Below are 72,089 nucleotides of genomic sequence, written 5' to 3' on the forward strand. Positions count from 1 at the left end.
GAGTTTTCCTTTACAAGCAACTATTCTAACATGTGTAATATATATATTAAAAAAAAAAAAAAAAAAAATCATATCTCTTGTTCTCTGTGTGCATTTTTGGTTTCTTCTCCAATTCCTCTGGTTGAGGTGGTCACTTTTCCGAGCCCGGAGGAGGAGGTTCCGACAGAGCCCAAGACTAGGCCCCCCCCCCAACCCATCCAGTGCCATTAACGAATGTACTTGGCACTGAATGAGCTAAGAGGCGGAGGTCCCACTCCCGAGCCCCCCGGGTCCGTACCCTCCTGGGGCCTGAGACCGGAGCCCCCCGTATTATACACAGGGGCCCCAACCCCCAAGCGCCAGTCAGATCCGTACCCTCCTTGAGGTCGAAAGTCGGGGCGTTGATATCGTGCAGGGGTGTTCTTCGTCAAGTTCAGCATGGGGGCCCAGGTGGCAATATAATGTTTCTGTGGTGTGTATTGGGATCACTCTGTCACTGCTCTCTTATCACTTGCCATTTGCGAAGGGCAAGACAGCCTATATTTAATGTGCCTAAAGCTGCCAGGGAGATCGCTACGATCAGATTATGTCCCCCAACATTACTATCAAAATCAAAATCAAAATTAATATGTATTCTGGGGTCGTTCAGTGGCCTTGGGCAGCATAGATGTACCCCATGAAACAATGGTATGTTCCTGTCTGGCTGAGAGTGATATTGGTACTACTCAAATTAAATGTGTAGTGTCCCTCCTTTATCTAAAAAAAAATTGGGTGGGGGTTTGATGGTGAGTCTTTGATCTCTATCATATTATTTCCCTCCTTGACCTGACACCCGGCAGGGCACACAGCATAGGAATGTGCAGAGGCCAGGGTGCCACCCTCCTTTACCTTTTTTGACATACACAACAACACATACCATACACAAAATGTAATTGGAAACACAACAAAACAACTTTCCTGTGCTTTATGCACAGGTCAATTGACATTATTCTCGGGCTGTACAAAATTGTACAATTCTCTTCTGCAACCCATGACCTGTTTCAGAGAAACCAACGCACACAAACACCTCACTTCGCTGTATGTGAATCAAATCAAGCCAGAGCACAAAAAGAGCCAACACGCACACAGCATGTTTCCGTTCAGTTAACTAATTTGACATTGGCCTGTATAATTTAGTTTAATTTGAATATATATATAGTTTGATTGTGGCATTCTATTTAACACTACACATTACAACAGTTTCACTTCAATTTGGTTGTTTTCTCTGATTAAGCTATTATAGTTATTTTAGTCTATGATGTCACTATACATCAGATGTAATATTATATTACTACTGGTGAAATATTATTATGTGATCTTTTGAAACTTTAATCTATGCGAGTCAAAATCAGGTTTACTCTATAATATATTAGTGCAACTAATTGTTTGTTTGTTAAAGCAGAAATACATTTGTTTTAAATTCCACTTAATCTCTAATAAGTATCATGTTTGTCTCCTCTCTAGTGTATGTTATTTGTAAAAAAGAATATATATATTTTTTTTTATTGTGTCCCACCCAGAGCGATAGAAAATGTATTTGTTTACACATGTCGAGGCCCCAACAACAACGATTAGCAGTAAGTCAACCTTGCTTCAGATATTCCCACTTCTTGCTTAGAAAGTGTGTCCTTCTCCATGGCATAGTAGTTCCAGTGTCTGTAACAGATAAAAGTTTGTCAAAAGTCACGCAAGCTTTCCCAAGGCTTGCTCTCTGGATGCCATAGGTGTCATCGGAAGTGAGTCTCGTGAACACTGCAGTTTGCAATGTTGGTGCCCCTCTGCCTCAGCATGTCGATCAGACAGAATTATAGGGCCTTCCACTGCATGTTTCCAGTTCATAGAAAGAAATGACCGTCCGCCAACCAGTGTTGCAGTCCTCGAATGTGAAACCAACCCACTTCTAAAGTCTGAGATAGTTGTAATAACAAAAAAATATAGATATACTAATGTAACAATACATAGAAGCGTTTGGGCTTTCTGTCCACTGTTACATTCTTAAAATTATTATAATACTTAATTATTATTATTACTTATTTTAAATATAACCTATTTATTTTACACTTACACTCTACTTACTTAACCACACGGTCAAATTGGCTTTTCTCTTTATTATTATTAATTATATATATATTTTTTTACTGATATTCAGTTCAGAGTCAACAATCATTTAGTCACCTTAGTGCACTTGCATGTTGTTTCTGGTCTGGTCACTTCTAAGAAAGTAAACTGTTGGTTTTTGGGATTATACAAATCATAGGTATACAACATATTGCAGACTGTGCATAAAATTTAACGAAAATAGCAGATCTACAAATTGATACAATTATTACGGATAACGCTTAGTTTGGTCACAGTACATTATTTCTGCATATAAGATCTGATCAGTTCACAGGGTCCCCCCTTTTTTTCTATAGTGCTGCGCCAGGCTCTCTCTCTCTCTCTCTCTCTGAGGGGAGTGACTCACTTACTGTATGGAAGCTTTTTTTTTTTTTTTTTTTTTTTTTTTTTTTTTTTACAGAATTCTCTGAAGAAACTAATTTATTTGAACATCATATTTCTCTCCTCGCTTTTTTTCCTCTTTTTCCATTTTCCAAAATAACTGACTCCAATCTTTTAATCTAAGGGCTACCACTCCCTAGTTATCTGTGTCCTTAATTTCTGGGATTACGAATCATAGTTATAGCGTATTTCAGACTGTTCATAACTCTAACAACAATAGCAGATTCTACTAGCACAATGAGTCACTATTGAGCTAGCCTAAACAGCCACGGTTTCCAGTAATCATACTGGAGTAAATGTACAATGTCGGCTTCTGAAATGTACACTTAAGTAGAAGTAAAAGTATTGAAAACTGGAACCACTCTAGTGAGATACAAAATGGGACCCTCAAAATGTACTCAAGTAGAACACTTGAGTAAATGTACTTCGTGACCTTGGCTTCCACCACTGAACCCCGTGCAGGCGGTTATCTTCCTTGTTTAAATTCCTAAGCAGGACAAAATCTCTAAACAAAATGCTTACGGAGCAGATTACACTATCCACTGACATGTACTTGGGTCAAAGTACCAAAAACAAAAAATGGTATCGGAGTGGAGTGAGACACCAACGTGGGAAGTGTTTACAGTAATAGGCAGCCTGTCCCCATTCACAATTTCTCAGAATTAACATGCACAAGTTTCCCTTTGAAAATAGCAGATCCACAAGCACGAAGTGCTTGAGATGAAATAGCTTGTGAGCTTGTAGATCGGCAATTTCCAAATGGCTGAGCTGTATGCAGGGCTGAAGTGGTTCTGCAGCAATTATCTACCACTTCAAAGTAAACAGTTACCAACGTTCTCAAGGTGTTTTGCAGGGGCAGAAGCACACTGTCTGCCTCTGAGATGTATGCAGTGGAAGTAAAAATACAGATAGCTGTAAGGGCTTTTTAAAGTAACAATACCTCAAGACTGTACTTAAGCACAAACCTGGACCTCAGGAAGAATAGTCTCCACTAAGGTGTAGACTAGTGGATGCTCCTTAAAAAAACAACAACAAACAAACAGACAGGACTTACAGAGGCCTTCATTCATTCGGATGACATACATATAACATACATATGAAGACACATATGACACACTGTAGTACTATTTAGGGGGCAACCCTAGGCTGCAGAGCCAGCCGTTCACGTCACCTCGCTCGGATGCTGGAGCTAAACATAACGTGCATGTAACCTGTAGTATTTTTGGGGTCGCCCCTTAGTGGCAGTCTCAGCTTAAACATAATATAACCTGTAGTATTTTCTTAGCCGCAGTCTCAGCTTTCACATAATATAACCTGTAGTATTTTCTTAGCCGCAGTCCCAGCTTTCACATAATATAACCTGTAGTATTTTCTTAGCCGCAGTCCCAGCTTTCACATAATATAACCTGTAGTATTTTCTTAGCCGCAGTCCCAGCTTTCACATAATATAACCTGTAGTATTTTCTTAGCCGCAGTCCCAGCTTTCACATAATATAACCTGTAGTATTTTCTTAGCCGCAGTCCCAGCTTTCACATAATATAACCTGTAGTATTTTCTTAGCCGCAGTCCCAGCTTTCACATAATATAACCTGTAGTATTTTCTTAGCCGCAGTCCCAGCTTTCACATAATATAACCTGTAGTATTTTCTTAGCCGCAGTCCCAGCTTTCACATAATAACACATAACGACACATAACGTACACAACTTAGGCTACACGCTATCTTCTCCCATGTACCCGGCGTGGTTTGCGGTTTAGAGATCCTAGTAAAGGCCACTCATTGTATTGTCTCAGTAAACTGTTGGATCATAGAATACAGAGAGACAGTGTAGTGTCTCAGTAAACCATAGGATCATAAAGTACACTGAGACAGTGTGGTCTATCAGTAACCTATAGGACCACAGAACACAGAGAAACAGTGTAGTGTCTCAGTAAACTATAGGACCACAGAATACAGAGAAACAGTGTAGTGTCTCAGTAAACTATAGGACCACAGAATACAGAGAAACAGTGTAGTGTCTCAGTAAACTATAGGACCACAGAATACAGAGAAACAGTGTAGTGTCTCAGTAAACTATAGGACCATTATGACAATTGTAGGGATATATTCATGCAGGCACACAGACAAACCCCCAGCACCTAGTGTAAAACTAATATTAGATAAATTCACCCGCACCGAAAACCAAAGCGTGAAAAAGTGGTATTTCGAGGTACAACAAAAATAAATCCATATATTTATATATATAGCCATGCATTGCTCGAACACCCAAGTTGGATCGTGGGTTATTCTAGAGGCCTTGACATGAATATATATATAAATAAAGACAAATAACTGATAGTAACAGCTGATAGTTAAACATCCGTGTAAAAAAAAAAAACGTCGGGGTGTCTCCGGTGGTCTCATAAACATATACAGAGACAGTTGCTGGGAGGATCAACTCGGTCCACCCAGCCACGCTAACAGGACATCATGGGGTATAGGAAGTACAGAGCCTAAGTATTAAACACAAAGGTCATTCAATCTGCTGTTCAGTGGTGACTTCACATGTATGCAATCATATTTACACATTGTCTTTAATAATTGACCTAAATTTGGTATAATACAATTCACATATAGCACCGCGTGTACCCTTCCTGGGGCCCCAAGGAATTGTAGCACATAGTGTATGGGCGAATTGTTATTTGGATCTTATGGATCCAGCGGTCGTCTGGACTGGACAGGGTCACGGTCGGGGTCACCAGCTGATGTGCCGTGACAGACCTGTCACTCTTGGTTCAATAAACCCTAAAGTCCAGTTTATAGACGACATACACAGAAATTACCTTTTACATGCGCAAGGCATCTTTATTGACAAACAAGGGAGATTCCCTCTATACTATGTGAATAAAAGAACAGCAAATTAATGATATTAAAACAATACGACCTGATATATCACGAAGGCAATTCGCTCCACATCTAAGTCTGCATGCAAACAAGCGTTCGGTTGAGCGCCTGGAGAATTCTGAAGTTCTTATCTATTACATTCAGTATATCAACGCTGTGGCTATCAAGGCCTGTCTTCTGACTGCACTCTATAAAGTAAAGGTTGACGGCCCAAGGTTCCACAATGGACCATCAAAAGTAATGATAATACAAATAAATAACAAATACAATGAAGCAAATAAACTCTCTTAATGACTAAGCAAACATAAAGCAAAGGTAACTGAAAATAATTATAAAAAACAAATGAAATAAAACAATTATGTACTGATAATTGAGTGAGTGAGCACCACATCGGCATAACTCTGTATATGCACTCAAAACACTTCCCCTTCACCATACAAGTAAAGAGGAAATAAATAGTTATTTATTAAGAATGATCATTTATTCCTCCAGGTTTGTGAGAAATGTTAGTAATCTTTTTTTAAGTGCATTTTACATTTAAATTCTGAGATATCGAAGGGTAAAGACTAAGTTCCAAAATGACCCTGTGGATAATAATAACCAGCACTATTGATTGGTGTCACAAATAATGTAAACTCTGAACATCAGTTTGTAGCCTATAACCATGTTTACCATTTCCCTCAACACAGGAAACAGTGGTGTTAAAAACAGAGCTCCCCACACCCTATCTCCTCTTTGCTAACAACAGTGCTGTTTGTATCGTTGTTGGACAATGTTTTTACTGTATATGTTTTGTTAAATGACTTGCTAACCATTGTATTACAATAGTAAGCATGTTTCAGTTATAATTTCATACAGTTTGGTCATACATGTCACTCTGTACCCATTGATCTGAACAGGGCCTTTGTTCAACTAATTACACTGGATCTGCTGTTTTACTAGATCATATAGGTCCTCCAACTTTGAGTGCAGAATACATGTGGAAAAACTGGACCCAAGCCCAGAATAATATTGTCAGGGACTCAATTTTCAAAAAGGGTGGAAGCTCAGGTGCAGAGACAGAATTGTGTTTAATTAAACAAACCTTGAACAGAAGAATCCCAAAAAATCCCCAAAACCAGAAGGTCAAGTTTAAAGACCACAATATTTCACAATCAGAAGGCTAAAGTCGCACAAAAACAGAGTTGGCTACCCTTAATAACTTATGTTGAATACTAAAGTGAACAAGCTGTACCTGTGTTACACACAGACAGGGTTTAAGTACACAGACATCCAATCAAAGCAATAACACAGAAACAAGACACATGTGTGATGGTTAACAAGGGGCGAGGAGAACATAACTCAAAAGTAAGGCAAATAAATATAATGACCACTACAGAGCAACTGAAAAGTCCCCAAATAATTACCAAGTCCCTTGACCCAAATTCAGCACCATTTAAGTACGTACGGAGTATCATTGGTTGGTTACTTACATTACTTTTCCATTCCAAACATGTTGATAGTCTAGAAAGCATAACGCTATGACATACATTTTAATTAATTTGATGAATTAGTTGATATAACCTCTGAGTTACATAGGTTCTCAAGGATTCACATTAAATTGACAGTGTAGGCTAAAGGTTAAATCCATCCTTAGAGCAAAAGGAATACAATTGTCCATGCTACAGCCATAACAGTTTTTGGTTTATAATGTGATGAGGGGTACAACCTTAGAAATAAATGTATAGAACAGACATTATAGCAATGCTGTGCTTCCATGTCAAACAGGAAAGAGGAAGTAATCAATCCATGGAGGCTTCCGTTACAGGTCTGTTTAATATGAAGATGTGTTGGGTACTTATTTTTAACTCTATGATTGGTTATGGTATCCATATAGTCATAATTGTCACTGGTTCCCCCAGTAGGTAGACAAGGTAGGGTGTTTATCTACAGTATACTGTAGCTATCATTACTTTTTTCAGTGCGCTTTGTGGACCACACAGCCTTACTGCTGTTTAACTTCACACGGTAGAACAGTTATTATGCATTTATACATGCAAGAGCGATCAGCTTTTTTTTGCCGCTCCTCATACATTTTCTATTGAATCATGGGATTGGAATCAGTGGTGCAGAGCAGGCAAGGAAAGCATCACAAAGTTGCGTTTGGCACAACAAATGTACTCAAGTGAGAAGTGACTTTTACCGGACGGCAGCCAATCACCACGTAGCTGCATGTCTCTGCATTGAGTGACATTCAACACCACTTAAGATAGCCTGGTAAAGCCCCTCCCTCCGAAAATGTCATTTCCATTTGATTTCAGAAAGGAGATAGTCATGAGGGCTTGTTTGGCTTTTTTTCGTCGTCCACCAAGTGGACGAGCCTATCAGCGTCCTTAGTCTGGTAAAGGCCCTGCTCGCTCATCGTTCTGTGATTGACAGCGAAAGTTGGCCAATCAGGTGACCAAAATGGAACGGTAGCCATTGTTTTCTGTGCGCAGTTTTTGGTTTTGGTTTTAAAACTTTAAAACGCTCTCAAACTTCTTTTTTGAGGCACGGAATTTACTTTTAAGATATCGTTCGGACAGAATTTAGTTGTTTAACTTCATATATGTGGTCAATTAATCATGACAGAGCCTATTCAAAAATAAAAATTCAGAGAACCGGCAGGGGCGGGCAGTGACACGCATGTATCCAAATAAGGCGACCTATTTTCGGCATGGCCCTTCCGTTGCATCACGTTGGCTCTGGTGGTGGTAAAAAATGAACTGCTGATTGGCTGAAGGGGAACAACTGCTGATTGGCTGAAGGGGTTGTCAGTCAACGGTATTAATCCCGCCCAACTCCAGCCCACAGACAAAAACACACAGGTTCTCATGCCAGACTCCTTTCTGAAATCAAATGGAAATGAGATTTCCGGAGGGAGGGGCTTTACCAGGCTACACTTAAGATGGACAGAAACACATCTGTGACACACCCACAAGCGGCAAACACTGAGTGGAGAAGGCACCTTGCTCTGGACAGAAGAAACATCACTTCTTCTTCTTCTCACAGATCCAGTTGAATGTAGCTGTAGATGGGACCTTTTTCCATTTTCCTTCCTTGTGCAGGTAGACTGCACCAACATAGCGGTTAGTAGGCTGTCCAATGTCCCAGTACCTGCAGACAGTAAAAAACATACATTATTTTTAACCATATTCACTCAGTCACTCACATACAGTGACTTTGATAGAATTACAATTGAAAAGAAAATAACATATATATACTGTACGCATCTAAAATGACTCACGCTATTGTCAGTGGTGTGTCATCCACCCATGTCCAATTTCCCTTAATCTTTTTCAGACCAATCCATGATACTGCTCCTTCTGTCTCATGGCCCAATCCTTTGATGAATTCCTGAGGATTTTTCCATGATTGAACCATAGTTATTATTCTCTAATATGTTCTTTTATTGACTATAATCATGGAATTCCATCACATGCATCTGCTGTATATGGACACCAGGGCGCGCTCGCGCACACACACACACACACACACACACACACACACACACACACCTGTTCTTCTTTACTGTCAATGATCACCAGATCTGCTCCTGCCTCCCCACATTGTTTTTTACTTTCGTCCCAAGTTTTATTTTCAGTAGATCTGTTATAACAGCTGCATCCAAACACCTGCCATCCACTAGGACACGACTTGACTGAACAGTCAAGTAACACTAGTCAAAGACAAGTAAGAAATGACATGAGTAATGTTCGCAGAATGAGGTGGTTAATGTTTCTGTAAGGACTTTGACTTATTAAGAGTCAGTGAGAGATGTAGGTAATAGCAGGACATTTCCTGTACATCTTTTTTTTACGTCTCTCACCTGCTGTCTTTCTCTTGAGTTCACTTTGCAACTGATTACTCTCCAGGGTCAGGTTGTAATTCTGGTTACAACTCTGGTTATTGTAATTCTGGTTATTGGCTGAATTATCTGCAAAGGATAATGATTATAAACACTGTTGTTTCTACTGTTTATGAGGTCAAGCATCTACTGTATGTGGAAAATTAGCTTTGAGAAGAAGAAAACTCATTGTTATTCTTGTTATTCTTTACATGCATCACTTAAAGGGATTCTAGGTAACTTTAAGCCTACATTTAAAAATATTTATATATATATATTTTGCATTTTCCTTCCTCTATAAGCCACTATATAATGATGCTGGGGTGTTTTCCTGCATTGAAACACAGTCCTCTTTCTGACATGGAGTGGAGGGGCGGTGTTTGACAACAGTTTTTTTCTTTTTTTGATCTCTGAAGTTGCCTAGAATCCCTTTAACATCACTTTCTTCATCATACTTTTTAGTTACATTTATGGGCAGATTCAGGAATCTCTCTGTGTGTCTGTCTGAGTCCACTATTTGCCTTATGTGGATCCCCAAACCCTCCCAAGTTGGTGCGTCATAGATGAGGGACATCTTAGACTAAGTACTAATAATGGGTACTGAATCACTAAGTACAACATACGTAGTAGTACTGTGCAAAAGTTTTAGGCATGATGTCATGCAACAAAATTCCTGAGTGAGTGTGAGTAGTTTTATAACATTAGAGGTTCAGCCCCCTACGCAGCCCTCACATCTAGAGTTCGGATTTGCTACACGGCCCTCACACTTACGTCACACTGCCGATCCAACCAATATGTCTGAGTCATAGTGTTGGGGGCTTTGTCAGAGTACCTATCTGTCTGTGTCCCTTTTGTGCCCATATATGGAGAGGTCTCTTTCTGTCGGTGTGTGTACCTGTGTCCCTTTTATGCGCATGCATATATGGAGATATCTATATCTGTCAGTCCTTGCCCGTTTTATGCTCATACTGTATATTCGAAAGCCCATATACGGGCATATTTGTTGGATCAGCGGTTCTGGACAACTGGATATCTGAACTACTGTACTATCTGTCAGTCCTTGTGCCTTTTATGCCCATATATGGAGATCTGATGTCATCAGTGTATGCCCAAAAATGGGCATACATGTATAGAGCTGACTGATTTGTTTGCGGCTGATGCCAGACGACACATTGAGGTTAGACAACACACTCCATATTTGGGCGTAGCTGCATAAGGGACACTCCTTATATGGTTATGGCTGTGTCAGAGTGACGTCAGAGGTCCACCCACCCTCCCAATAGCCAATTTTAATATAGGATGGAATACTCACAACGCACGGCCTGGACTATGATCACAACCGTCAGCACAAGACACAGCGTTGTCAGACACGGAGCAACAACTCTGAGAGGCCTTCTTACTCTTTTAGAGCGCTGTCCTGAAATGGAAAGAACAGCTACTTGGTGTGTAATGAATGAGAAAGAGCAAAACAAGACTAAAACAGTCTAAAAGCCCTGCTAGCTACACCCAACTAGACCAAAGTGCTTTAAACTGACCAACATTATCTCTAAAAAATACTTTTAACACATCCAAGGAATGTTACTGTAATAGGTATACTAGTTTTTTGCTGCAACAAAACCTGATTGAAATAATCTTTTCCTGTTGCAGGACACTTAATGTCTTGTTTTTCTACCATAAATCATTTTTCTATTTTACACATCTTGACAATGATTCGCAACTTTGTCAAACTTACCCTGAGTCTCCTGTGGTCCAGACACGAAGTTGTCCACACTCTCGTAGACCGTAGACACCTCTCTCTCCTCCATCTCTCCCCTCTGTGATCATGTCTGTTGCATGGCTGCATGCTTGGCACAGTACTGTAGCAATAAGGAAATACAAGACACAAGTACGTTTAGAGGCTGCATGCTTGGCACAGTACTGTAGCAATAAGGAAATACAAGACACAAGTACGTTTACTTCTCAGACACACATACATAGAACTGAGTACATAGAATTGAGTTGTTACTAAATATTTCTCTGCACAACATAAGGGTGTGAAGTGAATTGAAGTTATAGTGCAGGCTCTACCCATTGTCAACAGTACAGTTTTCAAAAAAAGAAAGAAAAGAAAACAATCACCCTTGCTCCACACTACCTTTTTGGGTAAGCTATGGCTAAAAAGGCTAACATTATAGCAATGATTTAGGCAGTATTGGACAGTAAAGAAGTACATCTACTTGAGTACTGTACTTAAAGGGATATTTCACTTTCAAAAAAACTTTTGGTCATTTTATCGTCTACTCAGGCCTTTGTGAGCCCCCCAGACAGTTTTTAAGTTGCTCGATTCAGTATTTAGACATTTGATATTCATTTTATCAGACACGCCCCCTTCCTATACAAACCCATTGTAACTTCAAACTCCATTTTGACCATGTTAGATTCATCAAAAACACCCGTCCTTGGTTCTGGTGACTCACCCTGCCCCCCTAATGCGCGAGGGGGCCGTGTTTTTTCAATTACTTTTTTCATTTATTTTAAATATATTTTTTTGAAAATTGAAAAAAAAAAATACAATAAAAAAAAAAAATACAATAAATGAAAAACATAATCGGAAAAACACGGCCCCCTCACGCATTAGGGGGGCAGGGTGAGTCACCAGAACCAAGGACGGGTGTTTTCGACGAATCTAACATGGTTAAAATGGAGTTTGAAGTTACAATGGGTTTGTATAGGAAGGGGGCGTGTCTGATAAAATGAATATCAAATATATAAATACTGAATCGAGTAACTTAAAAACTGTCTGGGGGGCTCACAAAGGATGATAAAATGACCAAAAGTTTTTTTTAAAGTGAAATCTTTTTAAGTAAATTTACTTAAGTATCTGTACTTAACTTGAGGATTTGTATTTTTGGATACTTTCATTACACTACATTTCAAAGAAAGATATTGTACTTTTGACAACACAACATTTCTAGGAAGGGAAAAAGCACATTATGAACTATAACCACTTAAGGCCTATTTCAAATATAGTGAAAATAGCATATGTACAAGCTCACAACGTATCATAATGCAATGCATTGTGAGCTTGTAGATCTGCTATTTTCACTGTTATTTATATTCTTTGAACATTTCTGGGAAATCGTTGAATATTTGAGGAGGCAATGCATTCATTTTAAAGATACATTGTACTTTGTATTCTCTGTTTAACTGTATAGACTATAACTAACCCCATTAATGAATTGTAGGTGGTGTAAGCTACACACATACTAAATTAATGAACCCAAACTCATTTTCTTTTCTTTCTTTTTTTAGCTTGTTGCAGTTGGATCTCCCCTTCCAATAAAGCAAGGGCTCTCCGCCTGTCCATCATAGACACTAAACCTGAGATCTAGTTTGATAAAGATAGCCGCTGCCACCTAATAAAGTTTGATAAACTCGCAACGTAACCGGACTACAGACAAAGTGATTGCTAATCTACGGGCTACGGGGAGGGAGGGGCTTGAAAGCGAGTGACAGATGCCAATGTGCGTCAGTGGTTGCCTGGCAACGTCAAGACAGAAGGCGGTGCGGGCTACGGGGAGGGTCCTGAAAGTGAGTGACAGGTGCGTCACTGGTTATTGGGACAGAATGTGCTGCAAGCTACTCCGTTTTTTAGAATGCGCTGGCTGCAAAAAAACTGCAAAACTAGAAAAAGTGCTCCTCGGAGCACAAGTCTCCGCCAGGTCAGGTAGGTTATTATGGCCTCCTGGTGGCGCTATAATAGGGCAATGTGAAAATGGTGCCATTTATTCTTAAGGTCCTTACACACCGGGGCGAATTCTTCATGCGAATAAATACGTTTTTTTTTTAAACCTTATAAAGTCAATGCAAGCGTCCACATCAGTTTCGCGAAGCGAAAAAGCGTCTTTTAATTATTCGGAACGAGTCCGAATTTTGCGTATATTCGCATATTCGCCGGTGTGTAAGGACCTTTAGGCCTTTCACGGCAATCAGTAGGCCTACTGCATTCATGATTGGAGGCATTTTGTTCCAAAAATGTGGTTTGCTAAATTAGACCTGCTGGTGGCGCTATAACAGGCCAATGTGAAAAGGGTGGCATTTCTTCCTCGGCCTAGTGGGAATGTGTGTGCCAAATTTCACGGAAATCGTATACTGCGTTCATGATTTGAGGAAATTTGTTCAAAACTGACCTATCCAGCAAGCTTTGGAAGCCAATGTTAGCCAAGTAGGATGGAATATGAAATATCGGACACATCCATCTTGATCACATGACTATAGAGATACTGTGTACTGATTTGCGTGATTTTTTGACAGAATCTGAAGGAGGCTGACTTTTACAAAAGTCAGCCTCCTGGTGGTGCTCTAAAAGGCATATCTGAAAAATGCAGGGCAAAGGTTTTTCCTTGGCCTCTAGGGAGTGTGCGTGCAAAGTTTCACGCAGATCGGTGCAGTTATAGGTAAAAACGCAAATCGGCCTGTTATAGCGCCACCATGAGGCTGATTTGAAAGTTTTCAAGTGGAATGTCTTCCTGGGCAAAGTAGGGCTGTCAGTTCTCCTCTATAATCCCATTCGAATTTCAATGCTTTATTATTTTTAATATTCGAATATTTTCGAATATGTTATATAATATATAATTATATAAAATTATGTATTTTTGTGCACAGGTCTCCGCCAGGTCAGGTAGGTTATTGTGGCCTCCTGGTGGCCAATGTTTAAAGGGTGCCATTTGTTCTTGGGCCTTGCACGGCAATCGGACACTGCATTCATGGTTTGAGGCATTTTGTGCAAAAAAAAGTTTTGCTAAATTAGACCTGCTGGTGGCGCTATAACAGGCCAATGTTAAAAGGGTGGCATTAGTTCCCAACATAGTGTGAATGTGCGTGCAAAGTTTGACCGCAATTGGACGGTGCGTTCATGATTTGCGGAATTTTGTTAAAAACAAGCCACTACAGCAAACTTTAGATGTCAATCTTAGCCAATGAGGATGGAATATGAAAAATCCAACACATCCGTCTTGATCACATGACTATGGAGATCATGTGTACCGATTTGCGTGAAATTTGGATAAAATTGGAAGGAGTAATATTTAAAAAATTGTTTTACATAAGTCGGCCTCCTGGTGGCGCTATAAAAGGCAGATGTGAAAAATGTAGGGCAAAGGTTTTTCCTTTACCTCTAGGGAGTGCGCATACAAAGTTTTACACAGATCGGTGCAGTTATAGGTAAAAACATGAATCGGCCTGTTATAGCGCCACCATGAGGCTGATTTGAATTTTTTTAAGTGGCATTTATTCCTCGGCATAGTGGAAATATGCGTGCAAAGTTTCACGGAAATTGCATGCTGTGTTCATGATTTGAGGCATTTTGTTGAAAACGGAGCACTCCTGCAAACTTTGGAAGCCATTTTGAGCCAATCAGGATGGAATATGAAAAATCTAAAAGAACTGTTTCGTTTAATGACTATAGAGATACTGTGTACCGATTTGCGAGATTTTTGGACAAAATCTGTAGGAGTACTGTCAAAAAATATGTTTTGCACAAATCGGCCACCTGGTGGCGCTATAAAAGGCCCATGTGAAAAATTTGGGACAGAAGTTCGGAATTGGCATCCAGGGAGTGTGTGTGCACAGTTTCGCTGCATTCAAGCCAACGGTGGCGGAGATTAGCTGCTCACAGACGGACACACACACACACACACACACACACACACACACACACACACACACGGACGGACGGACAGACAGACAAACGGACGGAGGGTAAAACATACTCTCTCGCCATGCCTTTCGGCCTGGCGGAGACAACAAAATAGTGAAACCAACTATATTAGTTTATAGTTATGGTTATGGCGTTAATTTATATAGTTAGTTCATTTTCGTTTTTTTTGATAAGGAGAGAAATATTAGGCAACAACTTCTTACCGCACGTAAATAATGTCTGCATGTGTTCCTGCCTACAAGTGCCTGTTGTGAGCATAGAGTTAAAAATAGGTTGTGAGTCGCGCTGAGAACACAGCTGACCTACAAGCCCACACAGCGTTGCATCAGCCAAGCTTGTGGTCTTGCAGATCCGCGGGGCGGAGCTACACTACAGCTCCTGCACGTTGATTAAGGAGCAACACACAGCTGTGCGAGTGAAGTGCGCAGACAGGGAGGAGAAGCAGAGCTGATTTTCAGCTTTCGCTGTTGTGATAACTATTAAAGTTTTTAAAACGTAACTTTCTCTGTTACTATAAACAAGTGACCTACCAATGTTTTCGCATTGGTCAGGGGAAAAAAAAAAATATATATATATATATATATATATTTTTTTTAAACTATATTCGAATGGCAATTTTAGCATTCAAATATTATTAAAAATGTTCACATTCGAATTATTTTCGAATAGTGAAATTCGTTCTGACAGCCCTAGGGCAAAGTGGGAATCTACGTGGAAAACTTCACGGAAATTGCATGCTGCGTTCATGCTTTGAGGCATTTTGTTCAAAACAAACCAATCCTGCAAAGTTTGGAAGGCAATCTTAGCCAATCAGGATGGAATATGGAAAATCGGACAGATCCGTGTTGATCACATGACCATCGCGTGTTTTTTGGACAAAATCTGTAGGAGTAATATAAAAAATGTGTTTTACAAAAGTCGGCCTCATGGTGGCGCTATACAGGCTGATCTGAAAAATGTGGGGCAGAGGTTCTGCTGTGGCATCCAGGGAGTGTGTGTGCGCAGTTTCACAGCGACCGGGCCAACGGTGGCGGAGATTAGTCTGGTCACAGACAGAAGGACGGACGGACGGACACATGGACACACAGACGGACGGACAGGGGGCAAAATATACTCTCTCGCCATGCCTTTCGGCCTGGCGGAGACAAAAAACAGCTGAGTTTATCAGCCGACAGCCATAGTTTGGTGTGACCGTGCCCTTAGGGTACATTTTTACACCGTGAGTTAAATGCATCCTCAGTATTTTACTTGTGGTGAAAGTAATGGTAGCATATCGTCACTGTCGGGCTGAAACCCTGTATCTCCATATTTCAGCACAAATAGCTGATCTACAAGCTCACAACACGTTGCATCGTGTTGTGTTGTGACGAGGTTGTAGATCTTCTATATTTATTGTCTCCGCCAGGCCGAAAGGCATGGCCGAGACTATGTTTTGCACCCTGTCCGTCCGTCCGCGTGTGTGTCCGTCGCCCCCTCTGTCTGTGATCAGCTAATCTCCGGCACTGTTGGCTTGATCACAGCGAAACTGTGCACACACACTCCCTGGATGGCAATTCAGAAAGCAAAATGTTCACATGGCCCTGTTATAGTGCCACCAGGAGGCCAACTTATGTAAAACACATTTTTGAATAATTACTCCTTCAGATCTTATCCAAATTTCACGCAAATCGGTACACGTGATCTCTATAGTCATGTGATCAAGGCGAATCTGTTTGATGTTTTATATTCCATCCTGATTGGCTAATATTGACATCAAGTTTGCAGGAGTGACCCGTTTTGAACAGATTGCCGCAAATTATGAACGCAGCGTCCGATTTCGGTGAAACTTTGCACACACATTCGCACTACATTGCGGAACAAATGCCACCGTTTCAACATTGCCCTATTATAGCGCCACCAGGAGGCCAATTTTTGCAAAACAATTGTTTTTGTAATACTTCTACAAATGCTGTCCAAACATCACGCAAATCGGCACATATTATCTCTTTAGTCAAGTCGGATCAGTCCGATTTTTTACATTCCAGCCTGATTGGCGAATTCCGAACATGGCTGGCCCACACTAACCTACCTGACCTGGCGGAGACCTGTGCTCCGAAGAGCACTTTTTCTAGTAAAAGCATTAACAATTACTGCGAGACGAAACTAAAACTATCATCTGGGCCTCTCAGAGATGTACTGCACCTGAGCTACACATCCTGTTGATACCAACATTATACACACACACACACAGAGCCTCGTGGTCTGTCAAAGGCAGAGATATGGCCAACCACAACCACACATGTGTGAGCTGCTGCATGTGGCTTTTCTTGTTTGCAAGGCATTGACATTGACAAGAGAAAAGATCACACATACTAACATAGGGAGCTCAGAGTAAAAATGTTTGCATATGTTGTTGTCTTATACCTGAATGAAAAAAAATATATATATTTTGATGCTTATACAAGCCGAATTGTACTAAAGGAACAAAAGGAATTGAAATAAAATTGAAATAAAAATAAAATCAACCTGTAAAAATGTCTGTCACTAATCAACAAATGTTGATCATTGCAGTCATGCGCCATTGAAATGGTTGGTACTTCAAGATACTATAAATCTGTTGACCAGTAGACTTCAATATGATTTGTACAGTTAAAACACATTTCTGAAACAGAAAATGTGTTAAAAAAATTAAAAGAATATCTGGTCCTCTTGTGCACAACACAATGCCCCTCCCTATACACCTCTGATTTGGGGTCACAATATGGCAAATTATCCATGTTATTACTGCTGTTTAAATGTTTGTTATTATGTTGTTTGCAACACTGTAATTGTGACCTTGGCCAGGTCTCCCTTGAAAAAGAGATGTTGCATTTTCAATGGCACTCACATTCTTAGATAAATGCCTATTAATAACAAAAACATGTGAAATCCTCCTCTCCATATCACTCTGTCTTCCTATGATCTCTTCCTGTGATCAAGTTTATACACTCACTTCATACACGTCATACTGTATGCTCACTCAGACACACGCACGCACGCACGCACGCACGCACGCACGCACGCACGCACGCACGCACGCACGCACGCACACACAGGGACAGGGACATGAGACATTGGGCCCCTGGGCACTGACATGTAAAGGGACCCATGTTGCATGGAGTACTCAGGCCCTTTAAAGTCCTATTGATAAACTGAGTGTATAGACACTCACTTCAACGGAGTCATGATGGTTTCTTTCTTGTATCCTCTTCAAAGGGAATGTTTAGGCTCTTCCTTCATCAATAGGACCTTTGGGGCTCTGTTATTGACATGAATGACTAAGCCCTTTGACAGTGCAACAAGGAATGCAAAGTTTGAGATATGAATATGCAATCAATAATTGTATAATTATAATTAATATGATATTATAGCTTCATATTAATGTGCAACATTAAAAACCTTAATGTAGTGACTCAGGTCTCTCTAAGTACATGTCAGTAACTTCAACACACCTGTTTTTGCGGTTGGAAAGTTATCTATCTGCTCCAAATATGTTGACATGATGGATGTGAGAAAAGCAATGCTTTACATGAGCAGTGTGGTTTTAACAGCTTTCAATGCTTAGAAGAGACAAAGCAAAAGGGACCTCCGGTGGCCCTATGTACCCTGACATTGTGGTCAGCTTATAGGTTCCAGAAGCTGCTCGCATTACTTAGAAAAGCTGAGGGAAAAGATAGGGCCCGAGTAACACGTACACATAAACCGACTGCTGACATTTCCTTTCTCCTCCCTTGATGATTATCTCATATTATTTTAAACTTAACTATGTGATATGAAGGGCACTTTTCAGGACTTTATATCCAGCTCTGACTCAACCTGTTGTCCTTGTCCTGTAAAGTGGTATTATGAAGAATGAACATACAGTTCATCTTATTTGGCCTATAGACCAGTAAGGTTCTCAACTTTTTCTGGATCAGGGCCCACTTGATTATGATGAAAGCGTTTGCGGCCCACCCATCTGACAACTAGACAAAAATTTCAAAAATGGTGGAAGCTCATGTGCAGATATAATATTATGTTTATTTAAACAAACTTTGAACAGAAAAAAAAAAAAAAAAAAGACCCAGAAGGTCTAGTAAAAAAACGAAAACGAACAGACCACAGCATTTCACAATCAGAAGGCTAAAGTCGCACAAAAACAGAGTAGGCTGCCCTTACAAGCTGTACCTGTATTACACCATCAAAGAGCAAAAACATTGTTTAAGTACACAGACATCCAATCACAGCAATAACACAGAAACAAGACCCATGTGTGGTGGTTAACAAGGGGCAGAGAGAACATACAGTAACCCAAAAGCAAGGCAAATATGTCTAGAATGGCCACTAGAGAGCAACCAAAAAGTCCACACAAATAATCATCAAGTCCTTTGTCCCAAATTCAACTCCATTTAGGTACATACAGAGTATCATTGGTTGGTTACTTACATTACTTTTCCATTCCAAACATGTTAATAGTCTAGAAAGAATAACGCTATTGTGACATAAATATTAATTGATTTAATTCATTAGTTGATAAAACCTTGACGGTGTAGGCTAAAGGTTAAATCCACCCTTAAAGCAAAAGGAATACAATTGTCCATGCTACAGCCACAACAGTTTTTGGTTTATAATGTGATGAGGGGTACAACTTTAGAAATAAATGTATAGAACAGACATTATAGCAATGCTGTGCTTCCATATCAAACATGAAGGAGAAGTAATCAATCCATGGAGGCTTCCGTAACAGGTCTGTTTAATATGAAGATGTGTTGGGTACTTATTTTTAACTCTATGGTTGGTTATGGTATCCATATAGTCATAATTGTCACAGGTTCCCCCAGCAAAGTAGGTAGCAGTGAACAAGGTAGGGTGTTTATCTACAGTATACTGTAGCTATCATTATTTTCATATCAATGGTTACCATAGTATGTATTAATAAACTTTTTTCAGTGTTGCTGGGAAGAAACGCTTTGTGGACACACGGTAGAACAGTTACGATACATTTATACATGCAAGAGCGATCAGCTTTTTTTTGCCGCTCCTCATTCATTTTCTATGGAATCATGGGATTGGAATCAGTGGTGCGGAGCAGGCAAGGAAAGCATCACAAAGTTGCGTTTGGCACAACAAATGTACTCAAATGAGAAGTGACCTTTACCTGACGGCAGCCAATCACCACGTAGCTGCACGTTTCTGCATTGAGTGACATTCGATACCACTTAAGATGGACAGAAACACATCTGTGACACACCCACAAGCGGCAAACACTGAGTGGAGAAGGCACCTTGGGGCAGAAGAAACGTCACTCTTCAGATCTTCTTCTCACAGATACAGTTGTATGTAGATGTAGCTGTACATGGGACATTTGTCCATTTTCCTTCCTTGTGCAGGTAGTTTACACAAACAAAGCGGTTAGTAGGCTGTCCAATGTCCCAGTACCTGCAGAGAGTAAACAACATACATTATTTTTAACCATATCCACTCAGTCACTCACATAGTGACTTTGATAGAATTACAATTGAAAAGAAAATTATATATATATATATATATATATATATACACACACACACGTATCTAAAATGACTCACGCTATTGTCAGTGGTGTTTTGTCCACCCATGTCCAATTTCCACCAATCTTTTTCAGGCCAATCCATGATACTGCTCCTTCTGCCTCATGGCCCAATCCTCTGATGAATTCCTGAGGATTTTTCCATAATTGAACCATAGTTATTCTTCTCTAATATGTTAATTTATTGACTATAATCATGGAATTACATCACATGCATCTGCTGTATATGGATGATGGACACCAGGGCATGCGCACGTACGCACACGCGCACACACACACGCACACATACATGCACGCACGCACACACAGATATACTAACCTGTTCTTCTTTACTGTCAATGATCACCAGATCTGCTCCTGCATCCCGACATAGTTTTTTACTTTGGTCCCAAGTTTTATTTTCAGTAGATCTGTTATAACAGCTGCATCCAAACGTCTGCCATCCACTAGGACATGACTTGACTGAACAGTCAAGTAACACTAGTCAAAGACAAGTAAGAAATGACATGAGAAATGTTCGCAGAATGAGGTGATTAATGTTTCTGTAAGGACTCAGAGACTTTGAGTTATTAAGAGTCAGTGAGAAATGTAGGTAATAGCAGGATATTTCCAGTATCTTTTTTTACGTCTCTCACCTGCTGTCTCTCTCTTAAGTTGGTTTACTTCACTTTGTAACTGATTACTCTCCAGGGTCAGGTTGTAATTCAACTGGTTATTGGCTGAATTATCTGCAAAGGATGATGATTATAAACACTGTTGTTGCTACTGTTTATGAGGTCAAGCATCTACTGTATGTGGAAAATTAGCTTTGAGAAGAAAAAAACTCATTGTTATTCTTTACATGCATCACTTAACATCACTTTCTTCATCATACTTTGAAGTTACATGTATGGGTAGATTCAGGAATCTCTCTGTGTGTCTGTCTGAGTCCACTATTTGCCTTATGTGGATCCCCAAACCATCCCAAGTTGGTGCGTCATGAGGGACATCTTAGACTGGTCTCTAAGTACTAATAATGGGTACTGAGTCATTAAGTACAACATATGTAGTGATGGGAAAATATGGCACATATTTTATCAGCATCCATTTTAAAGACTGAACATCACTTTACATTTTCTGGGCCTCTACATTTTTAAGTGTCACGACAAGTGGAAATTTCCATTTCACCTTATGAACATAATATTGACTGAAACTACAGACTTACTCAAATTGATAAAAAACGGATGCAGGCGTCGGCTGCATATTAGATATCAAACTGTCTGAAACTTTGATCATAACTGTCTGAAAGTTTGACACCTGCCTACATATCCTGTCTGGTGACGATTGTACTAGACACACACCGATATACTCCCGTTGACCGCGGCGATCTTATCTACACCCGTTTCCTTTAGCAGTTGAGGAGACTTGAGAATACAATAACAACCACTTGGCACGTCTCATAACTTTGACGTGCATGTCAAAATTATCCAATCCAAACTCCCTTTTTGGGGACAGACCCTCACTGGTTTCCTTAGTATATAGTAACATTACACATCCTGTGATAGTTAGAATTCTCCGCGATCTGCAGACTTTGGTTCTACTGACTCTGTTGTTCGTGCATATGAGGCGCCTCCTGTTCTTTTCCCTGTGTGGACTAATCGCTCTTGAGCCTTTACGAAGCAAACTTCTGATACGTTGAGTATTTGATTTCACCTATCTTGCATTATTGGTTCACATATTTCACAGTGTTGTTCCTGTGTATTGCTGCATTGAAGTTAATAAATATGCTGATCTTGAGCTGATGTGATCCTGGTTTAATGTCGTGTATGTACACTCTGGACAATAGGATATACTGAACAAAGGACACACTCCCCTCTTGGAGTGTGGGCCTGGCGCATCAGCAGTGCTGTGCAAAGGTTTTAGGCATGATGTCATGCAAACAAAATTCCTGAATAAGTGTTGTGGTAGTTTTATAACACTAGAGGTTCAGCCCGCTACGCGGCCCTCACATCTAGAGTTTGGGTTCGCTACGCGGCCCTCACACCGCCGATCCAACCAATATGTCTGCGTCATAGTGTTGGGGGCTTTGTCAGAGTACCCATTGTACCCATCTGTCTGTATCCCTTTTGTGCCCATATATGGAGATGTCTCTTTCTGCCTGTGTGTGTACCTGTGTCCCTTTTATGCCCATGTATATATGGAGATATCTGTCAGTCCTTGCCCCTTTTATGCTCATATATTCGAAAGCCCATATACGGGCATATTCTTTGGATCAGCGGTTCTGGACAACTGGATATCTGAACTACTGTACTATCTGTCAGTCCTTGTGCCTTTTGTGCCCATATATGGAGATCTGATGTCATCAGTAGGCCTATATGCCCAAAAATGGTCATACATGTATGGAGCTGACTGATTTGTTTGCGGCTGATGCCATGGCAACAAATTGAGGTTAGACAACACACTCCATATTTGGGCGTAGCTGCATTGGGAACTCCTTATATGGTTATGGCTGTGTCAGAGTGACGTCAGAGGTCCACCCGAACGCCCGCCCTCCCATTAGCCAATTTTAATATAGGATGGAATACTCACAATGCACGGCCTGGACTATGATCACACCCGTCAGTATAAGACACAGCACTGCCAGACACGGAGCAACAACTCTGAGAGGCCTTCTCACTCTTTTAGAGCACTGTCCTGAAATGGAAAGAACAGCTACTAGGTGTGCAATGACTGAGAAAGAGCAAAACAAGACTAAAACAGTTTAAAAGCCCTGCTAGCTACACCTGACTAGACCAAAGTGTTTTAAACTGACCAACATTATCTCTAAAAAATACTTTAACATATCAAAGGAATGATACTAGGTATACTTTTTTTGTGCTGCAACAAAATCTGATTGAAATAATCTTTTCCTGTTGCAGGAAAGTCAGTGCCTTGTTTTTCTACCATAAATATTTGTTTCCCCATTTTACATGGAGAAATCATCTTGACAATGATTCACAACTTTGTCAAACTCACCCTGAGTCTTCCGTGGTCCAGAAACGAAGTTGTCCACACTCTCGTAGATTTCCACCTCTCTCTCCTCCATCTCCCCCCTCTGTGATCATGTCTGTGGCTGCATGGTTGGCACAGTACTGCAGCAATAAGGAAGTACAAGACACAAACATGGTACTTCTCAGACACACACACATGCACACGGAAACTAGCTCTTACCTAGAACTGAGTTGTTACTAAATATACCAACTACTGGGTGTAACTGTTGCAGATCTCTGCACAACATAAGGGGGGTGTGAAGTGAATTGAAGTTACAGTGCAGGCTCTACCCATTTTCAACAGTGCAGTATGTAACAAAAAGGAAGAAAATAAAACATAATCACCCGCTTCACAGTTTTTGAAACACTACCTTTTTGGGTAAGCTATGGCTAAAAAAGCTAACATTATAGCAATGATTTAGGCTGTATTGGACAGTAAATAAATACATTTACTTGAGTACTGTACTTAAGTAAATTTACTTAACTTGAGGATTTGTATTTTTGGATACTTTCACTGCGCTACATTTCAAAGAAAGACATTGTACTTTTGACAACACAACATTTTTAGAAAGGAAAAAGGAACATGAACTATAACCACTTAAGGCCTGTTTCAAATATAGTGAAAATAGTAGATGTACAAGCTCACAATGCATCGCAATGCAATGCGTTGTGTGCTTGTAGATCTGCTATTTTCACTGTTATTGATATTCTTTTAACATTTCTGAACATACATTTGATTTATAAACGGTATGCGAAGCAAAGTAATACATTCCTGCAGAGACTGCCAATTATAAGTTGCAGTGGTGTGTTTAAATTATTTTTGGAAATTCTGTTAAAGCTTTTCCTTTACAGTAGAACATTCTAATATACGTTATAAATGAATATAAATATACAAACAGGAAGGCAAATTGGTAATCGTTATCTGTCCCCACTAGGGACAGAGATTATATTTTCATTCCTGTGTCTATGTCTGTCTGTCAGTGTGTCCAGGGTTATTTCTCAAACAACTTTTGTGTGCACACTGCCAGTGGGCCAAGGAAGTCACTTCAACCCAGAATTTAACTCAGGCTCATGATGGTGCTATACCAGGCTAAGGGCGTGGCCACACCGAAGTTTAATTCTATTTGAGAGCGGATTCTGCCAATGCTTTTCAATGGGAACGGAGCGGTTTGTTGCCATTTGCGGATTCCTGCAAATAAACGCTCTGTTCCCATTGAAAAGCACTGGCAGAATCCACCCTCATGATGTATAGGTAGAATTAAACTTTGGTGTGACTGCGCCCTAATATAAGGGCACGATCACACCGAAGTTTAATTCTACCTACTGTGAGGGTGGATTCTGCCAATGCTTTGCCCTATGCCCTATTGTACAAGAGTGCCTCGCAAAAGCAGCAAAAATAGCAGATCTACAAGCTCACAACATCGTGTTGCTTTGTGAGGTTGTAGATCTTCTATATTTGTTACTTTTGGAGCATTTTAAAAGAAAAAGTGAAAGTGGTTAAGTGTGTCTGTGGATTTTTAGCCAATGAAAAGGACATAATGGCACCTTTCCACTGCATGGTACCGTCTCGACTCGATGTCTTGACTCGACTTCCCTTTTTTGGTTTCCCCTTATCTACTGTGAAAAACAAAGTAAAGCAAGTAGATTTGATTCAAGTCGAATTGAGCTACCATGCGGTGGAAAAGCCACTTTTCTACTCCATTTCCCCTTTATCTCCTACACTGATGTCTTTCCATGCCACCATCCTGGCCTCTTCTCCTGTCCCTCTATTCAGGGATGATGGCTCAAAGTGTCCTAATCAGAACCACCAGGGACAGTTTATACAGCTCATCATCGTTTATATTATCGAGACATTAGCTAGAATTACCCCTGAGTAGCAGTGAATTTAGCCATTGTGACAGAGCAAGTTATCAAGAACCAAGCCAGCCTGGGTTTTAGAGGAAAACGCTATTGTCTTAATATCCCTTTAGTTCATTTTGCTGTCACTGTCGTAGTGAAGAAATCATTATTGATTCTTCTTCCCAACGGCAGTTGGTTTAAGATTAAATTTAGAGAACAGAGCTAATGAACTCCTTTGGTCTTGTTAAATGTTCTCAGATTGTCAACAATACCATTGATTCGAAAGCTATACAGTGAAATTGGACATTGATGAAACTTCTCCACAAGATAGACATGTAGAGTATAGTAGCCTTTAGGCAGAGTGCAAAACTGCACTTTTCACAGCCACTATTTTCACACTTGGCAGTCTGTAAACACACGTTTGAACACATCGCCGCTGGTCAGATTGTGTCCTGTCTGTTCTTATTTCTGTCTTCTTTTACTTGGGGGAACACCTGGGGAAACGTCATGGTGTGTGTGAGTGGAGGGGCTGACTGTGCACTTGCATTGTGTGTGTGTGTGTGTGTGTGTGTGTGTGTGTGTGTGTGTGTGTGTGTGTGTGTGTGTGTGTGTGTGTGTGTGTGTGTGTGTGTGTGTGTGTGTGTGTGTGTGTGTGTGTGTGTGTGTGTGTGTGTGGGGCCTACATTATTTTCTATATGGTGTTTGCATGCATGGCATTATCTTCAGCTTCAGTGAGTGCTTTTTTCAGTTCATCACACTTGGATAACTGCCCTTTATACTGAACACTCTGTGCACCGTGCACACAGAGGTACAGTAACAGTTCTAACAAGCCAGCCGGTGAACCCTATATACTTATTTCCTCTCACACTTTAAATATTGCACGGAACACTTATAGTCCTCGAGAGTTATGAATTATACATTTAACAGTAACATTTAAGTCGATGTTGAAAGCTGCCAACAATATCAACAAGAATATTGTCCACCTCCAACCCGTTCACCCACCTCAGCACACACACACACTCTCTCAATCTCTCTCTCGCACACACACACATGCACGCACACACACGCGACTGGTACGGCATTGTTACATAATACCGTGATGCTCACAGCTGCTTGTTTATCATTTTTTAATGTCTCTTTTGGGGCCATAATTTGTCATGCTCTGTATACATGAAAGTTCAGCAGACGTTTTGAAAACAAGTGAGCTCAGCTGACATATCCGGAATGCTGGAGAACCCAGCATTTTTTCATACATGTACATCTACATACATACAAATACACTCATACATATAGCTGTTGACCTTGCAAGCAATGGTGGATGGAATTATTTTTATTTTATAATATTATTTTATTACCCGTTTCAAAATTGCAGGACATTGAGTGAAACAAAACGTTGCCCCATCTCCGACAAGACCACATTCCCCCCTCTGAAGCTGGAAAGGTTGATTTAAACATTTCAGTAAGAGGCAATTACCCCCCATTGTGTGCCGCAGACGGAAGGAGATTGGACTCAGGACCTACAGTATTTGAATGGCTTTCCCTGATGGGCTAGTGAGCTTGCAGACAATTGTGGGTCCTGCATCTTGATTGTACTTCAAATCCCTCCATATGATGCAGGGGAATAGACGACTTTGCCATTATTACATTACAAAGCTCTTTGGAGTGGGAGGCTATTAACTTTCAAAACAATCTAAATTCATTAAAGCACCTGCATGTTTCAGCTTTCAATCCAATTATCAGAAAGCTGCTGCTGAAGGTCAGTGGATGGTGCAGACTGACAGACATGACTGACAGACATGACTGACTGACTGACAGTGATGGACAGTGAGCGACAGAGTGACTGACAGACAGTGACAGAACCAGGCAGTGACTGACGGACAGTAGAAAGGCAAGGATCAACAGCTCTGGTTAACATACATGAATAAATAACAATTTACAATTAATCATTTAGCAGGTGTTTTTATCCAGAACAACGTACAAATGCAAAATCATAGTAAATAGCATAACAAACAGTTAACAGTCACATAAATAGAGAAAAATACCAGTGTAAACATCAAATCTAGCAATCTAAATAACAACAACAAATTGATAAATGTATGTGAATATATAATGTACTTAATATATATTGAAATAAGTAATATCTCAGGTCAAGGCTGAGGAATAATACAAGATTAAGCTTGAATATTACTCACATCACATAGTTACTGTATCTACTGTAGCTAAAATGTCTCCCACAGAAAAAGCCTTAAAACCAATTAGTTAACAGTGTACAGTAATATAGAATGTATCGACTGTGCTTACAATTTAAAGAGGATTTACAAACATAATCTTCTGCCTGCCTTAATAATTACAGGTACAGTTTCTCTCTCTCTTCAGTACATATACCCTCCAGTGAATGCCAATGAATGACAAGACATTTAATGTTCTACCACAGATACTATGCTTCAGTGGCTATAATCATTGTATTGGTGCTATTACTATCGCTCTGTGCCAAGGTTGTGTTTTGCTCTCATGAATATTAGCTTTCATATTTTGATACACGTGTCCATGTTCTCTTCCCTTGCTCTCTACTTTCCACATCTGCTTTTTTCAGCAAAGTTATTTGGTGTAGATGGAAAAAGGAGGGGGCCCTGGCCTGGGCAGAGGTGGACGAGGTACTCGACCCCAGTACTTGAGTAAGGGTACAGATACTTCTTGGTCAAATTTACTTCACTATAAGTAAAAGTAGCTCAGTCAAAATGTTACTCAAGTAAGAGTAAAGCAGTCATTGCTTTTAAATATACTTAAGTATTCCAAAGTACATGCTTTGAAAAATACTTTTTAAGTACAAGTAAAAGTAAAAGTACATTTCTTAATTTTTATATCAATGAATTGCTGTAATGTTTTCTCAATGAATTTATAGGACCTTGTAACTCTTGTATCAGAGAAGTACTGTAACTCTCTGAAATCACCTGCATTGCATGCACTGAAACACCTATAAAAACATAAATGACTGAGGAACCAGAACTAAATACTTTTACTCCTACACCCATACAAGATGTAACGAAGAGGCGAGCGGAGGGGGAAGCCAGAAACACGGCCAGTGTGAGAGCAGAAGTTAGGCAAATTGCATTTTAGAGAAGAAAAAAAACAGCCAACCTAAAGGCCAAACCACACCAATGCAACTAGTCGCAACTCCTTGCAACAAAACCGTTTTAAGGTCAACCACACCAATGCAACTCCTTGCAACTGCCATTGGGGATAGTGGTTGCAAGTAGTTGCATGTTGTAAGGAGTTGCATGCGGCGAATCATTGGTGTGGATGTGGAGTGGGCTTAAAAGTACTCAGTACTTTACAGCCTTCCTAGAAATGTACTCGAGTAAAAGTGAAATATACGTTTTGAAAAAGTACTCAAGTAACTATTAAAAAAATCTAATACTCAAGTAAAGTACAGATCCTCAGAATCTGTACTCAAGTACAGTACTCAAGTACATTTACTCCGTTACTGTCCACCACTGGCCCTGGGTGACTCTGTCAATGAAGTATAAGGTTTAAGTGGTTAAAACATGTTTTAAGATATTGGGGTGGGATTTGTTTTATGAACTTGCATACACATTAAAAAAAAAAAAAAAACATTCCTCCCCACACACATTTGTGTGTCGTCACTGCTGTTGTATCGTACTGACTCACCTGCCATTGAGGAGCCCCCACAGGGAGGCCTTCGTCCTACTCCTCTCGCCCAACACTCCCTGCTGACAGGTGCCGCCCCAGCCCGTAGGAACTTGTAATTGCTCAGGGGTCATCACCATGCCAACTTGTGATGGATATTTTCATCAATATTGTACTTTTGTCACGGACATACACAATAACTGGTCAATATTTTTTACCAGAAACCCAAATGACTCCAGAAAAAAATAAAAACTATTTACAAGCTCACAACGAAACACATTGGGAAGTGAGGACTAATTCAAGAAGGTTAGAACAGAAGGGCCCCCTCTGGGCCCCAACAGTCTCGTTGTCTAATCTATTTAGCCACTGCCTTTTCATCTTATTATATTATAGAATTCAAATAATGCAAAGAGAATAAGTCAATAGTTTAATATGTATAATTATGAAAAAAAATTAATGCACCTCAAAGAATAAAAACATGATTTATGATACTGATGATTGCACTGGGTGATTGCACAATTTTCATATGGTACATTTTTTTGAAATTTCAGTTCCTTAGTTTATTTCCTTTTCTCAGTTCTCTGTCTGCTGGAAATATCTAGTCAAATGATTTATGATTTGACAGAAAGTTCCAAGTTCCCTTTCTTCACTATCACTGCATAAAGTTGTTGCAATTCAATTCATGTCTTATGTCTCATGACGTCTGTTCCCAAACTCATTCTACTGACGTCTCATTAGTTGTGGTTGAAAAATAGTAGTAGCTTAATACACACCTGTACCATTGATATGCTGCCAGGGTCAATCCTGTGTTAATTAACACTGCCCCAATTTGTTGGGGTTTACCTTCAAACCAGCAAACCCGAGCATGGTTGGACGGTGGACGATATGAATGCATGCTTTGTCTGGGTTTTCAAATTACTCCAGAATGGACGAGCTAAACTTGTTTTCTGTTTGTCAAGGTACTGTAGTTAGTTTCAAGAGTGGTGGTTTCCGTTAAGGTGAACAAGTGTTCAATGTTGATGAGAAAGTCTTAGACCATGCGTAGGTGCAGTGGCGGAGCGTCCGGGGAGGCCAGGGAGGCGGCCGCCTCCGGGCCCGCGACCCAGGAGGGCCCGGGCCGTCAGATAATAAATCGGTAAAATCAGGCAAAAATAAGAATTAAACAACATAACCCTAACCTAACCCTACCCTAACCCTAAAACCGAAATAAAGTGACAAAAAGCCCCCCAAAAAGTGACCGAATCCGCGGAAAACCCGCAAAATTTTGCGCGCGCGGGATGTGCACCCACGCACGCGCGCGCATGCGCAGGGGGGGCCTGATCACTGCGCTGTGCCTCCCGGCCCGGCTTTCAGTTGTTCCGCCGCTGCGTAGGTGGTGTAATGTAAGGTATACCAGTGGAACAATTAAAATATTAAGGCAGCTATTAGCTAACATGTTGATGACCCCTTGCTGTTTTTGTAAAAACAAAAAACCCTCAATGATAGTCTTTCAAAGTTGATGGCAAATAGACGTTTTTTGGTCAAAAAATGCTATAATAAATATTTAATTCATTGTCGATTATTTATTATTTAATATTTGGACCTGAAAACGTCAAAAGATAGCCGTTTTTCTGACCTGAATAGCATGAGTATATTGGATATAGACAGAAAAGGCAATTCTGCATTGTGGCCTGCATATTTCATGTATATTGTCTATTCCAGTGACTGGACTGACAGAAATGCTTTGTGACTATACTGTTACTTGGATTAGATAAAACTAAGTATTTTGGTATGAAAATATGCATTTTAGATGTAACCAAGTATAGGCCTACTGGATCCATAACTCCATGTCTGGTAATTGTTACAAACTTAATCGCTTGAAAATCGGCTGAAAATTCAGGGAGTTGTAATGATTTTAATAGTGGAGGGACTGTCTGCTTCAATGGACATAAATGCATTGGAAGGCTCGGCTGCCTTCCCAAATATGGCGGCCGCGGATACAGGTCGCTCCAATGAACTTCAGCGGCCAATGAGGTATCTAGGTTTCTATATCTATGGTATTAGCCTGCCTACTTAACCTACAAGATATCCCTCAACACAGCTGATTCAAGTTAATGATGATCAAAGTTCAGCTCTTGACACTTGCACTCAGCAGTAGTCTCCTGTCCTGTGTTTCATTCTTAGTGGCTGCTGTTGCTGCTGTGACGCCTGAATCTCTGCATGGGGAGTAAATGGAGGTTAAATGACTTCAGTGCTTGATAATAAGCATTGATAATTAATTTGAATCAGCTGTGTGGGGGGAGATCCTGTAGGTAGACTAATATGACCCTTTTTGATTTCTGCCAGGTTGTGTTCCCACATTATTGTTAACTGACACAGAGCCCTCATTTCTGCGCCCTCAAATGAATTGAATGACTGACAACAGGAAGTGATGCCCATAATTCACATTTCCCCAGTAATGCATCTAATGTATATATATTATATACTATATTACATTATATACAAAATAAATTCAACAAAAATGTAATTAATGTAAAAAAAATATAAACTGTCTTAACATTTCAAACCAAAATAAAAGGAAAAAAAGATCTGCTAGTTTCGCTGTTTTTGAAGTAGAGCCTAAGTGGTCAAGTGAAAATCCCAGTGGTCATGTCTGTGTCATTGAGGACAAGATTGATTGTATTTTTATCAGATTAATTTATGTCAGCATACATACGTACAGTACAGTACAGACACAATGGTTTATCGAAAGCTGGATTGCAAGCATACATCCAATGAGATTCCCACAAGATTAATATTGATTTGTTGTCAAACTTACACAGACAAGAAGCTTTATAGAAATGTCTGCGTCCCTTGCTTGTGAATCATCTGAAAGCACAGATTTGAATGGATTCTGCTGTGCACAGGAACACACAGGGTGTATAGTAATAGAGAACAATATCCCCCTTGACAGAATCATCTCCAGTACAGATGCATTCTTTTTTCCCATTATCACCAGTTCATTCTCTGGCGAGTCACAAGAATATAAACATGCTAGTCGATTTCAATGGAAGCCAGCAATATGAAGCTACAAAGTGAAGCCTGACTCTTATTGACACATTGAGCTGGCCTCAACTCTTTTCAGCGCTCCAATGACTCAGTGAAGCATCAGACAATCATATGTTTTTGTTTCACCATCCACGTCCCGCCCCGGTTCATGCTCTGCTTTTCATCCAGACATGATAACTGATGTGATAAACCATTTTGATCAAACTGAGAGCAAACTGTTAGCATAGCACTGTTATGAGATTAAATACAATATACTGCTGGATTATCGAAATGATAAAGGAAATAAAGGATTAAGGGGAATAATGATTGAGGAAATAAAGGATTAAGGGAATAATGAGAGTAACAAAAAGGGGGATTCCATGCATGAATCAAAAGATTATAACTGAAGAGATTTATTTCAACTAAATCAATGGATGTAATTTGCTAGCATTGAATGCATGGATGTTTGAGTGAGAGGCTATGTAGAGGTGTTGAAAATGTGCACAAACTAAAGAGTAAGCTGAGGTGGCAAATATCAATTTTATTTTATTATAGCTGCTTTTATAGTCCTCTACCCACTCATCAGTTCATGACCCTCCTAGCACCACACACCGGCCTCCTGCTGTGCAGCTGTAGCAACAGGACAGCCAAATTGCCGTTGAATCTTAATGTTTCAAGGCAGGTGTGAGCTTGAGCCCCATTGGGTGTGCCCAAGACGGTGCCAGGTTATGGCTTGGCGATGGCAAAGCTGACACTCACACACATGATGACTTAGTGACACATCCTGAACATCAGGTGGCCCGATAAAATATCAAACGCCAGCCTGTTGGAAAGAACCAACCAAAACGCCATCAGCCAGGATGTGAAGAAGAGGAAGTGGGGGTGGATTGGACACATTTTTCGAAAGCCAACTGACAACATCACTAGGCAGGCACTGGACTGGAAACCAAAGGGCAAAATAAAAGTGGGGAGGCCAAAACAGACCTGGAGAAGATCAGTCGAGAGTGAGGCAAAGACAACCGGACTATCGTGGGCCCAGCTGAAGAAAACTGCCCAAAACAGAGTCCGATGGCGGGGTGTGATTGCGGCCCTATGCTCCATCTAGGAGCTTACAGGAATAAGTCAAGTCAAACCATTGGCGCGTTGAATCTTGATGTTTCAAGGCAGGTGCGAGCTTGAGCCCCATTGGGTGTGCCCAAGACGGTGCCAGGCTATGGCTTGGCGATGGCAAAGCTGACACTCAGCGCTGTCTGAGTTGGATGCGGATAGTGTAGGAGTCAGTTATAATGTGATTTAAATAGCAGATAATACTTGATATTGAGATCTATGATTGAGTTGACGTGGTCCACATCTGGAAATGTTGATATGCAATTATTTTTGGTTCAGAGAGCAAGAAGGAAAGGGACAAAGAAAAAGAACAAAAAAGAAGAAATTAAGAACTGAAGAATTGACAGATCAAAACCCTGTGATAATCAAGGATTATGCTGTGCGGTTATTGATTTCAGGTCATTTGGGGTAGGGCCAGTCATCTGTGTCAGGTTGCTCAACTATATCTCTCTACTAGCGCTCTCTCTCTCTCTCTCCCTCTATTTGGGTGAACTGATTTATTCACCATGACAAATGTAAGGTAAAAGCAGAAAATCAAATGCCCTTTCCATTCTCTCCAGTGTTCACTATTGGTCTTACCTCTTATGTGTCTTTAGCAAGTACTTGAACAATGAGCACTGTAGCAACTGCTACTTTATATAAAGTATTACTGAGAACACAGAACAAGGCTCTTCTGACTTCTAAAGCTCTGGGCAACATCACATTAGTCTAATCTGACCTTCCTTGCATCATGCCACTCCTACCTACACATGTGACTACAATTGAACTAGTCCAGAATGTGAGTTACAGATACCATAGCCCTTGGCAAAAATGCTAATAAACAGCTTACATTTGGGAAAAGTGAAAAATCTGCTCCATCAGTCTCTGCACATGACAGTGGTCAATGCAGATGAGCAATTTTCAGGTCTCCGCCAGGTCAGGTAGGCTTTTGTGGCCTTCTGGTGGCGCTATAATAGGCCAACGTGAAAAGGGTGCCATTTCTTCTTAGGCCTTGCACGACAATCGGACACTGACTGCATTCATGATTTGAGGCATTTTGTTAAAAACATTTGTTTCGCTAAATTAGACCTGTTGGTGGCGCTATAACAGGCCAATGTTAAAAGGGTGGCATTTGTTCCTCAACATAATGTGAATGTGCGTGCAAAGTTTGAGCGCAATTGGACGCTGCGTTCATGATTTGCGGAATGTTGTTCAAAACAAGCCAATAATGCAAACTTTAGATGTCAATCTTAGCCAATCAGTATGGAATATGAAAAATCAAACACATCCGTCGTGATCACATGACTATAGAGATCATGTGTACCGATTTGCGTGAAATTTGGATAAAATTGGAAGGAGTAGTGTAAAATAATGTGTTTTACGTAAGTCGGCCTCCTGGTGGCGCTATAAAAGGCAGATGTGAAAAATACAGGTCGGTGCAGTTATAGGTAAAAACACGAATCGGCCTGTTATAGCGCCACCATGAGGTTGATTTGACAAAATTCAAATGGTAGTTCTTCCTCGGCCCAATGGGACTGTGCGTGCAAAATTTCACGGAAATTGCATGCTGTGTTCATGATTTGAGGCATTTTGTTCAAAACGGAGCACTCCTGCAAACTTTGGAAGACATTTTTAGCCAATCAGGATGGAATATGAGAAATCAGAAATACCCGTTTCGTTTAATGACTATAGAGATACTGTGTACCGATTTGCGTGACTTTTGGACAAAATCTGTAGGAGTAGGAGTGCTGTCAAAAAATGTGTTTTGCACAAATCGGCCTCCTGGTGGCGCTATAAAAGGCCCATGAGAAGATTTTGGGGCAAAGGTTCTGAATTGGCATCCAGGGAGTGTGTGTGCACAGTTTCGCTGCACTCAAGACAACGGTGCCAGAGATTAGCTGGTCACAGACGGACGGACACAAGGACACACGGACGGACGGACGGGGTGGAAAACATACTCTCTCGCCATGCCTTTCGGCCTGGCGGAGACAATTACCTCAGGGCCCCTGTACATAAAAATACTACTCAAACAAAAACCCTATCTTTGTACCTTGCCAATGTCTATCACCATGCATGCCTTTGGCTGAAACAAACGGAAATACTGCATCTCTTCTCAAATACTGTCTGAAACTTAAAAAATAGGCTATACTGTATATTGGTCACATAATTTAAACCTTACCTGTATCTGATAAATTGATACATTTAAATTGATATTTTATTGTATTAATGGATTGATAATGTATTATGACATACATTGCTGAGGTTGAGTGGCATTTGCACTAACAGAGAAAAGTTAGCTAAGGATTACAAATTACAGAGCAGAAAAATATTATTGACTGCAGGGGTGGACTGGAAACAAATCAGCCTGGGAAATGTAATTACAGTGGCCTCATATTTGTTATTGTTATATAAAAATAATAAAGTAGTGAGAGCACATTAACCGGTTTATCAGTCAGTCTATCAAATACAACTAAAGGACTCTGATTGGTCACTCACAACTCTGGGGTGAGCGAAATGTAATTCAAACCGACCAGACCAATCTGCCCAGGGCTATTTATTTTTTGCTGTGGCAGATTCATCTGGTTTCCAGGCTAAAAGGGCCCCACCCCCACCTTGATAGTCTATACAGGGCCGTGCACAGGCAGGGCAGGGGCTCAAGCTAAAAAGGGCACTCACCAACACACATTATTGTCTTTATGTTTTGCAAAACAAATAACTATAACGTGTGGCATCACAGGAATTGTTTTACTTTATTTTATCAGTATGGGCGGGTCATGCAACATTTAGCGGGGATGGACTCAGGAGCCTTCCCTGTCAATTGGTCAACCCACTGAAGAGAAAAATGGATGAGGACAGATATAGTTCACAGATTTAGGCCAAAAAGTGAAAAATAGTCTGTGCCTGCAAGTTTGTATTCATTTATAGTAGTACATTAGGATAGGTCATAGACAAAAAAAACATGCAGCCAGACTGTCCATGGAGGTAGTCCAGTCATCAACCCCTTGCAGTCACAACAAGAAGCCATAGCTCACATGCATTTGCTTTGTGCCAGACAATAGTGTGGTCAGTGTCATGATTATTTTATATGTATCTGTATGGTAACATGGCACAAGGGGATCATCATGTCCCTATCTTATGGCTGTGTTGCCAATCCAGCCGACACGGAGCAACAGTTGTCACTGTCTGTGAGTGTATCATGTTTGTTTACTATCCTACTGCTGCTGTGTAATAAATCATATTATAAAATAGGTTGGTCAAATCACTCAACCTGATTGGTCGTTAGGTGTGGTATAATAACCATATACCATGTGGCTATGAAGTCTACCCGAGTACAGTTCTTTATTACTCCATGGCTTAAAGGTGTCAAGGTGAAACCAACGTTAACAACTTAAGGTTGACCTTGATCTCTGTGGAGGCTTAACTATGGAGGAGTGGATAGAGCAATGACCCCATAGGGAAAAGTCCACTTTAAAAGGATGACACACAGAGCTGCAGAAAGATGAGATCGATGAACTTGGGATCAAATAAAGCGAATACCGTTATGGGCCGTTATTGACTGGTGTCAGGAAAGGGGTGTAATTTTAAATCTTCAAACATCATCAAAGATGTTTGATGAGATTTCTATGCCAGTATTCGACAGCAAAGAACGACAGACAGGCAGATCAAGACTGATGAACGTAAAGAAAAAAGTCTATATGTATAGGAACTGCCTTGTTTGAGCAGTCAGTTGGGGACTACTTTCTTGTAGAAGTTATTATTATATTATTGTAATGAAATTGTTATTAAACGGTTTTAAAGGGATGGGGTTACTGTGTAACATTCTTAAATCAACATTTGTCAATATGTAACCTGTTGCTCAAAACGATTGGTGCAGGGTCCTAGCACCCAACAACATTTTGAAACGCAAGTACATATCAAAGTACCGTACATAAATAAATACATTTAAATACATTTCCAGTACATTTCCGGTGGGTATGTCATTATTGTCTAAATATTTTTCCAACAAGTATCATTTTATTACATTTGAACACAAAATGGGGAAAAAAGCCATTTAGCAATAGGGGGGCTGCAGCCAGAGGCTATGGTATTTGGTGGTCCTTGGCATGGAATGGATTGGGATCCCCTGGTTTAGGACATGGAAGTAAAGAGACAGACAAGAGACTGTCACCACATCATCAGGTGGTGCCCATCATCCTGTGAGCCATGGCTTTAAACCACATGCACACATTACCCCACATTCGCTCAGTCTGTGACGCAATATTCCCTTATGGACAGGTTAAAGATAAAAAGGAGCTATGTCCAGTCCTTTTAGTATGCATATTTGAACTATATGGGACATCTGGGAATGGAAACAAATCTGATTTAAAACAACAATACATGCGCACATCATGCTAAGCCAACATCTACTTATAATACTGCTATGGGTGCACCGGTTTATGATAAAAGATAATTCAACAGGTCTCTAAGGTTTTGGCCATAATGCCAGATTATACCAGGATTGTATGAGACATCTGCCATGCAGGGAGCCATGTACAGTAAGACCAGTAGGACTTCAAAGCTTCTAGAGCTGTTTATCTCAGACATTGAGTTTTCCTTTTAGTATTTTGTCACGCTATATAGAAATAATGATAGAAATAAATCCCTGATATTAAAAGACAACAGGACTGAATTGCAGCGAGCGAGTGAGTGAGTGAGTGAGTGAGTGAGTGAGTGAGTGCGCGTGAATTAAACAGTACAGTAGAATGAGTTACAATAGTCTTAACTCTGCTGTCTTGACTCTCACATGAGAGAGAGAGTTATAAATGTGAGCGTGCTGTAACAACTAATGTATCAATTTAATGTAAATGTAACATATAAATTATGTATATATTTACGGTAAAAAAAAATAATATATATATATATATACATATATTATTCTTTTCATTTGAATTGTGTTGCAAACACTGTACCTTATTTCTTATTTATTTCCTTTTGCAAACTGAGCCAGGGGTAGGACTCGATAAGCATCATGCTTCTCCCTGTCCCCTTTTCCAGTTTCTTGGACACTTCATGTACACGAACTTGTGCCTTGGACCTCCTTTTCCTGTGATTATGACTTTTCAAATTTGCATCAATGCATTTGTGTATATATGTATCTTTCTGTTGTCCAAAAGAGCTGGAAATAAACTGAACTGAACTGAACGCAGAGACATGAATGGTTGGAGATCTTTCTCAGGATCTGTGGTAAAAAAGCCCACAATATTATTGCCTTTTCCCAACACCAAATCTATTCGTTGAATAAAATTGTTTTCAACAAATATTTATCTAAATGTCTAAACATATTTTCTCTAAATCTTCGCCTATTATGACGTGGGGATGCTAGGGTTCATGTGGTTAATCTGTTTTGGCTTATGGATGCATGGATGGATGGATGGATTACAACTTCATATGTGTGAATGGTCACATTTGTCTAATCGTTCATATTCTCATCGCAGAGCAAACAATCAATCAATCAATCAATCAAGAAATAAATAAACACAGCGTTGATACAATCCACAAGAGAAAATGATGATATGGTCATTAATTTGGTTATGGAAACCACGACAAAAAGTCAATTCATAGGGGATTATAGGTGATAATCTGAGGGGATTTAATGATGGCAGGATTATTTATTGTTATGCATGAGGCTTTAGGTGTCACATGTCCATGGTTGGGTAGAACGGGGTCTCACACCATGGGGCCGCCACAGTGATCCGTTTACCATCCAGACCAGACGACTACTACTGATCATACTAAATGACAAGCATTAGCAGCCCATTGGAATGTATAGACGTGTACTGTATCACTAACCTTGTGTCACCAGGCTTCCCACAGCACCTGTGGAAAGCCTGGTTTCTATATGTACTGCTCAGTGCTCGATCTGGCCTAGAGCCCGCCAATACGGTATCCGGTCACGCGTACACGCACACACGCGCTCACGCACGCACACACGCACACGCACGCACACACTAACCTGTGCAAAATACATAGAATAACATAGCCTGCTACTGTATGTATTTTAAGCCACAATCATTTGCATTGTACACAGTCACAGATAAGTTCATATCGTTAACTTAATGCCAGCATATTAACATTGTCCGAAGCTAGTGTGAAAACACCCAGTGACCACTGTTTACTTGTAAAGAGCCTGCATATGCCATATGGTATTAAAGTTAGGATAGAATGTCCTCATATGGAACAGACTGAACATATTAGTGCACGGTCTGAGAGAAGGAAGATAACACGTTCATTCATGCACTCAAACACTGCGTCCTTCTTTATCTCATATCAAATATAATCCCACAATATTGTAATGTTGTTGTTTATAGTTTTAAGCTTTTCTATGGAAAGGGATTCATTCACAATAACTGTACTGACAGACTGTTCTCTTCATTTTTCAAAGTGATGGTGTAATCCATACAATGGCGTGAGCTGTTTATGTGCCATTATGTAATCACATGACTGGAAGTCAAAAGTCATTCATTCTTTGTATACATTGGTCAGATGGGTCTATCAAATGTCAAAGTTTTCAAGTGAAAGGGGTTGCCAAGCCGTGTCATCTCCATTGTATACATGTATAAGAAGACGCAGTGTTGAAATGAATAGTGCTACAGTGATAGAGGCTCTAATTTCTAGCTGCAAGGCAGATTTCTCCTCTGTTATCAGAAGGTAATTAAACGCAGTCTCATTTCCAGTGGGGTTCATTACATAGCATTGTACCCAAAGTTAACATGATGTATCCACCCCAGCTCCTATTTGCTTCCTTAACCACTGACTTAAGGCCTGGATACCACAACAAAATCAGATCTGCAAGCTCACAATGCTTCATGATGTGATGCATTGTGAGCTTTTATATCTGCTATTTTCAACATTTTTTTTGGAAAGAGGTCATTCCCAAAATAGGGACAGCAGGTTGAAACTGGTTAAGCAAAAGGTTTTTTGTTTTTATTTTTTACATTCATAATTCTATGAACTCATGAACTTGTCAAAAAGTGGTGGGGTATTTAATTTGATCATGTGAAGTTTTTTTTTGTGATTATGTCCATTGCATGTAATAACAAGTGGGTAGCAACCATTGGCTCTTAAGTCAACCTAGCTAACTTTAGTCTGTGTCTACGTACAGTTGCACAATGCTTCTCTGGTGGTAATATCCTGTGTAAGTGTAAGAAGTGTCAGTTCAGAGAGGCGGCAGAGGCCATGCGTAAAAACATCCTTATTGTCGCTGTTGGGTGGAAACCTGTTACAGTACGTCCAAAACTACTTACTTTTCAGGAAATGAATACAATAAGCTGTGTTCCAATGGATCCAATGTAGTTATTATTTCGTCCCAAGCGCTTGTTAATACTTTTCATTGATTCAATATTTATAAAAGAAAATACACTTAACCACTTTTACTTTCACTTCAAAATCTAAAATAGGCACTTGTAGATATTTTTGCTATCTACGGTTTTTTAGACTGTGTGACACTGTAGTATGACGAAGTGAGGCATTAATTCACAACAACATAAAAAGTGAAATATGGAGATACAAGGTTTCTGCCCGACACGACAGCAACAATATACAAAACTAAATGGATTGCCATGTTGCTAATCTAATCAGAATACCCATATATCTTTTATAATGCTTGACTTTCCAGTAACCTTTATAGGCTAATTATTCTAAGTGTTCTAAAAATTTGAGTTTGAGTTAATTGGAAGATCATTAAATATGTAGGTTAATGATGTTATGGAATTTTAATGTGAGGGGGGAACAGAGGTACAATGTCATAGACATCCCTGGGCATGTTGGTTTAACATTTCATGATATTGATGGATGTCTGTGACAATTACAGAGTGATGCTGTCTCAGAATTATTAACTGTAATCAAAGGAAAAAATTAGATTCAGAGCTGTGCCATGTTTATGAACACTTTAACAGGGATTTTGCACTTTATTGAAATTAAAAGGAGAAAAACGTTTCAACTTTGTTCAAGGTTGGTATAGAATTGAGAGGGACTGTCAGAAATTATTAAATCAAATATTTTTAAACACTGGAGTTTGAAGAAAATGTTTTGTGTGTGCGTGCACATGCGCCTGTGCGTGCACATGCGCCTGTGCATGCGTGCCTGTGCGCGCCCCAGTGTTCATTTTGTCGACAAAACTGTGATGCAAATTTTGGACTTGGCACACTCCCACGTGTGTGTGTGTGTGTGTGTGTGCGCATGCACGTGCGTGCCTGTGTTTTATTTTGTCGACAAAACTGTGATGCAAATTTTTGACTTGGCACACTCACGTGTGCCAATAAATAAATAGATGAATAAATACATATTATTGTATTATTATTAATTTGTAACAGCACAAATATCCTGTTGAAACAAAGTTACAGCTATCTAAAATAAATAGTAATATTGTTGACTTGCCTGTGATGGCTTATTTCATTTTCACTTTGACTGAATTATTTTGGTTTGTTAGAATTGAAAAGACTTTGTTCAATTCAAAACAAAGTATTTCTCTACAAGAAAGAAGGAGAAGAGGCAAATCAGTGAATTGAGACACAACATAAAAAGGTGTTATTGTCAGACACTCCCTGGGTAGGCACTCCGTGAATGCAGGTTGTTGAACTTCAGGCGGGCTCCAATTTTCACGCCCCCCTTCCCCCACACACCTGTGCCAGACAGCAGCTTAATTGACACAAGCTCCATTTATGTTTGGAATTAAAACAGTGAAATAACTACTTATTATATAAGTTTACACCACATGGCACTTGAGTGGAGTTGACAGTGTTGTCAGGGGGTGAATAAATACTGCTAAAAGACATCTGTGGCAGTTGAAAGAGAAATTGTCATAACAACCTGCATGTTCTTTCCAGTTGAGTGGATTATCCAGGTGAGTTAGCTAATTGCTACCTACAGTTAGCTGCTAGCTTTCGTGCTAATAGCATGAATATTTCCATGAAATAGAGCTGAATTGTGTGTAACTATTTCATTATTTTACTTCAAAAAATCAAAAACGAGTCAGTAGAAATATTTTTTGAGTGCTGTGCCAGATGTATGGAGGATAGAGATGACTTCATCCAAGGATGAACTAGAGAGCTCTATCTTTCTATCCATGGGTTCCAAAGTTTGAATCGGGCTGTCACTTACACAACTGATGAAGTCAAGTAGAAGACGACTCAAGGTAGGAACCTTTTTTGTTTGTTTTCTGTGCTGCTTGTGTCATATTGTTGTCATTTCGGGATCCAACAATGAAACATGTTCAGTGCCTCTCTCTCTCTCTCTCTGATGACTTAAATATAACGAGACGTATGTGGTGACATATTGTTTTTGTTGACAATACAGTTCGGAAATGTTATTGGGTGGTCTATCGCAGTGGTTCTCGAAGTGGGTCCGGGGACTGGACCCACGGGGAACACTGGTGTGCCCACACTTACAGTATGCCTCGATTCTAGGAGGATAACAAGGAACCTTTAACCCCTTTTTGGTGAGGTTAGCAGAGGGCACCCTGCACTTGTTTCTGAGGCTACTCTACGGTAAGTGTTACTTCCAGTAAGGTTAACCTGTCGACCCAAAGAGCCTCCGAAATCGCAGCTTTGTCTGCCAAGCTGCTGTCTCTGTCTCTCTCTCTCTGTCTCTCTCTCTCTCTCGCTACCTATAGCTACCAGCTGGGTCCCAACAGAAAAACAGAAAGAGTATAAATAGGGGCGCCGCTGGCCTAGCAGTTAAGGCGCATACCACATAAAAGCTCTAATGCAGCCTGGCGGCGAGGTCGGCGGGTTTGATTCACGCGCCCGGCGACCTTTGCTCTGTGTCACTCCCTGTCTCTCTCCCTGTTACCTGTCTCTCTCTCTACTGTGTACTATCAATAAAGGCAGAAAAGCCCCCAAAAATATATACATACATATATGTGACCCACCACGATAAAGGATAAGTCATCTAGGCTTTTTTAATTTTTTCATGTCATATGAAAGCAGGGAATCATAGCTACAAATTGACATATTGCTTGTGCAGTTTGACCCACCAGTTTTCGAGATATGGCTTATAGAATGATGCCTTGTAGAGATTCATATATATATATATATATATATATATATATATATATATATATATATATATATATATATATATATATATATATAAATAAAGTATAAAGTATAAATAATAGGGGGAGAAAATGTCACTCTACTGATAGGCACTTTATCCACAGATACTTGTACCATGAAGTAACAATATTACTGCCACTGATTTAATTTAACTGAGAGTTTAAAGCATTTTTACAGTTAACACCGAAATGTCTTCTATGTAGAAGGACTGAGAGCCTAGAATGGAAAAACAGCACAACAACAACAACATCTTGTCCTTTTCCCTTATCCACTTAAACCCTATTCTTAGGGCTCAATACTAGGCCCCCTCCTGTTTTTGCTGTACGCTAAATATCCTCGCTGAAATTAGCTGATCTACAAGCTCACTAACGCGCCACATTAGCCCCAGAATAGGGATGCTAGGGTTCAAGCATCCTGGCATGGCCAGCGTAACATCACTGCGTAGATATTATTCTGGAATCTCTATGTGGAACCTGCATTTCCAAGTGGCGGAACTGCCTCTGGTGATAAACCCGCCCCATATTTTCATACTGGGCCCTAATTGGTGCCCCACTACTTCGGGGGCAGAGAAATGCAATCACGACAGAGAGGGGCCAGACTAATCTGCCGGCTTCTCTCTTTTTTTCTTTTGCACTGGAAGATTTGTCTGGTTCCCACGCTAGGGATCAAGATGTTAAGTTACATTGAAAATGGCCTCCTGTGCACTGTGGAAGGAGATCTCACAGTTAGTCCTGATTGACTCATCTGTTGTTGCCACAGACTTCATCATTATGGGGCTCAGAATGGGGCTCAGATCACAGAGCTGCAGTCCTGCTGTGCCCCTGTGAAGAGGTGATAGAATGGGAAGCCTCCGTTTCCACAGCTAAAGAGGCCTACTGCACTTTCAGTGGATGGATACATTACCCCACTCTTAATCGGTTCGCTTAGCCCCTTACTAGCTGCCTCTCATGTTATGATTTACAGTATTATGTTTATGCAAGGCCACAGCATACACAGACCATTAAGTGTGACATTTCCGTTATGTTAGGATTGAGACGTTAACTACGGTATTTAAAGATTTAGCCATTTGACTTATAGTTGCTATAATGCCAGCATTGTGTTAACGACAGACAGACGGCGATTTTAGGTTCACTACGCTGGTTGTATGTCTGTTTTAGGATTGATGTACTGATTACATTTAAGGCACGTCATGGCCTTTTTATTTAGAGTAGCCAATTATTTCTTACCCCCTTTTTCTCCCAATTTAGTCTTTATTCCAATTAATTCCTCCTAGGGATGCCACAATCTGACCTTGAGCCAATTCGAATATTCGACAGCCCTGGCGAATATTATTCGATTATTCGACGGCACCGTAACCCCCCCCCCCCCAATGATTAAAAAAAAAAAAAAAAAAGGATGCAGGCCACCGGGTCCTTCCGACGGCCAATCCGGCCCTGAGTGTGTGGCTGCAGCAGCACTCTGAGTCTGCACAGACAGCGCAGCTGGCTTCCTCCACTTTACAGTAAAACAAACTGTGGCCATTTACAATTATTAAGACTATAATATTACTATTATTAGTATAAGCATATATTTTGATTGAAACTAAGGCATAAAAAAATTTAATAAAATATATAATTAAAATCGAATTTTAAAAATCATATTCGATTATGGAGACTGTAACGAATATTCGAAAATTTGAATAAATCGGTGGCATCCCTAATTCCTCCCCACACACATTTCTGTGTTGTCACTGCTGTTGTATCCTACTGGCTCACCTGGCCGTGAGGAGCCCCCACCAGGAGGACGTAGGTGATATTGCAATGACCAATATCACCCTCCCCGTCCGGCTCCCCTCCCAATTGTGTTCGCATAGGCGCCCGACAAAGCCGGATGCACCACGGTGGAGACGGGAGAACGTTTCTTTGCTGCCAGGGCACCTCTAGAACAACCTGCCAGCTGATTAATCACTGTCTTCTTTTAAAACTCTTAAAACATACTTTAATCAAGATTGTATTGTTTTAGATAACATAGCTAATTGCTTTAAAGTTGCTTTTTAAAGTAGGCACCATTAAATGTACATTTTTCTTCATTCAAGGGGCCCGTTTCATATCTCTTTCAGTTTGATTATTGTTCTCGCTGCACTTTATATTTTTGTCTTATTGTGTTTTCTTAAATTATGTTTTTATTTCTATGTTTTATGCTTCGTGTAAAACACTTTGTAACTGCTACGCTCTTAGAATAGTTATTTTAATAATTATAAAATATTACGCCATCATGAAAGGGTGCATCATATACTGTCAGTATACCTCATTAAAATTCATTGCAAATCAACTTTACTTCGTCTGCTAAAAGGAAGCATAGAATAATGCTCCATTTGGTTCCACACTCTTTTGAGTGTATGGTCCCACCTGAGTCAAATGAATATTAGTGAGTTCAGAAGTGAGGTCGTATTTCATAGTGGGGAGGCAGTGGCTCAGGGGTAGAGTGGCCGGGTAGAGTGAACTGGAATCCGCAAGGTTCCCAGTTCGATCCCGGGCTGGGGCGCCCCCCCAGAGTTAGTGTCGAAGTGTCCTTGAGCAAGACGCTGAACCCCTAATTGCTCCCGATGAGCAGGTTGGTGCCTTGCATGGTTTCCTCCGCCATCGATGTATGAATGGGTGAATGGCACAATCAATGTAAAGCGCTTTGGATAAAAGCGCTATATAAATGCACCATTTACCATAGTCGCTGTCGAGTGGAAACCTTGTATGTCCAAAATTATAACTTTTCAAGAAATGAAAAAAAAAATTGTTCCAATGCAAATGTATAGTCACAAGCTCTTACTAATACTTTTTCTTGGTTCAGTATTTATGAAACCCATAGACAGACCATTTTTAACCTACCAAAAATAGAGAAAACAGAACTACAAGCTCACAATGTTTTGTAAGCTTGTAGTTCTATTCATTTCTTATTTTGCTCTTTGAGTCTCGGAAAGCTATATTATTAAATAAAATAAAGGGAAAACAAGAAGAGCAAAAAGGCATTTACACAATTTTGCCATTCAGCAACATAATAATAGCTCGGATTTATATAGCGCTTTTCTAAGTAGCCAAAGTCGCTTTACATAAAAGAAAAGGAAGGAACCGACTTTAACATGAACACCAAACTGCCAAATGTCACATACACACAAAGGCAAAATGAGGGAATAGGTCATTCTGTGTGTGTGTGTGTGTGTGTGTGTGTGTGTGTGTGTGTGTGTGTGTGTGTGTGTGTGTGTGTGTGTGTGTGTGTGTGTGTGTGTGTGTGTGTGTGTGTGTGTGTGTGTGTGTGTGTGCTCTAGACAAACAGGGTGTGCAGACAGACACAGTCAAATAGCAGCAGAGCAGGAATACATACAGCCGCATTCTAAGCAGTGATGGACAGTAACAAAGTACATTTACTTGAGTACTGTTCTTAAGTACATTTACTTGAGTATCTGTACTTTATTTGAGTAATAGTTTTTTGGGATACTTTCACTCCACTACATTTCAAAGACAAACATTGTACTTTTTGACTAAAAACTACAATACAAAAAAGTTGTATTTTTTGTGTGGGCATGTAGATATGCTATTTTCACTATTATTTATGTACTTTTGAATAATTAAGTATTTTTAAAAGGATGTACTTTTGAATACTTGAGTATTCTTAAAAGCAAGTACTCCAGTATTTTAACTCAGGTAGAAATATGACAGAGCAACTTTCACTTGTAATGGAGTAATATTTGACCAGGAGTACTGACTCTAGTGCTGGGGTTGAGTACTTTTGTCCACCACTGATTATTTCTAATCATAGTCAGGAACACCTTGACTTCCTGAACGCTGTCCCACGCAGCCATCCAGCACTGTTTACACAGACAATGTGTACACACTGATGAACACACATACACCACACACTCACTCACTCACAAATTCACCTTCACATTCACGAACGCGTGCGCATACACACACAATGGAGGACTACGACGCCAAAATGCCTCTGGCCAATTAAGAGCAAACTGACAATACACTGTACTTTGATGATATTGTGGATGATTTATCAGAGCCAGGAAAAAAATACATTTTTTTTCTAGCATTAATTTAGGCCTATATATAGTCACGTTTGGTATACTAATTTATGTGTGACTATAGCTCGCTGTCAATTGTATTTTAGAATTTGTGATATTCTAGGTGGCTTAAAGTGAACTTAAATGACCGCTGAATTGAACGGTTCATTTAGGATTATAATAGCATACTGTAGATCAAATCAGAATCACCATAAACACATTAATCGGCTTTTGAAAGACCACAGGTGACTTTCTCTTCTGAGGTGACTTGACCTTGCATGGCTAACTAGAAAGGAGCTGAAATTGATTTGTGTGGTTAGATTAAATTCGACCACATGCAGCGAAGCTAGAGTGAATGGGTGTGCTGTTTGGCAAAGTATTAGGTATGCTATAATCAGTTTCATTGTGCAAGGATAAAACACACGCACGCACACGCACACAAACACACTCCCACACGCACACGCGAGCGCACATGCACACACATTAATGCCTCTTGTCATCCCACACATGTGAACCATCCACTATTTCACTGCATGAAATTCTGACTGCATCACTTAGTATTCCACTATCTGTTACCCTGTGGAGTTTATCCCTGAACTCATTATATCACAAAGCTTATTCATTTATATTGCAGCATGATGAAAAATGCATCTAATTAAGTAATTCAAGGTGGCATGAGCAGAATAGCAAATTAAACCTCAGAAATCAGACAAGGAGTAGATTGTTACAATATAGTGTGCTTCAGATATATTTGAAATGCAATTAAAACATTTTAAAAAATTGCCAACTAAATGTATAACCTTCAAAATCATGAGAGTTCTCTACCAATGCCTTCGGTAGACTCTACTATCCTTAGATTGACCTCAGTCATGTAATTTAAATAAAACATTTGACTCCGCTGGAAGGCAATTGACTGCAAGAAGAATTACATTAGGAAAGGCCTTGACAATTTAGGTGTAGGTCACCTGTCATTTCATGGTCATCCAAAGGTAAAGGCACATGGAGTCTAAACATGTGGCAACTGCTTTTGCTTTGACAAAACTTTGCACTGTCAAAATGAAAAATCTCTATAGTCATCTCTAGTCATAGTCATCTCTCTAGTTAGCCCCTTTCGGGACCCTGTTTACCTTTTTTATATTTGGGAAGGCGGTATCCAGGGTCCCTTGTCGCTCAAACCACTCTCTCTCGTAGTCGCGGGTACCACTGTCTGGTCTCGGGCTAATAGCTCGTCGCTTAGAAGTTGCAGAGATTTCCCACAAGAGCGATAGTAGCGCGCCAGAAAGCTGCATTAATCCGCACGGATCGTTGATGCCGTTTAACATTTTTTATAATTTAGTAAAACTTAAGCTCCTCTCTCGCACTCTGCTCCACTGCCCATGTCCCGCCTCCCCGCGTTGTGATTGTCATGCAAGCATGTAGGAGCTCGCCAATCAGAGGCAGTAACGTAGGACCATAGAGTTATGTGTAGGACGCGCAGCTTGTCAGTCACCGCGGGGAGGCGGGACATGGGCAGTGGAGCAGAGTGTGAGAGAGGAGCTTAAGTTTTACTAAATTATTAAAAATGTTAAACGGCATCGCCGATCCGTGCGGATTAATGCAGCTTTCTGGTGCACTACTATTGCTCTTGTGGGTACCTTTGAGAAATCTCTGCAACTTCTAAGTGACGAGCTATTAGCCCGAGACCAGACAGTGGTACCCGCGACTACGAGAGAGAGTGGTTTGAGCGACAAGGGACCCTGGATACCGCCTTCCCAAATATAAAAAAGGTAAACAGGGTCCCGAAAGGGGCTACTCTCTAGTCATCTATATAGTCATCTCTATAGTCATCTCTTGTACATACACATTTTCTTATATCCAACAAATACTAAATGCTTTTGTCATGAAACAAACACAACTCTCTTATTAAGTTACTAATAACAATTACAGTGATAACATAATTGATTAACATAATTAGGCAAGGAAGTCAAGTTTATTCGTATAGCATATTTTAAGTAAGTGCTTTTACGACCCCTGTCTAGGGTAAGGAGTGCAACATAATAAGGAGGACCACAAAAATAGGCAGAACTGAAATGTCAAGGTGAACCAAAAGTTAAAACTAACAAAATAATCGAAAAGGTTACACAGGCTGGAAGACAAGAGGGATTGAGCTGCTGCTGCTTGTCCCCACCACTGTCAGGGCAGAGTGAGGCTTTGTAGAAGAGGACTCAGAATCACAGCCAATCACGCCTAGGGTGTGGACGGAAGCGACGAATGAGGAGTAGGGGACAGATGTTGCTATATTAACTAATTGTGCTAGGGACCCCCTGGAACCCCCACAAGGAACCGTTCAATCAGCCCACTCACACTCAAACCACCAATCAGCGGCAGCGCCACACCCAACTATCCATTCTCTTATAACAATCAGAACCATAAAGTTGTATGTCTGAGTTATATTAAAGAAATAAAGGTCCTGTACCTGCGGCAGTAATTCTTTATACTGTAAACAAACAAATTCAATTCAAAATTCAAGAAATAATTCAATTGAAGTAAATGATCAGTACACTTCAAAAATACGAATGAAACCAATCAAACTCAGTTCTTTAGTCCCGCAAACACAAAGTTCTTAATGTCTCCAATGAGTATTGTAATCCAAAAGTAATCCAAAAGTAATCCAAAAGTAATCCAACAGATATTGTCGATCTTCTATTTTCCGAAAATCAAGTAAATCCCAAAGCCATCAAATGAAAAGGCAATGCATAAAAAAAGTATATTCCTCACCCAACCTTCAAGTCAGGAGGCTACATGGGTTCCTTCTTCCAAAAGCTCTGACTGGCTTCAGAGCTAAACCCTCAGAAATGTTCCTCGACCAAACTTCTCTCCTTCCAGCTCCCAAAGTTCTCCGGCCCCACTACTCAGTGGTTTAATAATTCCTGATTTTGGTTTAGTTTAGGCTTACAAGAGTCTCTTTCTCAAACACCACCAAACACTATTTTTTTAAAACCTAAAATGAAACCCCCCGCCGCCTCACTTCCTGTCATTTTATAGCTGTTCCTGATATACCTCACTTCCTGTGGAACTTTTGCTACATGTGCTGTAGCAACCCACAGCTCCCCCTATGAGTGAACCATGTCAACAGAAAATGAATCATAATGGCCATAATTACCTTACAGAAAACATTTTTTTTTCCATACACTGCATTTAGGTGTTAAATATTCAATCATATTTTAACCAATATATTCCCCTGTTATCACCAAGTATGTTTCTTGTGTATCTTTTTCTTTCAATACTCATCATACCTGGACAGGAAATAAATCATTTCACACATTTATGTGGCAGTGTCACACTCTCAGCATTCACAGCACCATTCACCACCTTATAAGGAATACAAAAGAAAGCAATATAATACAAGCCACAAATAATACAAACATAATTCCAACCAATCATAACAATACCAAATTATAACCAAATACAAATAATAATAATAATAATAATGATACGGCTAGGGCCATAACAGCTTTACACCAGTGGTTCCCAAAGTGTGGTCTGGGGACCCCTCAGGGTTCCTCGTGGGGGTTCCAGGGGGTCCCTAGCAAAATTAGTTAATATAGCATCAAAGTCATTGTAAGCACTTTAACTCTAAAACAATTTTGAACTGTTCTTTTTACGGCGGTCTCTGGCACAAATTATTTTCAGATGGGGTCTGTTGCCAAAGTAATTAATTTGGGGGTCCTTGAAATGAAAGAGTTTGAGAACCACTACTTCACACAAAATTATTAAGGATTAAAAGGATCCCTGGCTAATAAGCCTTATATGCCTTAACCTATTTAGACCAGGAACCCCTTTTCGTTGTTATACCTTTCAATCGGGGAAGCCCTTTTTGTAACATTAGCTGTTGCTTGAGTTAAAATCTGAAGTTGATTAGTGGGGTCTTGTACTGTAGGTCATGATGACCAGTGTTTTGATTTTGATGCAAGCAGAAACCAGAAGCCAATGCATGAGCACATACATAAAGAAATGTTGGGAGAAGGAAAACCAGACAGGATTGAAACGCAAAACGGGGGCCACAGACTTCGGTACTATATAGGTCAAAATTTCGGGTGTAACTAGCAAACAATGTTGAAACTGGACTAATTAAATGGTTTTGTTAGACTCCATAATGTTGAAGTGTGAAATGTAAGGTGTCGGATTTTCCTTCACGAGAGGTATCGACAGAGCATTAGAGTTGCAACGATCTATTTTATTAGCGATTATTCTATTGATTACTTATTTAGACTAATCAAATAATCTTGAAGCGTGTTTTATAAATTTTGTTATTCATAAACGAATCGACTCGAAAAAAATATGTATAGTTGAGTTTTCATGATCGACTAAATCGATTAACTAATCTGATTAATTACTTAAGCCGTATTTTACATTTCATTGTACAACAGTGTCGTGCAAAATGAGTGAATATAGCTTATCTACAAGCTCACAACCGTGAGCAGGACAGCAACCAGGACAACAAAGACAGGACAACAACCAGGCTCTTGGCAGCTGGAACAGAGGAGTTGTCTATGTAATGGAAATAGTGAGATCCATGCATGGGACTTACCTGGGAGGAAGAGGACTGTCTTATCTGCGTTGAGCTTGAGGTCGGTGAGAAGACAGCCACCGTGAGATGACGGCCAGGCATGCAGCGATGCGCTCTTCAACCTAAGTGGACTTGCAGTTAGCAGATTCCGAACCGAGAATGTTGCACATTCATTAACCTTCCAGTGAGGTGGTAAAATTGCTGCAACACTATTTAATTATATTATTAGTAGGCGTAATGAGCAGAATGAATGGACTAATTAACATATTAAAACTCAAGGCCCTAGAGTCGAGGGGCACAATCAACAATTCAAAGGCCCTTATAATCAAAACAACTGGTTACGTTGACGTTCTGTTGCACTAATGAACTTGGGTAATGGAAAACGAAATGAACATTTTAAATGATAACACTGAATGTCATAATCTAATCTCAGGTGACTAAAATCCTTTGCTGAATTGACAGAGACATGTTTAACTACAGCACATGCAGTCATGTTCCATCTCCAGGTCATGTTTTAAATAAATATGTTGTATCAGTCAGACCGTTATGCATATAATGGAGTGACTCTATGTGCTCCAACACTGGATTATAGAACACGGACTGGCACTGGAAGTGCTGCTAGCTGTGCACATCGCTACATGTTCTTGATATACAGTATGCACTCATGCACCTACCAAGTGCAATGTAAATAGTATAGGCATATAATAGGGCATAGCAGTGGCGGCCATTTTGTGGTGCCAAAGATAGAAGGGTCCTTTTTATGCCCATATATGGCGATCCCTGATGTCATCAATATATGCTCATATATGGAGATCTCTGTATCGGTCAGTCCTTGTCCCTTTTATGCTCATATGGAGATCCCTAATGCCATCAGTATATGCCCATAGCCAATATGGGCATGCCCCATTTTGTGCCCATATATGGAGCTGACTGATTTGTGTGGCCTGATGCCATGACGACTCATTGAGGTTGACAACACACTTACTTGGGCGTAGTTGCATTGGGAACTCCTTATATGGTTATGTCATGGTGATATAAGCATGACGTCAGAGGAACGCTGCCCAAACCAGCGGCTTAGCGGATTGGCTAAGCTTTGCATGATGTTTGTGCCGCTGTATCAATATAAGTGGTAATGTACACAACACCGACCATTTGTTTACAGAGCAGATTTAAAGGATCCATTCAAATTGTAAATTGTGTCAAATGTGTAGCTGGACGGTGCACCTGAAGGGACCAAAGCTAATCCATCATGCGGGTGTGGCAGTCGAGCACAGGGTGTACTCCTTTGGAGGGTCATGTAACGATAGGACCCACAAGAACGACATTGAGGTCCATGTCTTCAACACGGTGTCTTTACAGTGGTTGAAGTTGCCCCCAGTGAAAGCTGGAAACAGAGAACATTCCCATGAGGTTCCCTCTGTGCGAAGGGGCCACACAGCTGTGCTGATAGGAAATATCTACATCTGGGGAGGTTTAAAGAGCAGGGGGTACTGCAACGTGCTTTACGCATTTGATGTCGACACCCACAGATGGTCCAAGCCAAAGGTTTCCGGGACTCTTCCAGTGTCGAGGCGCAACCACTCAGCTTGTGTCTTGGGGAAGGTCATGTTTATCTTCGGAGGATTCAACAAGCTGACCACATGCACCAATGACATCTATCAGTTGGACACCACCACGATGGTCTGGTCTGTGATTGACACCAGAGGCACTTCGGCGCCTGTTTTATTCCGTCACTCTGCCACCATCATTGGAACAAAGATGTTTGTATTTGGGGGCCGAGCGACCGAGATCAACTACAACAGCAACATCAGCGTGTTTGACACAGAGACCAACTGCTGGCTGGGTGCACATTGTTCACAGCAGCTTCTTCCAGAAGGACGCGAGGGTCATTCAGCCTTCACCTACAATGGAGAGCTGTACATATTTGGTGGCGACAACATGCTGAAGCAGGAGGACATGATCCTCAATGACCTGTGGAAATTCAATCCAGAGACCCTCTCCTGGAAGAAGCTTGAGCCCAAGGGGAAAAGCCCGGTCTGCTCGTGGACATCTAGGATGTGCTGTTGCATGGTGGGAGATCGTATCATACTCTTTGGAGGATTCATATCCATCGTTCATGCAGACGATCTGTACATCTTAGATTTACGTCCTAGTCTGAAGACATTATGCAAGCTAGCATATATTCAGTACGGTCTGGAGCGTTCTGAACTCCCACATGACATCAGGTGGGAACTGGCAACCATGACTACCAACTTCAAGAGCAAAAGAGGGATCTTCAGCTGCATGCTTATGTAATGTAGCCAACTATGCCACCTAGGGGATTGTGCCCTAGGGAGATCTTTTCTTCATGTGGGGTAGTTGGTTAGTAGTGAGATCATGAGCCAGGAAACAAGTTCTCTTCCTTCAGCTGTCCTATCCACCATGCAGAAGTTCAGTTCCTCTGCGGTTGTGAAGCCAGTGTCCCTCTTGAAGCTGTTCTAGGTCATCCTTCTGCCCCTCAAGGCCATGCTCTGCTTGGGCTCCAACATTATAGTCAGGCAATGTGGCAAGCTCAGGTTCGGGAATGCCTGCCTCATGTACCCACTGTAGTTGTTGTCAGAGTACACTACCATAGTATTAGTCTTGGACATCAGGGAACTCCATCTATGGGCATAAAAGGGACACAGACAGGCAGACACTATGACATTGCCGGCACGTAAGTTCTGGACAACCGCTGGTCCTATTGAATTCACACCAGGTACCACACTCCCTTGAGCCCACTGCAATATGGTGTGGCGAATTTGAAGTTGATCGGTCGTTGGGTTCTCGAGATAGACACAGATTTCTGTGCATTCTTCAGGGATCTCCATCTGTGGAGGGATCTCCATCTGTGGAGATCCATTGCCACATTGTCAGTTCTGCTGATCCGACTGACTTCCGACTCGGCACATCGCTCCCTCAGGCCCTCTGCGATACACAATGGCAAGTTTCAAGTCGATTGGTCAGACGGTTATTGATATGCAGGGAAAGGACGGAACGGAAACACATGCACGCATATATTTGATCTCCTATTATGCTCATAGGGGCATATCGGTCGGATCGGATAATTGCTCCTATCCTATTTAAACCTATTTAACTCTCTTATGTTACATAACTGACAGACAGTGTTATTTTTTTATTAATAGTCATAATTTGTTATAAATGTTTTGGGTGAAATGATTAAGAAATATTCTATAGTTCTGTTTTGGATCAGGTTTTTTTTTCCTGAAAAACTTAAAAAAATTACGTAGGCCATTAGTTTAGCAAGGTGACGATAGATGACTGATGTCATAGACTGGCCACATGAAGTCTGAGATCCACAAGGGAGGCAGTAGACCTCTTTTTTTTTGTCTTCGGGTCACCGGCCTACAGTGTGGAGCGAGATTGTCCCAACGCGACACTGTTGGGGGAGTTCCTCCGCAACAATTTCTTGTCGTTTTCACATCGCTTTTATCGTGCAATGAAAATTACGAATGCGATTAAGCGATGGTTGAATCAGAAAGAATTAGACTGGCTCCTGTGGTGTACAGAGCAGAAGTGTGGGTTAATTTTAGGTTCCACATTTTAGCTTCCGCAATAAAGAAAGCACTAAGGAGTCATGCCATTTGCAAAATGTGCCGCGCTAAAGTCAGTATAGCCTCCTCTGGGAACACAATGAATCTGAGAGCATACTTAGCAAGACACCATTCTGATGTACATCAAACAGAACAGTTAATGGCTATAGGTACACGCGTTGCACAGCCACAAACTTCGAGCTTCACGTGGACATACAGTATGCAGAGGTCTGCTACTGGATCATTATAGTCCACGATGTAAGCAACATCTGGACAATAACTTGAACTTTAGGCTATAATAATAATAATAATATTAATAATAATAATACATACAATTTATACCGTGCTTTTTTGAGTATACTCAAAGTCGCTTTACAAAACAGAAAACAAAATAAAAACAACTTTATTAGGAAAAACTAGATACAAAAAAGATTTACAAAAAAAAACTATAGAAGTAAAGGTAGTGAGCTGGGAGTAAAGGTAGTGAGGCTGGGAGTGAGTCCCAGCATTACAATGTTTTATTTTTTTATAATGTCATGTTGATCCTAGTAATAACAACATATCACACTACTTTTGTTTGTTCACTTTCCAAACAGCCATACAGCCTGTCACTCTGGTTGTAATGCAATGACAGTCCTTTATTACGGTGGTTCTCAACCTGTGGGTCGGGACCCCCAGGAGGGGTCCCCACATGATTGGGGGGGGGGGGTCCCAGATGACAGTGAAGTGACAATTTATGGACTTTTAAGACCTTTTTAATACCCCCAAAAAAAAGAGGAAATTAAATGAAAAAATACAATTACTGCATCAAAAGTAATCAAAAAACTACTGGGTCAAACATTGGAAAAATTGTCAAATAAGAAAATAGCATATTTTCACAATATTTATCTGTGGAAGTGAGTCAAACAAAATGTAATGGCTCAACTCCTACATTCCAAGTGCTTATCAGGGTGGGAGGTCACATATGATTATTTTGGGGGCCCCCAGTTCAAATATGATTATTTTGGGGGTGGCGGCCTGAAAAGGTTGAGAATCACAGCTTTATATCCTTTCCCCCTATTGCCCTGTGCCTTGTCATACAGACACACAACCCCAAAAACAGAAAGATGGAGGGATGGAGGGCATGCCTCCTGGCGGAAAACTGCACATTTCTAATTTATGATTACAATAAAATAATGTTTTTCTGTCTGTCCATCCATCCATCCATCCACCCACCCAGAAACACAAAAAAATGACACAAACCCAGTGCTAAATGACAATATGTTGTTTATTTTCTATATTTTAAAGGTTTATTATTTACAAAGAAAAAAAAAGAAAAAAAAACAAAATAACTTTTTGACAAACACTGTTTGTCTGCATATTGTTGTAAGAAAGTTTACATTTATCTTTCTTTCTTCTGTATCAAGTAACCAACTGATAGTTCGATAGTTATTTTTTTCCCAAGCCATGGACTACATGAATGAGCGAGACGATGACCATGTTAGTGGGCGCCTAATTTACACTTCGTCTTACGACGTGTCACTTTTTTGTGGCTGTTGAAAATCCGTTATTTTCGCCAAGCAACACAGTCATACAACAAAGTATAAATTATGCTTTAAGAGGAGCAAGCAGCTCATCCCCAGCGTCTGTCCCTCTCCACTACACACGTCATACAGCCTGATATATACTTTGTCCTACGATGGTATCACGCGGGTAAAAACAGCAGAGCTACAAGCTCAGAACACGTTGCGATGCGATGCGTTGTGAGCTTGTCGAGCTGCTATTTTTGACGTGTGGCACCGTTGTACGATGGAGCGTAAGTCGGGCATTAGTAAACATATGAAACCTGCAACTATTGTGGTCATCAAACCAAAATAAACATTTGGTTCTTCTTCTCTGGGCACTCTTCATACTTTTTGCATTTTTTTTTCTTTCCTCAAAACAAGACAACAAAGAGAAAGAAATATACAAATATCATGTGCTGGTTTGTTGAGAGTCTCCAAAGTACTGCTAATCTGTAAGCTCATTTGTTCGTGTTGTACATTACCATAATGCCCGTTACAGAATGCTAGTCGTGGTTGAAATTGTGAAAAAAAAGCACATAGTTGGGAAGCTCTCCCCTCGAAGGCAAGTATCAAAAACAGCACAAACCAACAGTGCTGCAATCCATCTCATCTGTGTACTAGATCCTATACACTATGGCATATTCAAGATTAAGCGCTCTTTGTTGTAATAGAATAGCTCCCTCATTTAGAACCTATAGGACCTATAGGATCAGGAGAACATATATTCTAGGGTATACGGTACCTCTCCAATGCTGACCTATTCCCATATCTATAGTCAAAAAGAATCACTATTACCTTTTTTAGTAGATCAGAAAGTGCAATTCAAAACAAAAGGAAAACAAAATAGAATGTTTTGCTTTGGCCAGTTTCATTTAACATTAATATTCAACCCAAACATCAGTGGCTAGCTACAAAGAAAGGTATAAAGGTGCTCCAATTGTCTACAATGTCTCATTGAGCGTGACGTTACTGCAGATCTAGAGATTGTACATTTTTTGTATACTGTACATGACCTCATAAAATATTATATATATCTTAAAATGAGGATGTTAGGGGAAAAAACTGTTTCTAGAAGTTCACATTATATCTAAATATTCCAATTGGATAAAGTGAGACATTTGGCCATCATCATTGCTTACACCTTCCTCTAAAAATATTGAAAAATAGAACACACAGAATATACTAATGGATGACTGTGCGCAGGAGTGCCAGTGCACCGGCTCACACTCATAACAGAGGATAGAACATGGCTATAGTTTAGGCACAAATACTTAAGAATGTCCATGTGAAAAATCCAATGCTTCTGTTTACACACAAATAACGTCTAGGCAGACAGACAATGAACAAAACGTAATCTCACAATACATTTAACGTCAACATTTTGAGACAGTATCTTTAAGTATTTGTGACAGTGCATGCTTTCATGACATTGGTGGTTTGGACTCTGTTGGTACAATATTGACACAATCTGTATTGAAGACCTGTAATCTTTTAAAACTGTATCCCTAAGGGCTTAGTCACTGTGAACTGATGGGACATTTGGTACCACTAAAGGGTGATTCGTACTTAGTTGTGCATGGTGTCTCACACCGAAAATAGGCGATCTACACGTGTCGCGTTGCAACGTGTAATGAGCTGAGCTTGTTTATCGGCCATTTCCGGTGCAACTAAGTATAAATCAGGTGAAAGATTGTGACTCTAATTAGACATTAAGGGAGATTTGTGGGGAAAATACAGTACAGTGTCACATACATTACCATGAGACTTGTTTAAAAATCCCACGAGACAACCTTGAGCACACGTTACAATGTATGTGCTTATAAGCATGTGGTCTTCATTTTGACTGAGGCGTCAAACATTTTGGCAATTGTAGGATCATAATTGTGTAAATGCCACTTAGTTCTTATGTTGAAAAATTGATTGGTTTGATTGACATTTTCAACATAAACATGGTAGTGTCGTTGCCTATGGGAGAGTCACAATATTTTTGCGTGGACCATGTGCCCCTGCCTCAAAATCAAGTCCGGGTCAGTTTAGAGTATCTAAGCCCACATGATGGAATTACTAGAGACAGAAACCTTAATGCAAACCAGCATATCGTTTTTTTTGTGTTGCTATTTCAGCGGTTCACAATCATTATTTGGTAGAAATGGGCCCTACACACTTGAGTCACTGGATTCCTGACTTCGACAGTAAACCAAAGTGTAATTGTGACAGGTCACAATACTGTAATAACCGAGAAGCAAATGACATGGGAGCATAACGTGGTAACTGTGATGTCAAATAATGTATAATAAACACATTGTGAAGCCTCATTCCCTGCATTTGACAATGATTTTAACATTCTTCTCACAGCACGCTCAGTTTTATCTGAACTTTAAGGAGTATTGGATCGGGGGTAATTGCTTTTCTGCATTCACCCATCAGATGGCTTGCTCAGATGGGCGCTCGGTGAGGAGCTGTCAGGGGTTAAGTGTCTTGTTCAGGGACACTTTGACATATACAGTAGATAGGTGAGCCGAGGGTCGAGCTTGTGACCTTCTGATTACCAGACGGCCTCTCTGCCCACCCAGCTATTATCCGCCCCCTTTAACAATCCTAACACAACAGCTCTAGGAAATGAGGCATTTGAGAGGATAGATTAGACTCCCTTTCAATAAGATAACTTTTAAATCAAGTTATACACTGTAGGTAAATATAGTATATGTTCACTTGTGATGTGAAATCAAAAGCTAGTCTAGGAAATAAATAATACACAGAGAGGGATTCTTAACCACTTAAACACTATATACTTCGTTGACTGGGGTCCCACATGGGTCCGTTCTTGGCCCCTTCCCTTTCTCCCCTCTAAACCATATGTCTTCGCCGAGAACAGCCGATCTGCAAGCTCACAACGTGTCACAACGCAGCGCCTTGTGAGCTTGCGCGTCAGCTATTTTCACCAAATGTTCCTCTGTTATGACATGCCCAGAATAGGGATGCATGGGTTCATGTGGTTAAATATCCTCTGCCCAAGCATCTCTCAGTATCAAGTAGTGCTAGCTATTGCATTAAGGTTTGTTTATCTCTAATGGAACATATGCATTTTGTCACTTATTTACCTTTTTTTTTTCGCATATAGATGATATCCAGGTTCCTGACAGAAGTAAGACATTTGTTATGATTGAGAATGCACCACACAGTATCTGTAAATACTAGATCTACAAAACTATTTACAACACACATATAGGTAATTTTTATATCACAGTCTATTGCATAATGGTGATAATCTTTAGTTTATAAATATTATAAATGTACACATAGTTTTTAAGCAACGTTACATAACTTCAATCTCTGCCATTTGAAATTAGGAGTAGAAAAAAATAGCATCCATCCATCTCTTTCTCTCTCTCTCTCTTGCTCTCTCGCTCTCTCTCTCGCTCTCGCTCTCTATCTTTCTCTCCACACTCCATCCTTCTTGACAAGAATCAAAGAAAGCAGCATTTCAATTATTCTATTCCCTTTGGACCCATAACACTGTCATGGTCTATGTCAGAGCCGCTGTGAGGATGTTGGCTCATAGGAGTATGTATTGCTGTTGCTGAGAGCAACATAACACCTAGCTACTGTATACGTATGTGTAGACTGAAATAAGGGTTAGGTTCCCGGAAAATTTGATCAGATTCATTGTGTGAGTGTGCTTTTTGACAGTATTTGTTTTGTGTTGAGTTATTCCACAGTGGTGCCTAAAGCTGCTGAATAGGAGAAGATATTCCTTCCTCTTCCTCGTTGATAAAAAAAAACAACACAGAAAATAGTCATTGTCAGGATCCACAATGCATTCCAGTTACAAAACAAAAAAGGAAACAAACAAACAAACAAACTAAAAAAAAGAACAAGAAACAAAAATCCTTCATACATTGTATATGTTTCTTTATATTTTTCAGAAAGGAAGACTCATGTTTATACTAGAGCTCTTAAATAGCCATTGCCAAATATTCTAGTTGGATTTACACATATATATATATATTTATTTATATATTTATTTGTTTAATATACATTCTTAAGTTTAGGGAGACAATGTGTCTAAAATATAATACAAGGGCTGTCTGTACAGGAAATCTATGAGGTTATCTTTTCAGAATAAAACTGGAGAGAAACAAAAAATACTGAAGTTCCTCATATTTCTCTTTTGTTGAATCTCCGTTTTTAAAAAGTAATCGAAACACATAAGTAAAAAAAAGAAAAGAAGAAAATATGAGATCATAAATTTGATGCAAAGCGCATTTTGTCTTGTTCGGTCTCTGTACTGCTCAAGACTGAATCTCTCCTAGATCCAGGGGATTCCCTGTGCTGGGATGTGGTTGACGCCGCCGCCGCAGCGGCTGCTGCTGCCGCCGCCGCCGCCGCCGAACGCACCGGGGGCAAAGCTCCCGACGACATCTGGCGGAATAAGTTGACCCGCTGGGGCACTGTGGTGCGGATACCGGTTTGCAGACCCCCTATTCCTTGGATCGCGGTGGCCGCTGCCGCCACGGGCGGCGCGATGGAGGCCAGAGAGTCTCCCGAGGCCGGATGCACTCTGGGCCCTAGGGACGTGTCATGTGGCAAGGACGGTTGGGAGGCTGACAAGTGTCGCACGTCTCGACTCAAGCTCCCCGACTGGAGGGCCTGTGTGCTCTTGTGGATGTCTCCCCTCTGAGGTGAGGGGACCTGCTGCTGCTGAGGTGACTGTTGCTGCTGCTGCTGTTGTTGTTGCTGCTGTGCTGCCGAAGATGCGGCCGAAGACGACACAGCGGGAGGCGTCTGCTGCAGCTGTTGCTGCTGCGTGGGGGGGATGGGCTGCTGGGGCATGGGCTGCTGGATGAGCGACAGCTGGGAGCCGGTGCGCGAGCCGTACTGGAAGCTCCGGCCAGCCAGAGGGGTCTGCACTGTTGGGCTGCACATGGCGGCCGTGAAAGAGCAGGGGGACATGATGGCCCCCTGCTGTTGGAGCGGGGTCTGGGGGTTGGTCGCGGACGAATTGAGGTTGCCGTGGGAAACGCTCGGGGCAGGGTAGAGTACCTGCGCGGCAGCCGCGGCGGCGGCTGGCAGGATGCGGTTGGTGGAGGCGTTGGCGATAGCCGAAGCACTGTAGGTCAATGGTACAGAGGACTGTTGGAATTGGTTGTTGCCTATGGAACTCGAGAAGGGCGGCTGGGCTGGTGAGTTAATGATGGAGTTTCCAGACATCGGTGTTGAGTTCATCCCGGTGACTGACATCCCGGTGACTGACTGCTTGCGGTCTACCATCATCACCATCTCCCTGTCCTGACGAATGATCTGCTTCAAGATCTCGTTCTCCTGGGTGTTGAACACGCCGGCGTTCAAGTCCTTCTGAAACTTCTGCAGCAGCAGCGAGTTCTTCTTCCCTGTTGAGGTGAAATCGACAGAAGTAAGTACATGGCTGTGGCGCACAAATCATACAGGAGAGCATCATTAAAGATGCAGTTTTATGAAGGTGTTCTCTACGGTGCACAGTTATGTACTTTGAACTTTGAATACAGTTTCTACCAACCTATACTATCTGCAAGCTATATACTTATCATAATTAGCTAGTGTCCCTACAAAGCTTTTGCATTTCAGCATGCAATGTTTATGTCTCTCTGGCCTAGAATGAATTTAAATGCATTTCAGGTAGTTTGTGCCCTGTGCATTTTCACAGAGGAGTGTCATTCCCCCAGTGCCTCTCAATTCATAACAAAGATTCTCACATTGATTTGAGTGCTTTTGCAATTCTGAAAATTGCATCTTTAAGCCAAGCAAGGGTGGTGATAGACAATATAAAGAACATTGAATGACAGTGATTATGATGATAACAAGTATGACATCTGAGAAGAGTGAGAGGTTTGTTAACACACATCACTGATGGTGTGACATGAGAGCACAGATCGGCCAGGTATCGATGTAATGTAACTATGACGAGACAAGGGATAATATACAGTATAAAAACTATATATTGGTTTGTGTGTGTGTATGTGTGTATGGGTGTGAGTGCACTGTATATATGTATATTAAATAACAACCACAAAAATGATTTGACATGTTCAAGGACAGAATACAGATTATTTTAACTATAGGACAGTTCACCTAAGACACGTCACAGGGATACTTACAGTAAGCACTATTCATAAACACATCACAAAAACACAAACCAAACTAAAAGACTATTTCTATCATACCATACCATTATTAGACACAGATTATTAGTAATACTATTCTGTAAACAACTTATTGGACTGCTAGTCACCTGAACATCATACGACATCAAGATGGAAAAGTAGCAATATAGATAATCACAATCTTTTTTAATTCAAAATTCACTGCAGGTCATCATCTATTTGTATAAATTATGATAAAATATTGACCTGTTTTGGTATGGGAAGCACAGGTAACCAGAAGAACACACTAATTTTACGAAATCTTCTGTTTATGCCAGAATGAAACCTCTCCTAGCCTATTATAAGCCAGTGACAATAAAATTATTGTTATACATTTACCACTTTTGCGGTTTTATGTGCCAAACTAAGTTAAATTCTATGGATTAAATGTGATATTGTTATGTTGTCTATCTGTCTGGGGATAATTTCTTGTGCACGCTGCCGGTAGGTCAAGGAAGTAACTTCCTGAAGATTTTTGAAAGTTTTATACTTCTTTAAATATTTAACTTTTTAGAACTTTTATACTGTAAAAGCAATGAGGATTGGTTAGGGCTGAAACTTTGCCCAAATATAGAGATGACTGATGTCATAGACCGGCCACATGATGCCCGAAATCCACATAGAAGCCATGCCATTATTAGAACCTATATCTCGCTCGCATTATAAAGGTCCATTATCTCTATTCTGCTGTGACCTCTTAATTGATTGAGAGGTGTCTGAAGTTTATTTATGGAGGATATTTATTTTTGGATGTTGACCTTTTCATGTGGAACAGCAATCTTCTCTGTTGTAAGGATGACAGAGTGGGGTTTTAGTGTGCTGAAGGCTCCGGCCACGGACCATTAATCACTAAGCCTTGAGAACCTAGGATGCTGTACTGTTAATAATGTCACGTTGATGTCAGGTGAAAACCTTGTATGTCCAAAACCGTCCCTTTTTTATTATATTAAAAACATTTTAAAATAGTGAAAATAGCTGATCTACAGTACAAGCTCACAATGTGTTGCATTTGCAATGCGTGTTGTGAGCTTGTGTATAGTTCTGCTATTTTCACTACTTTTGTGCAACGCTCTTGTATGATGAAGTTGGGCATTAATTTACAAAAAACATAAAAAGTTTAAATATGGAGATATGAGGTTTCTACCTGACAGCAACTGCTTTTTCCTTTCAAGGGTATTTACGCAGTCGACTGCAACAGCAGACTTTTAGAACAAACTCTCCCAGTTGAAGCACAATTTTATTTTATTGTTGCCTAGGTGGTAACAGAGTCATCGTCTGGCTCATAATAACAATAAATCCATCACAAACTCAATGCAAGCTTCCTAACAAACTGCAATGGTATTGAGATTATAAAACCACACTGGGACTTTCCCCCCCCGAAATACTGTATTCCTACAAAATCTGTCACCGTCCCAGGAAATCCAGGTCTTCGTTTGAGGTCAGTCTGTGGGTATAGTATCATCAACTACCACAGGCTTGGGTGACTAATAACTAATTCTAACACCAGAGCGACTATTATTAACTTACAACAAGTATTCAGTGATGGCATTTTTAAAGGTGACAGGGTTAAATTCTGTTGATGGGAAGGACATATTCATGTTATTTTTTACAAACATTTGCAAAAAGACTTGAAGTGGCATCGATGCTTCCAAAGCAAATTGACTAAGACAAGTGTCTTTTTTATGTTTTACAGAATAAAAAAGAAAGATCTACAATTTCAGTGGTGCAGCTACAATATCTGAATACATTGGGACAAGCTGGCAAGTTAATTAGCAACTACAATTAAATACTACAATTAACATAAGGATTCAATTAAGCTACCAAGTAATTCCGTAGTCTTTAATTTGATCAATTCACTGATACAACCTAGTTAAAGTAACTATTTCAATAAAATTGTCCCTAGTGGAATAAAGTCAGATTGGCACAGATTTGCAACAAATATCAAGCAGCTATATATCTCCATGAAAACTAAAACTTCAATACAATTCAAATGCTCTATTAATATATTGTTCAGTATGTGAAATTGTATCTAATTTTATTTTATATGAGCACAAATTTAAAGGAAAGAAAATTAGCATAATGGTAGGAAAAACCTTGAAATAATGACCAAATACACAGTTCAAATTAAATGAGTTTTGACATAATAAAAATTGAAATAATTTGTGGTGTATGTGCTAGCGTGTTTGCAAATGTGTGCGAGCTTGCGCCTCAAGCTAAGCTAAGCTGAATACGTTTCAAATTATTATTACTATTATGATATAGTACTATATATCCATAGTGTATATATAAGGGCTGTAAAGATTAACCGATACGAATCGGGTAGGTTGCGGTTAGAACCTGTGTGTGTGTGTGTGTGTGTGTGTGTGTGTGTGTGTGTGTGTGTGTGTGTGTGTGTGTGTGTGTGTGTGTGTGTGTGTGTGTGTGTGTGCAATTTCGATTAAAATTATAACTGATAAAACACACCATCAGTACGCACCTTGGACGGCGTGCTTGTCAACACTCAAGGCTATCGGCTGCTCGGCACGGGCACTCACCATACTCATACCGCTTTACAACAATAATCATAACGTTATAATGACCCATAAAGTCAAGGATCCTAATAGTTCAATTGCTGGACACTCACAGACTTTTATTTTTGACCAGGATCATGGTGTATTACAATTCTATTATAATTTCTTACATGGTTGTAACTTGTAATACATTATAATACTTTTATAATGCATAAAATCCCTGTTATAATGCCACTATAATTGGTCATTGGGTAATTTAGGTAAAATGAAAGACCAACACGAAACATTTCTGCCTACACCACCTCCAACAATGCATTACTTTACTTAAGTACTACAATTATAATCCACTATGATCCTAGAAAAACATATCTTGAGTGTCCAGCAATTGAGAAGTATTATTGACCATATAAGTTCATTATAAAATGCTTTACGTGTTATGATTGTTATACAGAGCATTATGAATATTTATGAATGCTTATAACTACAATTATACAATGTTATAAGCACATCATAAAGCATTCTAAGTATCTTTACAATGCATTAAAAACATGGGCTTCATAGAAAACTGCCCAGTGCATTCCTGCTGCTCATGGCACACACTGCGCACGTGCCTTTAAGCAGTGGTGGGAAAAGTACTCAAATGTTTTACTTAAGTAAAAGTATCGATACTGCAATGTAGAAGTACTCTGTTACAAGTAAAAGTCTGGAATTCAAAATTTACTTGAGTAAAAGTAAAAAAAATATTGATATCAAAATGTACTTAAAGTACCAAAAGTAAAAGTACAACATTTTTGAAAATAGGTATAAAATAGGGCTTAAGTGGTTAACGTATGTTTTATAATGTAATAATTTATATCTGCAAAGTAACTAGTGACTTAAGTTTTCAAATAATTGTACTGGAGTAAAAAGTACAATATTTGCCTCAGAGATGTAGTGGAGTAGAAGTAAAAGTATAGACAATTGGAATTACTCCGGTAAAGTAAAAGTACCTCAAAATGAGTACTTGAGTAAATGTACTTAGTTACTTTACACCACTGCCTTTAAGTGTGCGCATACAGAGGTGCATAGGTGTGTATGCATGCATGTGTATACAGTATGCAGATGAGTCTTGACTGTGATAATGAATGGATACAGTGTTTTCTGTGTAATGGCGGGTGCACAGGCAACACTCGCACCTCACCAGGTGGTCGACGTGACGTCAGTGCAATCTCTAAAAATAAAGCAGCTTAGAGCTTGCTTCTGTTGTGACTCTCTTAATGAGAGACTACTTCTTTTTTTAAATACATTTTTGTGTTTTCCTCTTGTAAATCCAACACAGTAGTCAAATCACACGTAACACAATTCATAACATACTCTTTTTGTACAGATGAAAACGTGAAAAACTGGAAAATGAAATGGTATTTCTTGCATGAAACAGAAAACAAGTATGGTATTGCATTTGTAAAGACCTGGACACTTAATCAAAACACATGGTTTAACTTGTGAACACAGTTAAAATAAAATAGATATCGACAGAGGACAAATATGTATGTTCTTATAATCTACAATAATCTATACTCTTTAGTTATTCAAAGTCATTCAAAGTCATTATGGCATGTAATATTGAATCAGATACTCGTTTCCTTGATTGCTTATCTTACTTTTCACTTCCTGTTTAAATTGATATATGTTCATTAATCCATCAATGCTAGTGTACAGTAGGTAAGTTGATTTATGTATCACTGAGGGAGGAATTCAGCTGTTCATATAACCTTGTAGGCCAAGCTCTTGGATAAATGAATTTGAAAGTGCTTTCATTTTAGCATGCCTCTAGGTCATTTTTTCCCTTGTGCGAATATAATTGGAATGAAGTGTTTACCTGATGCCTACTCGTCGGCCAGGGCATTCTTGAAAACGAGATGAGCTCGTCTCAAGACGGACTCCTGGTCAAATAATTTTTAGATAGATAGAAAACGTCAAATGTGCAACATATTATCGGCGTCAATGCATGTCACTTCTTTCTTTTTTTTTGGAACGAGACAAGCACTTAACCAAATGCAGTTCATATCAATAAACGATACAACCAGCACGGATCATGACATTGTATTTTCCCTTGTATGAGACAAAACCCCCTTTAAGATTAGCCCCAATAAACACTTCTGGATTAAGGGGAAGTGTTATTCAAAGGGCCGCTCTTATGTGTCAGTGTTGAATGACATTGTTGGCACGTAAAAAGCCAACATACCTAGTTCCTACATGAAAAGGGCAAATGTAGATTAATACCGCTTCGGTCAAAGGGCATATGTTTTGAAGGGCACAATTTAGAAAGATTGTACAGTTGTCTACCCTAAAGATTCCATATACTAATTTACACAAAAATCTTCTTCTCAACAGTGAGACATACATTACAGTACCAGATCTCTGGAGAATTTAAATGGTCTTATCATGACCAAAATTGATGCTGATCAACATGCCTGATTAAGGCAAAAATAACAGAAACAAACCCATAACATGGTGAAACTAACAGAAAATACAGGCTGCAGGCTTAATCACTGCTTTGAGACAATATCGTCATAGAATTTAAAGCAATAGGACACTTTGGTAAAGGTTTGGGTTGTGTAATTACCTTGCCATGATGTAACTCCAAAGGTGGGCAAGATATCTAAAATAGCTCTCAAAGTCAAAATTTTAGATTCCATTAATGAACACAAACAAAGCTGATTCTACCAATAAATAACATCACAAAACCCTGTTCTGCATTTATTTGTTCCTGTTGATTTAGCAATGTTTATTAGGAAGAAACTGCAGCTCCATGTCTGGATCTTCAAATTGTAAAATCAACAGAAAGTTGTCATTTTTTATAGGTAAAAAATAAAGAAATGCAGAACCGGGTTTTTTTTTATGTGCTGAAAGAGCTGTTTCCCGGTTGCACTGTAAGTAAGTCAGTGAGGAGCATATTTTGAATTATCAATTTCTAGTCAATGAAGAAACTATTTTTGATATCTCGCCCACCTTTGGAGTTGCATAATGCTAAGGAAACTACAGTACACAGCCCAAATCTCTACCGAAGTGTCCTATTGCTTTAACTTAAACATAAAATGATATACACCCGTTTAACCCGTTTGAACCTGGCATCCCTATTTAGGGGGTGTCATTATAATGTCGGTGAAAACAAAATTCAACATTTTCTAAAACAGCAAAAATAGCAGATCTACAAGCTCACAACGCATCACCGTTGTGATCTATAGTACATCTGCTATTTTTGCTATTCATTGTACTGAAGTATGGGGCTTAAGTGGTTAACCGTGTTCTAAATATATTAGAAAGCAAAGGATGAGAACTAAGAACTAATTATATGAATCAATCAAACTTTTCACATGTTATGAGAGTAATTAATCTTTGAATTTGCCTCTTTTAAGTTGAGAAGAATGAGGCAAACCTTTTTAGGGGCATGCTTTTGAAATTTCCACTTTAGAGAATTAAAAAGTTTATGCAAATTGTGCAGCAAGATGCTATGACATGATCAAAAATAAACCCCATTTGCTAAATAAGACTCTGCCCATGAGTCTAGATAAGACTGAATACATACAGTATATTTTTTGAAAGCTTAAGAGCTACCCGACTTCATTATACACTCACTTAAAATTCACTAGTCCTATTTATGCATGAATGTGATCTTCAAATGCAGCTTAGCAGAATCTGCCATATTTTGCATTCAATGTTCCGATTGTCCTTTTCAGGTGCTACAAAGTCCATTATTTCAGCCCAAATTATTAAACAGAACGTTACAGAGATATGTACAGTAAATAGGCTGAAAATGTATAATAAAGCATGCAACATTATAGATCTATAAATCTAAAGTTTACAACAAAATTGCCAAAATGTAGGCTACGACAGACGAGTGAGTATCCGACTAATCATTGCCCTGGTTGTATACATACATGTGCCCCTTTTTTTAACAGTAGTAAATGTGTTTAACCCAACCAAACGAATTAAAGCACAATCAATCATGGCCAAGTTCCACAAAAACAATTTCCTCTATCACACATTGAGGAAAAAAAAGGGAAGGATTTTTTTTTTTAAAGGACCGTACGGGAGACACAGCTGTGTCCAATGCTGTGTGAAGCCTGCTAATGAGGCGGGACCGGTGATGTCACCTTGCCCAGCTCACGGCCCCCCGTTTTGGAGGTTTAATCTGTGGTTGAGTTGGGGGGGGTTGGTTGGGGTGCTGCTCATACCCAGGTGTGCGGATGAGTGGAAGGAGGGGCGGAGGCACATGCATGTGAGGTTAGCTTCCGTCCGCTCGCTGGGATTCCAGTAGGGGGTCAACAACACCAAACCAATGAGGGGACAACCTGACTCCCTCCCGGACAGCGACATGCACTGCCTTCCAGTTAATCCATCCACAAAATGCTACTTTGCCACTTTCCAATGATCAGTGCTTGTTACAAAGGAGTCGTTAAAAAAAAGATTACTTTAGACAAATAAGGAGGAGAAAATTAGATGAAATGGGTAGAGCATTACATATCATGCAGCACAAGATGGCAGACACGGTGCTGGGGTGAAAAAAGAAAGGAGGCAAACACTGATGGAGACAAGACGAGGCACGATGACAGGCAAAAGATCCAACCAATCGGACGAAGGAATTCGATGTAGCGCGCAGGTCTTACCGATGCGGTCCAGTCTGTCGATGGCGACGGTCTCGAAGGCCCGTCGCATCATGGGGTACTCCTCCAGCACCTCGTTGAAGTGGTCAACGGAGAGGGAGAAGAGACGGCAGTAGGTGTCGGCCCGCACGCTGGCTGTCCGCCGGCCTTTTGTCAGCAGGCAGATCTCTGTTCAGGAGGATGGAAGTTGGAGAAAGAGGGGGGGACGGGGGGGGGAGGTGAGAATGAGAGAGAAAGAAATAGAGAGGAGGGGTTAAGGAGTTTGAGATGAACATGAAGAGATGCGATGGGGGGCAGAGAGGGTCAGGAGAGACAGACAGAACATAGCAGAGGTTAAAGACACAAGAAATGATCACAGTTAGTCAGATAACTCACGAATAGATTGAACCAGTATTATAGACCGAATAGATTGAACCAATATTATAGAATGAGAATACAAGTGAGGATGTAATATTTTATCTTGGCTAAATTTTTCTCCCTGCTAAGCACAATTTAGACAACCATCATTAACCATTAAGAGCAGGGAGATAGATATATAACATGCAAACAGAATTCCATATACATACGTTAATTTAGTTTGACATAAATAAAATGACAAGCCCCTCAGCATTGCTGTCACTGCTTCTGTACAAAGTCAATTCATCATCCTGCCGAGAGGTTATGTGTAATTAAACTAATTACACTGTAATGTGGTTAGCTTCACATCATGCATCAGCGGAACGCACAGTTGCCACTGAAACCTGTAGAGATGAATAAGCCCACCAACATTCGGTTGATATTAATAATATTGGCAGAGTAGTATCATATTTCTGCCAATGTCTTGTACTGTCTTGTACAGAGAACAAGAACAAGTCTGACTTTCCAAAACAATGTCTTAGATCGGTTTGGTTCCCAGATGTTAGTTAATGAGATGGCCAAGGACATTATGAGCAATACTCTAAGAGAAGATTGAGAGAAATAGGAAGATTAATAGTGTTTTTTTTTTTTAAGTGACTGACTTCATATAAAACCAATTCCTTTCTGTCACAGCATCACCATGTGCGTTAAGACTGAGAGGATGTCATAGATGTGAAATAGGAAGCATCAATTTATCTATGGTTCTGAATTATTGCACAATTTGTAGTCACAATTTGTCATCAGTCTCTAAACACTTCACTGAACGGTGACAATCAAACAGCACTCATTGCTAAAACTGGGTAGAAACAATTAGAGTGTTTTTAAAAGAAAGCTCATTGCAGATCGAATCCATTGACTTTAGGGTGGTCTTTCATATTGGGACAGTGATGTGATTGGCTTTCAAAGCAGTAGGCATGGATTTGCCAGCCGCCATTTTCATTTTCGCATGCATACATATCAGTAGGCAGAGGTCTCCAATTGTCAACGGCAACGCTTCACTAGTGTCTTTCTAACAGTGTACAGACTGAGGTGATGAGACCAGTGATGAGACCAGTCCTGGTTTGCTCTATAGCAACCGATATAGAACATTTGTCAACCAAGGTGACCTCAGCCATTACATAATCTTGTTTTCATAGCACAGGGAATAGATGATTAAGTAGTTAACTTATGGACGTGTATTGGCGTCCTGGCACAGCCCTGTGCTACCAGATGGTGTGTGAACCACTGTGGCAGGATGTACAATGGAAGCTTAATTACCTCATCAGGGTGCCCTCACTTTTTTGACTTGAGAACTACTTTTAAAACGACCAGCTCAACGATATAGAACAACCAGAAAATAATAATCCCATTGCTGGAAATACTTAAAAAATGTACCTGAGGGGCTGTAAATAATTGTGTGTGTTTTGTTGTTGTTTTTTTGGGGGGTATGGCACACGGTCTACCT

The 72,089-nt window shown here is 40.1% G+C and overlaps 3 protein-coding genes across 5 annotated transcripts in view; all 3 read right to left on the reverse strand.

The window, feature by feature from the left end:
- Positions 1 to 6,052: 6,052 nt before the first annotated feature.
- LOC308078091 (CD209 antigen-like protein C) lies at positions 6,053 to 23,631 on the reverse strand. Of its 3 annotated transcripts, none has more exons than XR_013932493.1 (7): positions 23,524 to 23,631; positions 23,098 to 23,202; positions 21,165 to 21,257; positions 20,849 to 21,009; positions 20,549 to 20,658; positions 19,928 to 20,399; positions 6,053 to 6,150 (listed from the first exon to the last, which is right to left on the reverse strand). XR_013932493.1 is itself a non-coding variant. In XM_080419155.1 (6 exons), exons 1-6 carry the CDS (start codon positions 23,591 to 23,593, stop codon positions 20,270 to 20,272), a joined length of 669 nt encoding a protein of 222 aa, XP_080275281.1. In that variant the 5' UTR covers positions 23,594 to 23,631; the 3' UTR covers positions 19,080 to 20,269. The 3 variants fall into 3 exon arrangements, 1 of the variants encoding a protein (XP_080275281.1); XR_013932494.1 differs by lacking the exon at positions 6,053 to 6,150 and adding an exon at positions 6,536 to 6,634 and having other exon boundaries at positions 19,149 to 20,399; XM_080419155.1 differs by lacking the exon at positions 6,053 to 6,150 and having other exon boundaries at positions 19,080 to 20,399.
- On the reverse strand, positions 8,191 to 11,094 carry LOC308078090 (CD209 antigen-like protein C). The gene is made up of 6 exons (XM_080419154.1): positions 10,998 to 11,094; positions 10,578 to 10,682; positions 9,248 to 9,355; positions 8,937 to 9,097; positions 8,666 to 8,775; positions 8,191 to 8,535 (listed from the first exon to the last, which is right to left on the reverse strand). Exons 1-6 carry the CDS (start codon positions 11,068 to 11,070, stop codon positions 8,409 to 8,411), a joined length of 684 nt encoding a protein of 227 aa, XP_080275280.1. The 5' UTR covers positions 11,071 to 11,094; the 3' UTR covers positions 8,191 to 8,408.
- A 37,525-nt stretch (positions 23,632 to 61,156) lies between the features above and the next one.
- Positions 61,157 to 72,089, reverse strand: part of hcn1 (hyperpolarization activated cyclic nucleotide-gated potassium channel 1) — a gene marked incomplete at both ends in the record, with an annotated part of 102,251 nt that continues 91,318 nt past the window's right edge. Inside the window, 2 exons of the mRNA XM_080419897.1 lie at positions 61,157 to 62,304; positions 70,253 to 70,417. Of these exons, the coding sequence (XP_080276023.1) occupies positions 61,157 to 62,304; positions 70,253 to 70,417 (1,313 nt within the window). The remainder of the gene's footprint in view (positions 62,305 to 70,252; positions 70,418 to 72,089) is intronic.

Source organism: Gymnoscopelus braueri (genome assembly GCF_963280865.1).
Source record: "Gymnoscopelus braueri genome assembly, chromosome: 22".
NCBI lineage: Eukaryota > Metazoa > Chordata > Actinopteri > Myctophiformes > Myctophidae > Gymnoscopelus > Gymnoscopelus braueri.

What these genes read in the sequence shown, in the direction of transcription:
- LOC308078090 (XM_080419154.1), bottom strand. Translation starts at nt 11,070, where the DNA reads ATGGAGGAGAGAGAGGTGTCTACGGTCTACGAGAGTGTGGACAACTTC. An exon ending in TTGACAGTAAAGAAGAACAG is followed by an intron (nt 8,776 to 8,936) that starts GTGTGTGTGTGT and finishes AAAAATCCTCAG; the next exon opens with GAATTCATCAAAGGATTGGG. An exon ending in GACACACCACTGACAATAGC is followed by an intron (nt 8,536 to 8,665) that starts GTGAGTCATTTT and finishes TACTGTCTGCAG; the next exon opens with GTACTGGGACATTGGACAGC.
- LOC308078091 (XM_080419155.1), bottom strand. Translation starts at nt 23,593, where the DNA reads ATGGAGGAGAGAGAGGTGGAAATCTACGAGAGTGTGGACAACTTCGTT. An exon ending in TTGACAGTAAAGAAGAACAG is followed by an intron (nt 20,659 to 20,848) that starts GTTAGTATATCT and finishes AAAAATCCTCAG; the next exon opens with GAATTCATCAGAGGATTGGG. An exon ending in AAAACACCACTGACAATAGC is followed by an intron (nt 20,400 to 20,548) that starts GTGAGTCATTTT and finishes TACTCTCTGCAG; the next exon opens with GTACTGGGACATTGGACAGC.